This window comes from Amblyomma maculatum, chromosome 4 (genome assembly GCF_055883805.1).
Source record: "Amblyomma maculatum isolate TAMU_Amacu chromosome 4, ASM5588380v1, whole genome shotgun sequence".
Taxonomy (NCBI): Eukaryota; Metazoa; Arthropoda; class Arachnida; order Ixodida; family Ixodidae; genus Amblyomma; species Amblyomma maculatum.
This window is the reverse complement of record NC_139347.1, coordinates 124,392,436-124,464,524: the sequence shown is the minus strand read 5'-3', so window position 1 is coordinate 124,464,524 and position 72,089 is coordinate 124,392,436. Positions and strand designations below refer to the sequence as shown.

Below are 72,089 nucleotides of genomic sequence, written 5' to 3'. Positions count from 1 at the left end.
CATGGAACCTTATCAGTTACAAGCGTAGGCCATGGCCCTCTTATGAGCAGCGAGCGAGGCGAAAGCAACGTGGTCCCAAACCTTGCATCCTAACCTTGTATCCATCTGCTAGCGGTCATTGCGGAGTGCGTTACACCGTCTTAAAGTAAAAGTGTTCGGTGTCCGGCAACCTTAGGCTGCTCAGATGGGGGCTTAAAAACCTCCGATGGACATCACTCTGGGTGAGGAGGTCAATCGAAAACAATTACCGCGAATGGCGGTATTCGTATCTTCGGGTCTAGAACACACCTCTAGCCGTCCTCTCTGACTTCAGCCCCACGAGCTGACACATTAAAAGTTGGAATGAGCCAGTACACAATGTGCGAATGAGAAACGCAGCGGCAGCATGATGTGAGATATTCTTTAAATTAGTTTATAACCTAATACGCCTAGCATGAATTTTTGAGTGACAGAATCGCCGCAGTAGGATATAGGGAGTTTAATTTCTGCGCAGATTTATTGACTGCGCGTCAGATTTGGTGCGTTTTACAGCATGCCAGCAAAACTGTATTTTTTAATTACTGCTTTTTGTAATAGGCCATTTATGATTCTCTTTAGGTCCACTGGAATCATGTGAAATTCCGTACGCCTTTTGTATCTACGTCGTTTTAGGTGGTGCATTTTTGGCTGATGCTCAGCTTAATCCAAAATTTGTCTATACCTTTATGATACGTTTTGTGTGTTGTCAATTTGATCGGAAGGCATTTTTTTTGCTTGAACAAAACGTACACCGTCGATGGCATTCAAGTTTTATGATTTGCACTATTTATGCAGAGTGTGAAGGATGTATACCTTGCTGTATATTTGTGCTGAACTGCATGCTGATGGGAGAGCGACAGAGATGTTACTTTTTTGGCCATGCCTTCAGCTGGCAATCACAGTCTAGCGCGTGGCACTGGCGTCAGACAGGAGCTGTGCTGGATACACTTTGTTGTCGCTAATAACATGACGCAGGTTCTCCTGCTATAGAGCCGATGTGGGGCCCGGTCCCTAAATTGAAGTAGGGTAAGTGTGCAGGCGAGTTCAAGGATTGTGTGTCCAGTTGTCTACGTTCTGTCGTTTTCTGTTTTGTGGTGATGGACACCATGACAGTAGTTCTACCAGAAGAAGGAATGATGGGGATGTTCGTTGGCACGTCCAGTAGGGAAACTGCAGTCCTCGTATCGCATTTACAGAAGCCTGTACCCTAAAGGCGAGTTGCCACTCGGGAGCTCAGGATGCAAATTTTATGGCCCACTTTTTCTGTTCACGTTCTGTTGCGTTTTCAGTGCAGGCGAAAGTTTAGGTGTTATTCAATGTTCCTATTTTTTCTGTGTGCTTTTTGCTCAAGGATAATGACCATTATTTCCGATATACAAATGCTGTAGTGATTAACATGGAGCGTTCGCAATCGCTCTGTACCTTGTTCTCATCAGCTGATTTGTTGCTCACTGTTGTTCAAGCCTTCCTGCTGGCCAAAGAGGAAACTTTTATTGCGAAAGCAATACTACTCTAGGTTTCGAGCCTTCAGCGTAGCGCGGCCGGTAGCCACGTCTTACCCACTTGACGCTGGGACGTTACACCCCACGTGACACTAGGGTGAAAGCTGGGCTACCAACTCAAGCGGTCGGCAGGAGCTGCCAACTTGGGTCTCTTGTTTCACATGGGACGGTTATGTCAAAATCAGCCTGCTAGGACCTTGGCCATCACGTTACCCCTGTAGGCCACTAAGGCATGTTCATACGGCTTGGATAAAGCGGGGATTAAGAAAAAAGAAGAACGCTCGGTCACCCGTAGCTAATGTTTTCGCTCAATATTTGGTTCAGCAGCGTTGAACACATGTAATTGTTTCTCTTTCTCCTGGTCCTAGTTCCTCGTCATCTGACTTTAAAGTTTTCAGGAATTGCACTTCTGAAATATTTTGTAGAACTCTTTTTGTATTCATTAGACCGATGCAATGAAGGCCACTCATCACACTTTGCAGGAAAGCATGCTCACCGGCTTCTACAAGTGGTCCTGTATTTGGGCACCCCCAAGCAAGCAGGTCTGATTCTTGTCTAGGCGAAGTTGTCTGCTCCGAAGAGGTGTCACCAGGGCGCAATCTTTCTGCGTGCCTCTGTCCTTATGAGAAGCGGGGAAAAGACTGCAGTGAAGGTAGGTTGGGCCTTTCACGTTTGTAATGTTCACTCAGTGAAAGAGATCCCACGAAAAGTTCGTAGAGGAAAAGAAGTCCTGCTCTGGCTTCACGTTTGTTTGACGCTGCTTCGCACAGGCGGAAGCCAGCGTTCACGCAAGCAAACCAGCAAAGCTTTCCGATGCGCACGCGTTACGTTCTTTATCCCTGAATGCATACGACGAGAAGGAATCGTAAACTATAGTGATGCGAATGAGCTAGGGGAAATTGAAGCAGAGTTCGGAAGTGGTTAAGTACAGTGTTTTAGTGTATACTTCTAAACTGTTCAGAACAATTCACCGTTTTAGTGCGGAAGCTGGCAACCAGCCTATACCCTCCCTCCTCAAAGCCACCTTGTGAGTGAACGGCGCTAGGAAGGCAGAGCCGTTGCCATATCAACAATGACACCAGCTGTTGTCGAGCAAGGAAAGCGACCGCTTCTCTTGTGCGCTGTCCGCTCGCACGGCATCACTAACGGACGGAATTCTAACAATGGAGGCAGAGGCTGGTACGAGCTGCTGTGACACCCGAAGAACGGGCTGTCCATCGTTAATAGTGAGCGTGCCAAACTCTCTTTAACCGAAACAATAAACCGTTTTCGCACGACCACAAGATTAAAAGTGCAGCTCCGAGCCGCAGACAGCAACACTTTTAGAGACTCGAAATGCAGCCTAATGATCAAGTGTTCTCCCCATATGCCGCAATTTTCAATGTTATTTAAAACAAAGCAACAATATATATTGCGTTTTAACACCAATGATTCGTTTGCGGTTATTTTCCTGAATCCTCTTCGATAAAAATATTAAAAGACCGCTGATAGAATTACGACAAAAAAGTAATAGAGTTCTATTGAATGAACTATGGTTCATTCAATATAACTCCATTACCCAGCGAATGTAAAACTAATATCCAATCGCGCATGTGCTTGCGCAATGTGAACCACAGCATCCTTTCCTTCCCTTAACATTTGTCGAATTCGTCATCAAATGCGAGTTTTGCATTGTAGTCGCAGAGAGAGCACCTAATTGGCTAACGTCCACAACAGCGAAAGGCAGCAAGATTATTCCGGCCATTGTGATGTTGGGCAGCAGCCCTGTTTAAAAATTCGGCGTCCACATCATGTTTACCTCGCAGTGTCGTCCTACAGCCTCTTCTTCAGCAAGGAGAAAGAGGCCTCGCTTTGCGTGCGAAACAGGCCCGAATGACGTCTGAACTAGTAAGACGGTAGGTGTCACCATCATCGAAGGGTTCACGAGAAAATCACATATGAGAGATACCTCCACGCGGTGCGTAGCAGAGAAAGCTCGAAGTGGAGAAATGAATTGACACTGCTTTTGTTTGAATCAGGGCTTTTAGGGCAGAGCGCCTTCGAGCCGTGCCAGCTGAGCATTACGGCAGTCTTATCGCTTCAGTGCCGCCATAATCACCAGCCAAAGTACGATACAATAATAAAATGGCCCCTTTCTCGTCTCTCAAATCGCCTCTGCTTTTTTTTCCCACATCGGCCACCTTTCTTCCGAACTTGATAATCTCGCCCATTCAGCTGATTCCCTGTCGGCATCGTCTACACGTGCCTCTTTTTTGAATCTGGTTCGCTGCCTAGAAGCCTAGAAGACACAATTCCTGTCGTTTAGGCACTGCAGGTCATGTCTATGTCTCTCATCTTCTTTTCATTTCAGGCATGGTCAGATGCGGCTTAAGGAAACAATCAAAGCTTCTTTCGCATTTATACCTGTCATATGAAATTTCTCCACGACAATAAGTTTGTCGGTTGTTAGTTTCCCTTGTGAAGAACACAAAGAGGTACTCGTAAGATAAAACAAAGTGCAGAAATTTTTATGCCTCTGGCGGTTTTAAAATCGAAACCTAGAACAGCTATATTGATTTCTGTTGCTAGGGGTAAGTTGACCACCCCAACTGTTGTATGTTCTAGAAGAGCCAGCGCAGCATTCGGGAGGGGCTATGTACTGGAGAGGCTGGCCACGTTATTTGCAAACGAAGCGACGGCGCTGTAGTCGCTCGCTCTAGAACGTGTCACTCTAGCATTGCAGATTTGAGCTTAAGAGAACTGAAACTGCCATTTCGCCGGAAGCCTAGCACATAAACAGACGGCATTGCTTTTGTCGTTTGCGCAGACAGTCGGCCGGCCGTAATTTGTCAGAAAATTGTCATTGCTCTGGAATGCTCGATTGAATACGTCATGGTTAATCAACCGATTCCTTGCTGTGCGGTGATTGAAAACCTTGATGGTAGGCAGTGACTGCTGATGTCACCATGCCCCGCAAGGAGACCTCCACCCATTGCAATGTCAATTTGAAATCACTAACAGCAGCCTGCAAATCGCACACCATTGTCTCCAACGACGGATTTTAAAGGTGGCAGCATATTGTATAATATTTCCCGCTTATTACGTAGCTCACCTTTCTCCCTGCTTTTTACCTCCGAAATCCTTATCGTGCATTAATCAAGATAATTTTACTTAAATGCGTGCGCCATAAAAAACTGCTGTCGTTACTGAAACCATCATTATAACTAGTTTCATACAGCCATGTGTTTTTCATATAAGTGTATGGAGTCGAAGCGGAAAGACATGCTTTATTGGTAACCTAATTCTGAGGAACAAGCAATCTAATTGAAACTTTTTGTATGATGGGTATTATGATCCGATGTTTTTTATAAATGCTATATGGAAACTATGGGATGACGAAACTCAGTGCATAAAAAGTAAACAGGGACCTCTTGCTCTTAAGAAATACGTTAATCACTAAGTGTATCCTCCCGCTTTTATAGGGTTGAATTTAGCACCGGATACGACAGCATGCGGACTCCACACAACATCATGTACACCATAGACAATTATGCGGATTTTATAGAGAAATTAAGTTGAAGGAAAGAATATAAACTCTCAAACATTTTTCAAAAGTTTACGGAGTGCACATATATTATGATCAACGACTTGTAAAAAAGGGAATGTTTTCTTAGAGGCTCGTAGGTGGCCTCCTTCTGTCACTAGCTCTAGCCGCATCGTTTTACTTCCCATAGCCTTGTGAGCTTGTTGATGTAGACAAAAACGTTCAACAGTAATTTTAGGCCAAAGCCTTACTTGGCTCATGGGTGGCGTGGATAGGAAGTGCCTGCAACCAGCGGCAGAAAAATACTGTCGTGCCTCGAGGATAGGCGAATGAGCGGAGAGAGCACCGCCACGGAAGGAACGAAGATTAAGCCGTCAAAGTAGCAGGAACAGTGCAGAGGGCATCGGGCTCCCCGTTGCTATGTGGCGCGCTCCACTGGAAAAAGCGCTACTGGGAGTCGCGGCAGCCCGTTGTCCGAACGAACTTTCGCCTTCATACTCGTAGGCGGTACTAAATGTTTCTCACAAGTTCTGCGTTTGTCTCGAATCGTATGATCCTTCTCTCGCGTCCACGTTTCTGCAGGTAGCTCGAAGGTAATTTTAGTTTCGTTTTGTTGCCGTACTGTCATCGCTTCTTCAGAACTCATGAAAATGTTGCAGAAGTGAAAGACAAGCCCCTAGCCTGCAATGACACAACTTTTTGCAATGCAGACGTTGCCATTGCGGAACCTTCGTTTGCGGGAGACGTGCACGCTTTTTCATCTTACCTGGAGTACGCGTTGCCTACGGACGTAGCGGACACCGCAGAGTTCCGGATCTCCTTTTGGACGGAACAAATACTCACCTCGTCGCTGCTGGCATTTGTCGGTCAATACGGTACGTGTTGTGAGATACTTTGTGAAGATGCTGTTTTGAATGGAATTAAGATGGCTATTGACAATGAAGTGTGAGCGGTTCACTTTATCGCGTCGTAAATTCCCGCCCACGGTGTTAGAAGCCCGTGTTCCTGCTTAAGGAAGGGGGGGGGGGGGACGTGTGCCCCTCCAAGAATGGAGCGTCCAGACTCCCGCCTTGGCGTACGTTTTGGATTTCGTAAAATTCATGCGGGAGAGTATAGGAGAATTGTATGCATTGTTAGTGGACCATACGGAGTGTTGCTCTAGACTCTTTAGAAATTCCTTACTGCTGTGAAAACCACCTGCCTTCTGTCCCGAACGTGACTGGTGCTTCCAAAGGTATCATGGCGCGTAGCTCTTAAGCGAATTCGTTATCTGCGCAGGTGACAGAGGACCGGTGCAAGACTTCATGGCAGTCGTCATATCAGACGGAAGGCTCTTTCTGTACATCAATCTCGGCTCTGGTGAGCGCTCAGAACTTCTTGCCTTCCTGCACTTTTACCTCTGCCCTTATTTCATAGACGAAAACCTGGTCCTTAATTTTAATTTTTTTTAGGCAGTCGATGCACCGCACACACAAGCGGTTAGCGAAGTACTTCGAAAATTAGCCCGCGCATAGAACACAGAAGAGTTTTTAGCTTGGGACAACCGCGAAATGCACACAGGCTAAGAATACTCTCATACATATGCGCCGTTAGTAAAGAAAGCTGCATGATGGCGTTGGATGGGTTGGTATCCAGACAAAATGGCCCCAAAAATTCGGCGCCTGATGATCGGGATGGTCATGTGGTCTATGAGCCTAATTTATGACCGTTGTAGTATGTAGACACAGCTACTACTAAACTACGCCTTAATTCACTTTCATTCACCACAATTAACCTCTTACTCAACCCTTTATTTCACTCAATTCTGTACTTCACCAATTGCAGGTTATCGTATTTAGAGCACGCAAGTAGTCATAAATGCCCGTCGCAACTTCTGTTGATCACAAGACTTGTCTGTGCGCACCATTGTTCATGACATCGGGCGCTGAAATGCCTCAAAACAGGAATTCGGGCTTGTGTGTGATTTATCATAAGGTAACAGCGGAAAGCGTAGACGGGAACGCGAGACAAGAAGACCGCAGAACAAGCACTGATTTAAACAATGTTTATTTGCATAAACACACGTTCTTCCATAACCTTGAAAACCAGTACCACACGTGCAACAAACACGCGACTTCTGCCCCAAGCGGTACTTTTTGCGCTCTTAGCTTAAGACTGAAATGCAGAAGATGTTATGTGACCGATGCCAGAAACCGCTCACCTTTTCAAAGGCAAAGGTATCGACGATGCGGAAATGCAGGCGAACTAGCTTTCTTGATCAGATATGCTGTAATTACCTTGATATATTTAGCCTCTTAAGACTTTCGTGCAGATAATTGTACACGCTTATGTTACCGGAACATAAGGATGACTTATGCTTTATGAAAATTGTACACGCTAATTATGTTATCGGAACATAAGGATGGCTTAGGTTTTATATAATCATCTCCCTTTCTTCATTAAACGCGCTCGAATGCCCTAAAACAGGCACCGTCCAGAGTGGAAAATATATCTCGAACCTTAGAAAACCGGGGCTGGTTTTATTTTAGGGTTTATATCCCAAGTCGGCTCAGACTATGAGGGACGCCCTAATGGTGGGCCAGGAGTGTTCACTGACATTGCACAGTACACGGGCGACTTACGTTTTTGCCTCAGTCCAAAAGCGGTCCCCAAGGTAAGGAACACGCTCTTGATACATAGTGCCTGAGAACCTTGCCAACAAAAGAGAAAAAGGTCGCGGTCACTTGATGTGGATAAGTTCTAAACGTATATATTGATATTGTTCTCATTTCGCAATGCTGGTCGATCTTCTTTGCGCCAAGACCGTGAGCTTAAGTGCAATGCATTTTGTTCCCTTATTTTGCCGGGGCGCCCTGGGATACTGTAATAGTACGCTGGTAAACACTCTCTTGGATAAATTACACTGTTACACAAAAAAGAAATGCCTGCGGTAGTAGAAGATTCAAAGGCTGCCTCTTAAGTTTAATTTTTAAGACCTCCGGACGCGAAATTTGGAGGTCGTGAGCTCGAATACTACCTCTGGAATGCGATTGTTTTCCTACTACTTCCAATTGCGAAGTGGAAACAAATCCACGTGATTACATTACACACACGGTAGCTTTATGTTGAAATCGCACGCTTTTTTGACGTCCGTGCCTGTGCGTATTCTCTGTATTACCTAACAAGTCCCAAAGCTTTCCATATTGTTTACTCATTGCTCTGTTACAATTTTTAATCTTCAGACATTGTTATTTGTATCTTTGCTTTGTCCCCCCGACCATTAGTTGTTTAATATAGAATAAAGAAAGCTTTTGGGGCTGGTGTATGACACAAATAGTCGCGTTTGCTTCGCAGAATATGGATATTAGACTGCCTTTTCTCACGGCTTTTTAGAAGCAGTGTACAGTTACTGCTGTTTACACAAATATCTGTAGCACGATGCATCGCTTTGTCGCGCCAACAGCGAGATAAGAAACGATCTTTACATTTTTCTTGTGAACTGTAACGGCCAATAAGCTGCGATCCGCGAAACTCATAAAATAAACGCTGGCTTTCATGCTAGCAGCCGTATGCATGAAATATTACTTGGTAGACCTGGACTGCTAGTTTCACGCTGATCGTAGGCCTTTCTTTCCTGTTCTTGCAAAGTCGCTGGCATCGTGTTACCGGATAGATTTCAAAGATACGTTGCTTATGCGCTTTTAGAGCGTTAGCTTTACAACATTAATTAGCGTGTTTCATTTATTCATTCATTCATAAAGCTATATTCATATGAATGACCTGGGGTCTAGAGGGGGGAAAACTCGTAACTTTCGAGTGTCGTTTTTCCTGGTGGTAGTAAATAATGCGCTCCACAAATGGTGCCATGCACTCGTGCATACGTCGTCACGAGATACGTCGTCACGAGATAACAGATTTCCTACAGAAAATATACCGGGATAACAAAATAGAAATCACATGGGAAGCGATAAGAAGTACGGAAGCTGTCAGGGTATGCAAAAGGATTAAGAACAAGGTTGTCCTTTATCACGGCTGCTATTCATGCTTTATATGATACATATGGAACGGAAGATACAAGAAAGTAACCTAGGCTTTAACCTGTCATATAGATTAGGCGGAAAGGTGGTAGAGCAGCACATCCTCGGTTTAATGTATGCACATTGTACTGTTAGCAGATAGCCAGGAAGACTTACATACTCAAGTTAAATATTACGAAGACAAAGAGGGCGCTCTAGGCTTCAGTTTTAGTGCAGTTAATTCGGGTCTGATGAGTTCCAACAGCTCAACTGATCAGGGTCTTAAAATACAAGGTCTTGAAATACCCAAAGTGGCAGGATATAAATATCTCTGGGTATGGGTAAACGAAGGATTCGCATACATTGGAAAGCCTGAGCAATCACTTAAGGCAAAATGGCGAAGATATGCTGAGATAATGAAGCATAGGGCATTGTGGGTGTACAACAGGTATCAGGTGTTGAGGGGTATTTGGAAAGAAAATATGGTGCCTCGGATTACTTTCGTAAATGCGATTTTGTGGCTAAAAGCAGAGATACAGTCAACATTAGAAAAAGATCGGAGAGCCATCGGACGATTAGCACCGGGTGCCCACGGCAAAACCACAAAGGAGGTGGTATAGGGAGACATGGGCTGGGCATCTTTCGAAGTACGGGCAGCTCAGAGTAAAATATTATATGAGGAACGCCTGAAGAAATTCGACAGTAACAGGTGGGCAGCTAAAGTATTTAGATACCTATATCTAAAAAGCGTTGACTCACAATGGAGGAAAAGAACTAGGAAACTAACCACTATGTATGCTTGTCACAAGGACGAATAAATAAAGAGCGTTAAGCAACAGGTGAAAAACACAGAAGGTAAAACTTGGATACATTCTATGGATAAGAAACAGAGTGCGGAGCTATACAGGAAATAGAAAAGGCAGATTAGGAAGGAAGCTTTCTTTGACAACTCAAGAGGCAGTGCCCTACTTTTTGAAGCTAGATCAGGGTGTCTTAGAACGCCCAGCTACAAAAAGAAACTTAACCATGAAGATGACACATGTGCAGTGTGTGTTAAATCCACAGAAACTCGGTAGTTCAACGGCTTTCAGAGGAACACACTGTTACCAATCTCGAACTCATTGCCATACGACTTGCCATTACTCGAATAGTAGCAAGACAGGATCGGGATCCGTGCACCTACCATGTTTACACAGATTCACAAGCAGCGTACACTGCATGCCGCGCAGGGGGAGCAGACTATGCCATTCTGAACACTATTCAAACAGAAGCCCGTCGCCTGAGAGAGGAGGCTACACCTTAATTATTTAATGGATTCCTGCACACGAAGGAATCACTGGAAACGAAAAGGCACACCAGGCAGCGCGCGCAGCAGCTCTTTTCGCATCTTTGCCTGGATCCACATTCGTTTCCGCTTCGTGGCCCCCTGAGGACGTTACGCATCCGTCGTCGCCTCATATGGATAGGGCGGAGACATGGCATCGGGCACAACGCTATCGTCGAAGCATACTCCAGTACATGGCCAACCCTGAGCAACTATATCGCCGCCCAGATAGCTCATTCCGGAGAGTGGAGGCAGTACTCCTTCGCCGAGCCCAGACTGGTCAGCTTCTGTCACCCGCGAAGCTGCACCTCATAAACCCGAGGTATACCCTTCTCCTCAGTGCCCGACATGCCCGGACAGAGGCACGGCCGAACATCTCCTGTGGAGCTGCCCTACTTTTGACGCAGTACGGGAGAGAGCACTCAAGTCCCTGGGCGGGCTTCGACCTGCAACCCTGCAGGCATGGGTCGATCCCCCATTGCACATCGGGCCATCAGACGCAACCCGGCTCTGGCGAACTTTTCTTTCTTACTTCAAGGAAGAAGAAGGACTAGGCCAATACTTCGCGGAGCCGACCTCGGGACGACCCTACCTCGAGGAAGAAGTGGACACTGGTCCCTCATATCTATCCCAACCTTCACCCCCACCCCCACCCATACCCTCACCCTCACCCTTAACCGCTCCCCCACCCCTACATCCATGAAGCAACTTAGTTCTGCCGCAAGGTAAACGCCTACCGTAAGCAGAAATAAAGACGTAATAAAAAAAAACAATTAACCATGTTATACTCGAATGATTAAAATGGTTAGGGCGTCCGTCTCGGCTGAGGGAGGTGGTTCGTTCGAAACCCGCCGCCAGACACCCACCGCTAAAAATGGGTACAAGCGTCCCCTGGCCTGGCGCCCGGTTCTCACAGGGGTGTGCGCTTGGAACCCCTCTGCGCTCCTTCTGCGCTCCCTCTCGTGCAAAATAGTTTCGAACACTTCAGTCTGCAAAGGCGATTCGAGTTACCGTGTTTCACGGGGTTCAAGACTGAAAACGAGTCGTGTCTTGCACACGCGAAAACTCAGAAAGAAAGGGCCACATAATGGGCTTCTGCCGCACAAGGCGGACTTATTGTTGTCCGATGGCGGAACTGATCACTGCCACACCAGAGAAACTATTTGGGACCTATGACCCCTTTCCCAATCATTTCACCCCAAAGAGCCGAGCACCAGGCTGGGGGAAAGCTTGTATCCATTGAAAAGCCGGCGGCAGCAGGGATCGAACCTGGTACCTCCCGAATACGAGGCGGGTGCTCTACCACAAGGCCACGCTTCGGTCTGCAGCTGCAGACGGCTGCAGCTGAGGCTCAAAGGGAGCACTTCAGGTGAGGCTCAAAGGAAGTACTTTTACAAGACAAACTGAACCACCTTTGCAGGTTGCGAGGTTCGAAACTGGGTTGGAGCCCGCCGCGGAAGAGGGGCGCACGGCGGGGTTTGCGGAGCTTCTCCAAAGCGCACACCCCTAGAAAAGCCGAGCGCCAGGCCGGGGAATGCTTGTACCCATTTTTACCGGTGGGTGTCCGGCAGTGGGTTTCGAACTAACCACCTCCCGCAGTCGAGACGGGCGCTGTAACCACTAGGGCCTTTCCATGTTTTCTTCAGGTTCTTCCGTTTGCTGATGAAGGTATTCATGCTACTTAAAGGGTTCATGCCACGGTCATTCAACATATTACAGGTTTGTAGTCTGGCAGATAATACTGGACCTTATTCTATTTCAGAAATTTGAGCGTCGTAGACGCATTCTTTATATTGAAATCAGTGGCTGAAGTTGTCACCGCCAAGCTCCTCCCCCCGACAGCGATCGCCATGCTGAGGGGATTGGTGAGGTCACAGGGCAACACCGGCCACCTCATCGTCTGCTGCTGTGCCAGCGCCGATAAGCTGCCGATACGTACTGTGTTTTCGCTTGCTAACATGACATCGAATAAATGTACTCAGCATGTTTCTGAAAAAAAAAAAAACACAGACTGTAATGAAGCGCGACTGAATTCTTGCCCGGGCACCCAACTTCTTCGCGACCGCCGCCATCATCCGATGGCAGCACTGCCCCCCCCCCCCCCCCCCCCCCCCGCCGTGAAAAACGTAGCGCTGTTCGTGCCTTCCGCGCATGTCTTTCGCGCCAGCGATATGCAGAAAAGACTGCTAGAATTTGTTTTTCTCGTAATAGAAATAGGCCCTTGAAAAAGAAATTTCAAAAAAGAATGCTTCTTCTGAAATGCAGACCCATACAGTGGGAGCTGCTCACAACCGGTGCGGCCCGTGTTCGTACGCTAGCTGCGCTGCTGAGGCATCAGCGGAAATAATAATTTTCTTTATTGCGAAACAATGGGGTTGAGAGTAAAGAAGTCTCATGATTGAGTGGTCCATTTAATAAAACGCCTCACTGATCTATTTCAAAGTGCCATCCGCTGTGCCTTCCATAAAATTGAAGTAATTTAGGCCTAGCGACTATTAAGAAAAAACAGACAGCCAGAGTGGCGTCGTCCTTAGCTGCTCGCGGGTGATGCGGCTAGGACCAGACTTGGGCCTACCAAAGAGCAGCTTAAATGGTGCTGCTAAGAGAGGACGGCCGGTGTATTAGAAATGAAGTCTCGATGTAGTGCGCCATGCCCTATGCACAAAGCTGCTGCGCTGTCGGCCGGCACCTGAAGTGTACATTGTGCACGCTGTTCGAGCGAGTCAGCATGTGCGCCTTTCGTACTCGGGCGCCTACGTCCATTTCATTCCCGCCTACAGCTGCCGCTATTTGTTAGGTTAAAAGCGCTAACAAATATCCACGAAAAGCTCAGTTTGCGGTAACCTGAGTAAGCAGCATGACTGAAACTTGGCAGACATTACCGCGGCTTCGCGAAATCAGTGCTGACGCTGCTCGCGCACAGAACATGCAGCAGACGACGCAGCATCAGCCTATGTCGTCACCGACTGCGCCGGTTGCCAGATCAGCAAGCTGCTCACGAAGAAACGAAAATACTAGTTTTAAAATTATCTGCAGCTCCGATGCAGCTGAAACTTTGAGGTTTAGTTTCTGGCACATCAGGAATAGGATGCAATAAGCAGTTAAATTTCAAAATTGGTGTCATGACCCCTTTAAGAGTTTGTGTTCAGTAACTTCTCTCTTCCATGATCCAACCTTCGCTGGATCATGGAAAACGCAAAAGAGTGTTCCAGAAACTCATCTACTTCTGCTTTATTGATTATGCGAAAGCGTTTGACTGTGTAGATCACAGTAAATTGTGGCAAGCTCTCCAAGAGATGGGAGTTCCAATTCACCTCATCTGTCTCCTCAGGAACCTGTATGAAGGGCAAGAGGCCACAGTCAGAACTGGGCATGGTCTTACTGATTGGTTTCCGATATAGAAAGGAGTGAGACAAGGCTGCATATTGTCGCCCTGCCTATTTAACCTATATGCAGAGTGCATCATGAGCAAGCCCAGTCTGGACGAGTGTTCAGCTCGAGTGAAGATTGCTGGGAAACGCATCAACAACCTTTGATATGCTGATGATACCACTTTAATGGCATAAAGTGAAGTGGAACTCAAGAAACTTCTGATGCGCGTACAAGAGAGTGAGAAGTTCGAACTTAAACTGAACATTAAAAAGACAAAGATCATGGCGTCTTGCCCTATCAAGTCCTGGAGCATCAAGGGACAAGAAGTGGAAGCTATGACAGATTTTCTCTTCTTGGGCTCCAAGATTACCCCCTAAGGAAACTGCAGCCATGAAATTAGGAGACGCCTGCTCCTGGGAAAGAGAGCCATGGCTAGCCTTGACCGCCTAGTAAAGAGCAGAGACATTACACTGCCAACCAAGATCCGTATAACTCGTGCTATGGTCTTTCCAGTTGTGATGTATGGATGCGAGAGTTGGACTGTGAAGAAGGCTGAGAGCCGAAGAATTGACGCTTTTGAAATGTGGTGTTGGCGGAGACTCTTGAGAGTTCCTTGGACGGCCAGAAGATCAAATCAGTCGATATTGTTGACCATAAACCCTGACTGCTCATTGGAGGGTCAAATTCTAAAGTTAAAGCTTAGCTGCTTTGGTAATCTGATGAGAAGAGAGGAGTCGCTGGAGAAAGATTTGATGTTGGGAAAGGTTGAGGGTCACCGGAGAAGGGGTAGGCAGCGAACGCGATGGTTAGATGGCATCCACAAGGCGCTGCAGATGAAGTTATGTGACGTTAGGAAGATAGTGAGAGACCGGAAAGCGGGGCGTGATATGGATCATAGGGCCACGAAGAGTCGGGGCACGACTGAACGACTGAACTGAACTTCTCTATGCTGTTTCTTAACCCAATGTCACAGTTGCCCACTGCGTGGTCTCCAGCTTGCTTTCTACATACCTTAATTGGCATTGAAGTAGCCCATCAGTACAGTATAATGTGTTATTTCTTTTCTTATTGCCGATTCCACAACTTCATAGAGGCTTTCGGCTGCCTGGTCATCAAGAGTGCATATAGATGCGTATGCTTATATAACCTTCAATTTATACCGCTCATTTAGTTCAATTACGATCCCGGCTACCCTCTCACCTCGATAAAGCAGTACCTCCCTTCAGTACAATATACGCCAGATTTGGCCTCCTAACCTCACTAAGCCCTATGATATCCTATTTCATACCCTCTAAATCATCTAAGAGCCACTGCTAAACTAGCTTCAACACCTAAGGTTCTAGCATTAAACGTTGCCATTGTCAGTTTTCCAACGGCGGCCTGTCCTCAGAGTCGGACATTCTTAGCACCGTTCGCTACGTCACAGGCCTGACCGCCGCCGTTGTCAGTTGCTCCGCAGTCGCTTCTGGCTGAGGGCATAGGCTTTATAAGACTATTCATGGGAGATTGCGGCCAATTACTGCAACAGGGTGGCCAGCTCCTGTTCTCGTGAAGGAGTGCGTTATCGAAGTTGTTCACCGGCATCAGTTTGCACCCAAACCGGTTCTATGCAATTTCATTGACACGCGTTTTTTTAATACAGTGGAGAATTGCGCGGCACCGGGATTCAAACCACTGTCTTCTTGCATGGGAGGCGGATGCTCTGCCTCTACGCCACCGCTGAACCACTTGTGAATCACTGGCTTGTGCCACCACCACAATCGGTGGGTTCAGCGTTTGCGTGTGGATTTGACAGATAGTGCGGCTTTTATTTGCTGTAAACCAATTGGAAACGCTGCTGATACTTGTTGTACGGCGTTTGGTTGTGTATACTGTGTGGTGCGGAGTTCGATGAAGCGCCAAATAACAGGCGCCGCATGAACGCCTGGATCAGACGCCCTCGGGGTCAGCTTCGTATATGCGTAAAACGCCTGGTGACGTCATGACCAGTCGTGACATCATTGTGACGTCAGTTCCGGTTATTAGACATGACCGGATACGACTTCCGGTGGATGTGACGTCACATCGTTCCCGTGTCTATTTCGACGTACGCGCTATTTCGATGCAATTTTGACATTTCTTACTATAATTAACTAATTATTCTACAGCTATCAAACTTGGCTTCTGATTTATTGCTTGCTTGTCTATCTGATGAAAGCTATTTTTTCTATTTGATTAGTTTTCTTTTAACAAAAGCGCCACGGACGGACGCAGTTGTGGTTGCGAGCATGAGCACTAAATGCCTTCGCCTTAAAAAGGAGGAAAAAGGGAGTAGCATGTCCCCAAGATCACTCCCTTGCCAGGCCACGCAGTTCTTTGGAAGCTCGGTGGTAGATGTCTTTCGTTATAAATACAGAATACCAGTCATCAGCAGCTAATTTTTGCGAACTGATTAAGATATGTTTTAATATTTTATATTTGCTTACCTCAGCCCACCCGGTTCAGTCAGTTAACGTTTCTTGTCTTTGCTAATTGAATGAAAGAAAAATTTTTTGCGGAGAAAACATTTGTTGCTAACAATATAGGATTCCGTCTATTGGTATTGAAAATCTTCCCGATGATTGCGAGAATACCGCGCCCTAAGGGATGGTTATAGAGAACATGCTACTCCATGTTTACTCGCGTTTATGTTAATTTCTGTTGGGAGTGTATAGAGTGTGCACTGGAGGACATGCTTTCCATTTTTACTTCATTAAATGGCAATTCGTGTCTAGATTGATGCGAGCGTGTTGTCTTGCACGCAGGCACGCGTGAGCTGCGTAGTGGGCGGCTACCACTGGGGACGACGCACACGACAGTGTCGTTCGGGCATCGGCGGCGCTTCGCTTGGCTCTCCGTGCAGGGACTGCCTCGTGCCGTGGGCTTGGCACCGGGACCACTACGTGCGCTCAACATACATCCCACGCTCTTCGTGGGCGGGCACCCAAGCCGTGGCCTCCTGGGCCTGCCACTCATGGAGCGAAGACCACGCCGGGGATTTATTGGTAAGCCCGGTAGCGCGAGTGCGATCCTGGGTGGTTACTAAACAATTAGGACGACGCGTAAGCTTCGCTGAAAGAGTAGATGCGATAGTATAGTGTACTAAAATACTAGCGTAGCGATAGCGTGTATTGTTTTTGTTTCTAGTGTTTTTGGCTATGGCGGACTACGACGCAGTGACTCAGCATATTTAGTACGACACATGGTGGTACAGCGGCTAAACAAGTTAATTTGTTAAGTAATAATGGACTGTGACACGGCGACTCAAAATTTTCCCTTTTTATGACGATTTCCACTGGCCGATTGGAGCTGGGCGCCCAAACCGACCTAAAGCACTACAGAGCGAATCTGCCTGGGCCGACCAACGGAACGTGTAGAGCGGGCGGCGGATTACTCAGCCGGTTCCGAAAGTTAAAGTCGCATCCCTTTGCGAAACGTTTTGCGGCTGATAAACAGGCAGGAGTGCGGCCCTCTGGAACTTGCTTTAGCACTACGTTAACTCTGCAGAAGCTTTTCGATTGACGCCCTTGGGCATATTCGCGCAAATAAACGGTGATGCCCAGTGTCCTCTGCCGATACCGCTGAAATGGCCAAAACCAGCCAAAAGAATCTAGCAGACTCCGGAAGTGATAATATTAGCGTAATCCGGCGTGATCCGGCTCTGCTCGGCGAATCGAGCTAGAGCACCGAAAGTTGCTCCAAATGACCAACGGAATACACGCAACCTATCTTGGTCGACCAGTGGAATTCGAAATCGTCATCCCAAAGCAAGAAAACGTGCTTCGGAGCGACCAGTGGAATCGCTATTAGCTGCTACAGGGAACATCGAAGTGACTAAGCACTCTTTAGTTGCTCTTATTATTAAGCGATAGCTTATATAGCTCGTTTGTCCGAAAAGCCGTCAGCTTCGTATACTAGTAGTAGTTGCAGTTGTCTTTACCGCCTGTCAGAAATAATGGGGGCTGCGTAAAAAATCGTATCATCATAATTTGCGATTATAATGATCTATGGTTGATTGATGTGTGATATGCGATGACGATTGAAAGAAAGCATTGAAATTAACTGAAGAATTATTGAATTCAAGGAATGAGAAAATTGAAAAAAGAAAAGGTTCAAAATATCAAATGCTCACAACTAAAAATCACCGGCGACAGACCGCCGGCGGCTGCGTTTCGGTGGAATCGAAACATAGTGGCTTCCGTGTGCTGTGCGATGTCAGTAGACGTTAAAGAATCCCAGGTGGTCGAAATTTCTGAGGTCTTTCGTTACGGCGTTTGTCATAGCCCCAGTTGCTTTGGAACGTTAAACCCTACAAGGTGTATTTATTTATTTATTTTCAATACTGCCAGTCTTAACTTAGACCAAAGCAGGCGGGCAAAAAGATTGAAACAACATGGTATTTTCAAGACTGCACTCATGAATTGCGTATAATAGTCCAAACAAATGTGAATGCAAAATGACAAATTAGGTTAGGAACAATAAAATTAACAAGCAAACAAAAACACTGGAAAAATTATTACATATCTAATAGTCAGTTGTATCATCAGATTGGGAATATGATAATAGTAATGGTGTTAGGGAAACAATAAATATAAATTCCATTCAGAATAGAAATCTAATAAATATTTGCGAGGCATTTGAATGGTTAGCCAAGAGGATTACTGATTGCATGACATGAATTCCAGTCGTGCCGTGACTTGTGATAACGATTCTGCAAAAATGATGGAAGGATCCAGGCGATTCCACTCTGATCACGAGGGGGAAGTAAGAATACATGAACGTGTAGTTGTGGCATGAGTATTCTGTTATAGTACGCGCGTGTTTATGTCTTGATGGTCGTGACTGCGAGAACGATATGTATTTTTCAAGGTCTATCTTATAGTAGTCGTGGATCAGTTGAAACAAAAAATTGAGTCGTGCTAGTTGCGCTCTGGATGACAGCGTCGCTAAGCCAGAAATAGCTGCAAGGTTAGTCGGTGAATCAGTGCGCTTATATTTGTTATGAATAAATCGCAATGCTTTACGCTGTACTTTTCATACCTTCTTTACATTAGTTACTGAATAAGGAAATCAAACTGTACTAGCGTACTCTAAAACTGGTCTAACGAAAGTAGTATATGCAAGAAGCTTAGTTGACGTAGGTGCGAGGCGCATACATCTTCGGAGAAAAAAGTTTGCGTAATGCTGCCGAGGTGACATTAGCGATGTGTGCGTCCTATCTAGGGTCAGAAGTTAGTGTGATGCCTAAGTACCTATGCTGATGAACTTCGGTCAGTATTTCACCGTTAATACAGTATTGAAAGTCGTAAGGCCGCTGGTTTCTTCTTGTGGTCATGCAAGCTTATTTGCATGACCATGCAAGAAGGCACACAAACGACAGGACTAGCGCCTTCGAAATAGTAAAGGGCCCAATGCAGAATAAATATTGTCAAGTAGAACTCTTGCTCGGGCTAGTTGGTACATTTTGAATAAAAATAATATGGCACGACGGACGAGGACAAAGAAGGCACACAAAACGACAGGACTAGCGCCTTCGAAATAGTAAAGGGCCCAATGTAGAATAAATATTGTCAAGTAGAACGCTTGCTCGGGCTAGTTGGTACATTTTGAATAAAAAATAATATGGCACGACGGACGAGGACAAAGAAGGCACACAAGCGACAGGGCTAGTGCCTTCGAAATAGTAAAGGGCCAATGTAGAATAAATATTGTCAAGTAGAACTCTTGCTCAGGCTAGTTGGTACATTTTGAATAAAAAATAATATGGCACGACGGACGAGGACAAAGAAGGTACACAAACGACAGGACTAGCGCCTTGGAAATAGTAAAGGGCCCAATGTAGAATAAATATTGTCAAGTAGAACTCTTGCTCGGGCTAGTTGGTACATTTTGAATAAAAAATAATATGGCACGACGGACGAGGACAAAGAAGGCACACAAGCGACAGGGCTAGCGCCATCGAAATAGTAAAGGGCCCAATGTAGAATAAATATTGTCAAGTAGAACTCTTGCTCGGGCTAGTTGGTACATTTTGAATAAAAAATAATATGGCACGACGGACGAGGACAAAGAAGGAACACAAGCGACAGGGCTAGCGCCATCGAAATAGTAAAGGGCCCAATGTAGAATAAATATTGTCAAGTAGAACTCTTGCTCGTGTTAGTTGGTACTTTTTGAATAAAAAATAATATGGCACGACGGACGAGGACAAAGAAGGCACGTCCGTCGCGCCGTATTTTATTATTGATTTCATTTATTAGAACCTCAAGGGCACCCAGATTGGACATTACATGAGGGGTGGGCACTTGAACGGCGGTTAACAATGGTTTTTGTGAAGTGATTACAAAGATGATGAGGCTTCTTCGATGGCAGTCTTGAAATGAGCAGGGTCGGAGATTAGGGCAAGGCAGAGGGGTGACGGCTTCGCCCTGAACCTGGGGGCCGTGCTTCTGCGGCTGGCACGACCTTTCTCGGAACCCTGCTCACCCGAACTACTCAAGGTTGACTACCGCTACGGTTCTGATGAGCCCCAGTCGGAGGAACATGCTGCGACCCTGAGCCTGCACCTTCGCAGGCTGTCCAAAAAAACGTGTCTGGTGCCTCGAGGAGAGGGTGAGCCCTCTCCGCCGGAGCCAGCCAGTTTCAACTTCCCAACAGAGTGCTTCTTTGCCTGCCACCGGGTGCTCTGCCTAGGCTTTCGTGTTGTTCATGAGCGACTTTCCAGGCTTAGTCAAGACCTCAACAGAGTTCGAAGAGTGTATGAAGAAACCCGTGCACAAGGCGGTGAGACTACGGAGGTTGGCCGCAGGCTGCAAGAAAACTTGGAAAACGGCATGACTCGCTTCCTGTCCCTGAAGGCTGCTTTGCTGGAGCCGACCTCTCTGGAGCAGATGCTGCGGTTTTACGTTGCATCGGCCACCTGGCTTTGCCACGTGGCCACGGCCCAGGATCTGGGCTCATACCAGCCCCTAACACTGCCATTTCCCCAGCATGGCAACAGCCAGCTAGCTGTAGTGCCCGAGTTTGTGGTGGAGAACATTTGCGGCTGTATCGTCTTTGTGAAAAGGTTCAGCGAACGCAGTCTTGAGTTTGTAGGGCAAGACCTGGAGCACCTCATGACCCTGGTTCTTGTGTTCATAGGAAGCCCGCAGCGCATGAACAATCCCCACCTGCGAGCGCGCCTGGCTGAGATGCTTGAAGTCCTCATGACATCCTCGGAGGACGACTCTTTCTCTGGCATCGTGCCGTTCAGTAACAGGAAGCGACTGTTCTTGCATCATGCATTTGCCATGGAACTGTCACCAACGCTACTCCATGTATTTGTGAGGATTGAGATGACAGGCCAGAGTGTCACATTTGAACAAAAGTTCCACTATCGACGAGCCATGTACACCAAGGAGTCTAACATGTGCGCGAGTCAATGGGTCTCCCGAAACCCAATGGCGCAATGAAACGTGAAGGCCCTTCGCGGGCCGCGTTGCGATCCCGCACCGCACAGGGGTGTGGGCGCAGCAACGGCCCGTCCCAGGCGCTCTCTTGTCGCCGGGGCGGAGCGAGAGCGCACACGTTGGCACCCGAAAGATGGTGAACTATGCCCGGGCAGGACGAGGCCAGAGGAAACTCTGGTGGAGGTCCGAAGCGATTCTGACGTGCAAATCGATCGTCCGATCCGGGTATAGGGGCGAAAGACCAATCGAACCATCTAGTAGCTGGTTCCCTCCGAAGTTTCCCTCAGGATAGCTGGCGCTCGATGGGAGAGCAGTCACACCTGGTAAAGCGAATGATTAGAGGCATTGGGGTCGAAACGTCCTCAACCTATTCTCAAACTTTCAATGGGTGTACGGGAGGCCTTCTGGGTTGAGGCCTCCCGCTGCGATGAAAGTGCCACCAAGAGTGTTTTTTCAAAATATACCAGCTAGCCCAAAGAAGAGTTTTACGTGCCTCTTTAGACGATTGGCTAAACTTTCAAAGCAGTTAATGAATGCCGACAAAAAAGAGGCCACATAGCTTGTCATTATAAAGCACACAATTGTTCCAATAATATCAAAACCTTTGATGAAGCACGACTCGGCTTTCCTTAACTTTTCTTTCCGAGCGAAAAGTTGGTAAAAATGAAAGATCTTGTCAGTCAAGGTAGAGGTGCGTACATAAGTAAACGGAGCACGCTTTTCTGTTAAAATTAAAATCCCGACTTTAATTTAATAGTGTCAGATGCAATCTTCAAAATACACGGAGGATATCAGAAAAAGCGGTTCTTTTAAAAACCACAGCGCCAAATTTATTTAGTGCATTTAAATATTTGGTTCATGCATGTTCCACAACCCGGGATAATTTCCTTACGTGCTCGGATATTACTTTCCACCATAAAATGCATACAGCGGATGCATTTACCTACTGACTTCTTTACAATCTTTTATTTCACAATCCATTTTATTCGTACAGAAGCTGAATTTTGCCTTTGACTTCATTCCTTACAATCTAAGATTGACGTCTTAAACCTGTGGCCCGAAAGTTTGAAGAAATGCGTCCATTCAGACCGCCCTCAGGTTACGAAGCTTCGAGAAACATGCGCAGCCATGGGCGCACCATCTGAGCTGGAACAAACATATGGCAGGTGCGGCGGCGCGGCTCAGGGGATTGCGCTACTTTCCCAGTTCCAGTCAATTTAGGAAAGCCTATACCTCAGCGCCCTTAGCAGGTTGGGTTGCTCACCTGAAATTACAACCTATGCAGCGACCCAACGAAGGGGACGACTAAAAACTGCAGGGGCAGGGCATAAGTGTAACCGCTAGATGTTAAACCAGTACCAACATATAAACTGTAGGTCTGGGACTGGACTAGTTGGTAATCCAGAGTGAAGAAGAAGTGCGCCAGAAAACACGGACACAGCGCTTATGTTGCCAGTCTGTGTTTTGCAGCTCGCTTTGTATTTACAGTAACTGAAATACAGATTTGTGGTAGGAGTTTTCATTGTTGCATATCAGAGAAGGTTGGCAAGGGGCGGGTTTTATTGAGAAGGGGCTGGACGCTTGAAGATTGCGCAGAGCACCGAGGAGCGGCGGCAGCCGATGATAACCTTCTTCAGCGACAGAACCCCCGTTGCGGGAGAGCCGAGCCACGAGGACAAGCCGAGCGGATGTTGTTGCGAATCTAATGAATTTTGCCCTTACGTTTGTTACTCTTTATGAAAGCAGCACGAAACGCACTGGACTATACACGAGGCCCTCACTGGCTGTTGAATGCTATTTTTTTACACTATTAGGTGATGTTAAACAAACACGTTTACTTACTGCATGTCCCTCAACAGGATGAAGCGAACTGTTGCGAGAAATGGCGGCGTCTTGTATCAAAGAGTTGTTTCCCATACATGTCTCCCTGTTTTTAAAATATTGGTGCTAATTTAGAAACTATTTCGTCGGGACGTGCGAGCAGTACCGTCAAAGGGTGATGCTACATGCCGCGCGCTCATTTTGCCTTTTATTTAACCACGGACCTTTTTCTTGCAGGTTGTGTTCTTCGGGTCGAAATACGCAGCAACTCTAGCCACGCTTTCGTCTCGCCCAAGGAAGTTCTCAAGGCTCGAAATGTAGACCAGTGTCCCAGGATGAAAGTGGACGCAAGCGCCAGCGACAGGCGAGGACAGCAGGGACCCACAGTCCCACATCTGAACACTTCAGCAAGTGCTGTTCCGTGCCAAAACCAGAGATAGCTATAGGCATGGACCGAATGCGAAGGGCGTTGGCCATTGCCCCTTCGAAAGCAATCCTTTTGAAACTATGCTGTCTGCCTCCGTCGAGCATGAAAATCCGTCCAGCATGTGCCATTGTGCTTTGGAGTGTATAGGAGGGCTGCTGGCTCAATTTTCCACGCTCTTCTCACGTGAAGGAAGGTGTTTTTGCAAGTGTTCGCAGTTACAGTTATAAATAAAGCATTGAGTAGTATTCTTCGCTCCATGGGCCCTTTTAAATATAGAGGCTACATTTTCTTCAACATAGCTCCTCGTGATGCTTTCATTTTATTTCAGCCGCACATTTTCTGGAAGTTGTGCGCATTGCGCTGATCTGGTGAGCAGAGCAAGGTCGGCGATTGAAGTTTCTTTGATTGGTGAGGTAACAATCGTTTCTTATTATTTCTACTTCCCCCCAACATAGTCTGAGAAAGCCCCTTGAGAAGTGGGAAAAATTGGGCAGCTCTACGCGACACGAATCATTGCCGCATTTCTTCTTGATGATAAGATATTTGTATCATCCAAGTATTGTCATAGGAAGACGTTCTTGAAGTCAGGCTATAGCCTTCCAAGTTCATGATTTGCATTCTTTGAGCTACCTTCATGACTGAAGCTAGTCGCCACAACAATGGTTAGATGAATTAAACTACATTAACATGAGCCAGGGCCACAGTCTCCTTTACGGCATAAAAGTAGCGCGGATGGTCAATGACCGAACAGGGCAACCTCGCAGCTATATCAGTACGCTCTGGCCCTGAGACTTAAAAACCTACGACTGATGTATGAAGACAACAGAGAAGCATACGTAAACTACAGTATCGCCCCGGAAGTGGTTGGCATGATACGTTAGTTCGAATAAAGGAGACATGGGAAAGGGTTGTGGCTTCTCAAGCCACAGCGACCTAGGCGAGGTTCTAATCAGATCACAACTCTATTGCGCTAGGGGAGCCGAATTCACCGGCAGTAAAAATATGAAAGAACTAAACAAATTCATGCTTAGAACAATCACGCCCAAAATGAGTTACGTGTGGACTGAAAGCTACGCAGAAAAATGAAATTATAGAACTGCTACTGAATCGTAATGCGTGGTAAATAAATTAATCGGTGCGTGCTAATACAATGCTCTCTTTTATTGCGAAAGCAATACTACTATAGGTTTCGAGTTTTCAGCGTGGCGCGGCCGCACCGAAGTGACGCTGTGACCTCACACCCCACGTGACACTAGGGTGAGAGCCGGACTACCAACTCAAGCGGTCGGCGCAGTGCATGGCGTCACACCCCACGTGACACAAAAGCGGTCGGCGTGGCACACTAGAGGCGCAGCTGGTTCTCACGTGATACGTGACGTCAGGCGCCTTCATACTGCTTGGTTAATTATCTTACCTATCTGCCTCTTGCAAATAAATATGAACAGGCACCCCGCTCCATTAAAAAAAAAAAAAATACTTCTCCATATTGAGTGTGTCACGTTGGAAAGGACATATCATCAGTCGCTGTCTTCAGCGCTTGAGATTCTTTGAAAAGCGATGTCTCTAACGAAGCGCTGCTGTCGCTAGGGGCCGCGTCAGAGTAAAACAGGTTGCTGCTGTCAGTAAAACTTAATGCAAACGCTAAAACATTAAGTATTCTCGTTTCTGTTTCGAATACCACAACTGCTGCATAGCCAAACTCCGTTTCAAAAAGCCACTCTGTGCCTTCGGTATACACGATAGAGTTGCCTGAGTACTTTTTTTCTGCTGTTAAATCTCTGCCGCAGTGTCTCGGTGATAGGGCGCCCGACTGCTGATTTCGAGAAAGGGTTGTACGATCCAGACCGTGTCATTAGGCGCTCCTCGGCTGTGGAATTTGACTGCACGTTAAACAATCGCACGTGGTCAACGACACCGAGGTCCGCCCCTACATCATCCGTCGCACGTAAAACCCATATATGCATTTTATTTCTACCTTTTTTCCACTTGAAGGATTCTGCGCATCCGTAACCGTGGTAATGAGCACATTTCATTTTAGAGAAATGCTCGAACGTTTGAAAAACAAATCTTCGCAGTACCTGTTGCACTAAATATTACACAATACACATAGATCAATGTACACTGGTAGGCCATTAGAATCATTAGAACCCCTTTTCGTCTGTGCTGTCTTTCGAGCAAACTGGTTGTTTCTGACAAGAGGAGAAAAATAGCTTCATACAGACTTAACCATCGGTGTTTAGTTCGGGAATAAATACATATTTATAGCCTCATAATAAGATCTCCTTTCCTTTCAGAATAGTTTTTTATCCGACACATATTTTGGAAGCAGACGAAAGAACCGCCCTAATCCACTTCTCAACAATAATTACAATTATAAGGAAGTCATCCTTCAAAATTTCTTGCCAGAACATGACAGCGACCGCAGTGTTTTACAATGTTTCGCAGCTACTGATTCGTAGCTTGCACATTAGCGTTACTGAAAATTAATCGCTGATAGTCCTAAAATTTGTCAAGTCTGTAAAAGTTCTGTGACATAAAAAAGATTACACTACTAATTTACCATTTATAAACATCTCACACATCAGAAATATTTTATGCTTCCCTGAGTTTCAGGAAATCTTTGAGAGTCATTTTACAGTGCAACACCAGATTATCTGCCGTAAGAAGTATCCACCCTGTTGTGAGCTCGCCAAACTCAGCTCACCACTGCACACGTGAGCAGTCAGCTTTCCTGTGCGGCGATGTTTCCTGTACATTGTTGGCGTAATCTCATTTTTGGGGAATACTTCTGCCTGGTTCTCCAGCCAGAATTGATGTCCACTCATTCTACGGCAACCCGCCGGAAAGTACGCTGTCAATGCTAAATTTAACTTGCCTAATCCGCGAGTCCAATACGATATAATAAACCAGGCTGCCTCGATTCATTCTAAAGTACTGCAGGTCTGAGCACGAACTTTGTATCTCCGTGTGCTTGACACTAAATTTGCCAGTCTCACTCGTATAAGACACGCGTACGCTATTAAAAAGGCAATATCTCATGTTCAGCCCCAAATATCAGGCCGGTGAGCGCCGTACAACGCAAAAAGCGTGAAAAGCGATGCCAGTAAATCTAAAAGACGGGTAGTTGCATGCCTTGTTTTTCTAAAATTCACGCATCTTTTTTTTTGCTGCATTGACGAAATCCACGGATTTATTTCTGCTTTCTGCAATATTGGATCACTATAAATAGTAAATCGCTAATGAATTGCATAAGATACGTTTTCATCGCCAACAAACCCGCCGTAAACTCGGAAGCAGACATACGCCGCTTGCGTTTCTGCGAGCGCCGCCGGCTGCCTAACTCCAGTATCGAAGCGATGGTGGCGCCACCTCTAGGTCGATCTCCCGGTAAATAGTTATGAAGATTAGCACATAGGGAACTGTGTTTCCACAGCTAGTCAAGGAGATCCAGTAACAGCAAAATGCGTATCTTGTCGCAATAGTTCACGGCTACGGAGCTGTACAGGTCCAAATAAACGGAACTTCACAATTTCGCAACTTTTTGGCAGGACAGCCACTCCACGAAAGTCGCTCGAGAAGTTCAAGATCAAGATTACTTTACTGCCTTGTCCGTGTCTTCCTTCCGTCCTTCGTGTACTTTTTCGCGCTTTTTTTTCATCATGAACTTTATTGCCGAAGATGTAGAGACCCCCCACTCCCTCAGGAAGACCCTAGGGGGCCTCCAAGGGAGAGGGAGCTTCGAGGAGGGACGCCTTTCGCAAAGCGTTCAGTGCCAGACGGATTACTCGAGCTTGCTGCTCCGGCGCCCGGCTCCGGAAGAGGACATTCCAGGTTTCTCGCTCTCTGATTCCATCAATATGCCAGGGAGAATCGGGACATTCCCAAATGAGATGATCCTGATTGGCTATTACCCCGCAAGAACTTTGGGAGTTCCTCTTATAGATAAGGTGCAAAGAATCGGTTTGTTTGTAATTTTCTCTAATCTCTGCACTCGTTAGGTGTGAGAGACAGACCTGAAGGTGGGAGGTCTAATTCCTGTGTGCAGCCGTGATTTCCGTGTACGTGATGAGCGGATCCTTCGACCCGGGTAAGGGTGATTCCACGGCCGCCCGGGCGTAGATGTCTCGGGCGAGACTGTTAGCAGCCTCATTGCCTGGAATCCCCTTGTTAGCTGGGACCCATATGACGGAGATCTCTCTCCAATGCCGATTGTCGAAGTATTCTAACTGCTTCTTTCAAAACAATTCCCTTATTAAAGTTTCTTACTATCTTGCTGTTGCAAAACATGAACTTGGCTCGAGAATGTTTTCTGGAAGTGGGCAAGGCGAAATTACCGCCGTTTAACAAACATTTAGTGGCCACTTAGCGGCACCAAATGGTGGTCTCTCAAACCTACTTCATCTCAAACATTTTACGCTAGATGTCACAAGACGAGACATGTCTCATTTTGCCCCATGTTTCATTTTAACCCTCCCTGCCCTACCGCACTTAGCAGCAATGCTCAGGCTTTCGCAATTCTTCAGTGTAGATTATGTAATGCTATCGCAATATTTGTAAGGTCGCTTTTCTTGCTGGTCGCTTCAGCGACTCGTCTCTCCTTTGGGAGTCCCATGCGAAATGATGCAAGTAGATTTTCCAGCATTCCACAGTTGGCCAAAACGAGACAGCCGAATTGAGAAATAGTCAACATGAGCGCCATGTGTGCGGACTTTGCTATGTACTACATTAGAAATGATAAAAACAAAAGAATTGCAGCACAAAAAAGGACAACGCTGTCCTTGTGTTTGTGTGTGCTTCTTATGTTTCGTGTTGTTACTTGCTCTGCTGCCTTCTTCGAAGAGATGTGTGACCGACTATCAACTCTATTACATTTGCCGACGTGTGCTATATTTCCGGAATAGGTTAGCCGCCACCGTTTAGCAGTTCTACAGACCGAGCGTTTTTGCTCCATCAACCCTTTTCTTATTCCTTCATGTTATTCATTACAAGTTACATATTGTTGCGGAGATCGTCAGGGGCGTGAGAGGAGACCTCGCGCCAGGCCAGGCATTAATCATCTTTCACTGTATTGCCATGTTGCGCCGTTCTCTTGCTTATCGACACGTAGCATTTTGCTTGGAGGTGCGGCGTACGTCATCCGCAGCCTTGCCTTGGAGAATTGACGCTACCCTTACGCCAGGACCATCGGCCGAGAGCCCTGGTATAGCGCCGCGCAGCTTCGCCCCAGCCCTTCCTGCCCAGACTCGATCAACTACCGCCGCCCAGCCCGGATCTGAAGACAAGGCGCACACATGAACAGACCAGAGACCAGACCAGATTAGAGCAAAGACCCGAGGGACCCGATGAACCGAAAGACAACAACACGCAACCCCCGCCTCACCCAGCTGCCCGACTCGACCTCGAGTGATTGGTGTCATGGATGCTTCGGTGGCGTATGGCTGCAGAGCTCGAGGGGAGGCGGATCACCCAAGCATCATCGTGATAATCGCCATCGTGGTGGAAAGCACATATTCTCTTCTGTCTTTTCTTGAACATCTACACCGTCACATCACCATCAACTTCAACGAATCGATCGGGACTACCGCTCGGTGGCCCCGGGAAGTGTTGCAAAGAAGATCGGCAGTGGCACGAGAGGATACCTCACGCTTGGCCAGGCATTAAATCATCCTTTAGCCATGTTGTGCTGTCTTCTCGCTTGTCACCACGTAACAATATTTTATCTCTGAACGCTGTATCACTGCTGCCCCCTTACATAGAAGGGTTAAGTTGTTTAATTGACCACGTATTAGCAAACAAGCACTTATGCATGCGTCAGCGACTCCTCTATTTTTAATAGAGGTGGGGCTCCAGGCGTGTACCTATGCATTTAAAAAAAGTACAGGAGTGGTAAAAATAAATGCGAAAAGCGCGGCATATACGCGCTTCACCGTTGGCCTTTCTCCTATCGCGGTAGCCCCCGTTTGACAAGAAAGAGAGGATAGAGTCGTTCATGACTGTATCGTGAACGACTCTAGTGTCTTTTTTTACCATGTAGGTACAAGCGCGTTGAAAAGAAATGGAAACAACACAGCATGTCGATCGCGGAGGTTTCGCATTTTTTATCGCAATGGTGCGTCGAGATGTTAATATTTTTTTTATCACCGTAACATGCTTCACGCGACTCTGGAATAGTTTAGCCGGGACCCTCTGTCCCAAGATTAGGTAAGTGCTCACCAATCATCCTCGAGGTTAGCGATATCGCTGAAAGCTCGCTCTTTTCGCGATGACCCGCGAACACGAATTGAATACGTCACGTAGTGTACTTATAATAGCAGTACATATCACTGTTACTCAGGTCTGTTGTTAAAGATTAGTTGTATACGACGTCCAGGTAAGTACAATTGAGACACTATAAAGACTCGGCGTCGCAATTCAAAACTGTCCCCAACCTCCGTTGTATAACTAGATAATCGTCACATAAACCTTACATAACGTTACGCGCATAAAAAAATCGTGCATCGAAGCATATTCAAGTAGCGGTTCTGAGTTGAGGTGCCGCCTGGCTTGTGTGCGCCGTTGTGTTACGTGGTGACATCAAGAATGTTACATTTTGGTGGAGGTGGTATTGCGAATGATGTCTTCCCCTTTCTCATCGCTAAAGATGATCTCCCGACACTCTCTGCTGTTATACGTAGTGGTACGGGCAGGGGCAAACTATTTTTTATTATTTTGGGTGGCCTCATCATACTATATTCTCTGCTGTTCTTCGTCACATGCGCACTTTCTAAGCACTGAAGTCCCTTCGAATAACGCATATGTTTGGAAGGCTAGCCAATGTGAGAACCGCCGCCACCGTCAACGAGCGCATATTTGCAAACCTTACCTCCACTATCCGGCAGATCATTCGTGAAAACTCATTCGGCTCGATTCCCGTCACACCTCACCTCCTGCCCAACATTTCCGTGTGAATCCGCCTGTGCGCTGAAAGCATAGCGTGAGGTCTCTTCTGTTCACACAACACACCCTGCCTTTTCCAACGAATGGTCGTCGCAACATTTCGCAAGCCCTGTTTCTTCTAGACATCTTGCGAAGCATAACGACCTTCACCCACGATGACCTAGGTGACCACCCAAGTTTACAGCTCAGCGCGACCCTAGCTGTTACTGACGCCCTGACAGCGTGTCCTTTCAGGACTAACATTATCTCCGTTGCACTGTTACCGGTGCGACATCCCGGGTCATATTTCATAATGCAGCCGTCGTCCACCGTCACGGTATGACCGGCCAGCGCACCCAAGCACGACCAGTGATCAACCAGTTGTCTTCCCTAGGTACTACTGGCCGCCTCCTCTAAACGCCAGTTTCAGCCCGGTTGCGTACGCAGCCATTCTCCGGCTTCCGACCGGAGTCTAACCCCGTTAATCGTCCGCATTACGCGCGGCCCGGCCCGTTCACTATCCCCGCTGCGTCGTTCCAGTCACCACCTCCAGAAAAATAGGCCCGGTGACCGATGGAGGTGAGGCTGCTGGAGAACGCTCACTCCTCGCAGAAATACCTCCTTCCGTGACTATGCTAAAAATAAGGCCCGTGTGTCGGTTTACGGTATTTTCGCAATGGCGTTAGCAGACACGGGAGCAACTATTTCGATTATGATAATATCGTTTAAGAACTTGTTGGTACCAAAAGTCATATTTTTTGGGACAAAATACAAATTTTCATAGCGTTAAAGCGATCGGTTTACCCCGTCGGAGTGAGTAGTACTAATGTGTGTCTTGGAGGAACCGTGTTTTCAGCGGAATGCGTCGTCGTACCACACTCTACGCTAGATGTAATTCCTGGTATCTTTTTCTGCGCATCTGTGGCGCAACCGTAGACTGCCGCACGGGCGAGTTAACTGCTGCCTTCCCCCTGAGTTCTTCGAAGAACCTCTTGTGGCAACTGCTGCGGCCTTAGCAGACCGCAGCAATTGTCGCATTTCAGCAAGCTCGAAATGTTTAAGAGCTCCGCAGTTATTTGGGCCTTTGCTCGTACTTCCGACGCTTCTTTATTCATTTTGCAGACTTTGCCTCCACTCACGTGCCTGCTACATAAAGACGCTCCTTTCCGTTGGACATACGACTGCGACCCGTCTTTCCTACAACTGAAGTTCCTCCTAACATCACATCCCATCTTGCGGCACTTCAACCCTTCTTCTACAACGGAAATGCATACTGACGCCGGTGGTATATGTATTGGTGCTGTCCTCGTTCAACGCTATGACGACCGCGAACATGTGATTGCTTACGCCATTCAGACTCTCAGCAAGAGTGGACGCAACTACAAAATCACCCAGCAGGAGTACTTAGCGGTTGTTTTCGCCGTGCAGCGGTTGCTATGGTGGTTACTTAATCTGTTAGATCCGCCTGGTTGCCTGGCCCACTGGGCGCTTCACTTGCAAGACTACTATAGCATTTCATACAAGAGTAGCCGACGGGATGCAGATGCGGACTGCCTCCCCCTGTCGCCACTTGCCACGACGGAATGTGACGCGGACAACTTCGACCATTAAATCTTTGCTTTATCTGCGAGATTTCCCAATAATCTCGCTTCCAGCGCAGATCAACATGACGACCAGCACCCGGAGCCATTCTAGAATGCTGCTGAGGACCCAACATTGAGCAGACAGTTTTGTCTATGTGATGATCTGATACAAGAAGGTTTACTCGGACACCAGCCTTCGATTTCTGCTAGTAGTAGCTGAAAGCCAACGTCTTTCTGTTTTACGCGTAATTCATATGACGATCCACCTTCGGGACACCTGCGATCAGTGAGAACCTTGCACCGCACTCAAGAGCGATTCTATGGCCTCGGATGCGCCATATTATGTACCATTATGTGGCCAGCTGTCCTCAGTACTAGAGTCGCAAGGGGTCTACTGGTGCAGCCCTCGGAATGCTTCACGCTGAAGAGCCGCCCAAGGCTTCTTTTGAGGAAGTCACAGTCGGCCTTTTGGGTCCTTCAATAAGGTCGAAAGAAGACAGTTGTTTGGCCGCTGCAAGTGTGGACCATTTCACTCGCTACTGTGAGACGGCCGTTCTTCCCGCCGTTACAGACTACCAAATATCTCTTATTATGCTGCATTAATTCATCTAGTGACATGGTCCCCCGAGAGTTGTGACAGCGGCCGCAGGTTTACTGCCGATGTAAGTGAAGAACTTCTCCGTTTATGTGCATTTCATTTCAGACATTCGACATTTTATCACATTCAGATATGGTTTAATAGAACGCAGCAACAGACCTCTCACGAGTCACGAATATGCTTACAACGTACGCCGCTTCGGGCCATAAAACTGGGGCTGCGCTCTTCCATTCATCACATACGCCTTCAACACTGCCAGGAATGAGACAAAAGGTTATATTCTGTTCTTCTCACTGTAAGCCCGCTCCCCTCGACACCATCCTCCCATTTTCCCCTAGCGACGACCTGTTCATAGCGGGAACTTCGCCTGGTTGAAAAGCGCGGCGGATAGCCTGTCTGAGGACTTTGACGGTACAAGACTGATCGAAAGTTCACTGTTCAAAGTTGACGACCACCATCGCCAGAACACCGACCTCCCCGGTGACCTTGTCTGGCTTTGGAAACCTGTGAGAAAGCGTGGCTCTCACCAGAAAATGCTGGTACGGTACACTGACCCATATGTGATCTTAGAACGGCTCGGCGAAGTGAATTACCGGACGATCTGAATCTGACCTATTTGGTGCATAACAAAGGTAGAACTACAGCCTAGCATGAAAACACGCTCAAAGGAGCAATAGGACACGAGGCTGAGCGACAACAATCTTGCCAGGCACTGTGTAGTGGCGATCAAAAAACGAGGTGGGAATCGAAGAGAAGGAAGGAGCGCGAAGGCGGGCTCAGAGAACTAGAAATATGCTGCAGGATGATCATCCTGCACAGTCGCCCGGAGGGCTTCGTTTACGAAAGGGGGAAAATGTTACAGACAAGATGAATATTGAAGAGGAACTCAGTGTAGGAGGACGAAGAGAAGCGGATGGGAGTTGAGGTGCCGCCTGGCCTTTGTGCGCCGTTATTTTGTCTTAGTAACGTTGCGTTACGTGGTGACGTCAAGAGCGTTACAATATGATACTCACAGCGTATCAGCCGGCAGCAACGGGAACAAAAATTAGTAGGACGCTTAAGCTCCGCCGTTAAGGGTATGAATTATATTATTCTACACACACGGATGCTTTTTACTTCTTCATTTCTTTATTACTTTCATTCTTTTTAAATTTTTTTTACTGATACTTAGCATCAGCCAGCATTGGCTTTTCACTCTGAGCAAATTCACGCCTTTGAATCCATTTCCCATATTATGTAATTATTTCAATTGCTTATTTGATCAATTACACACTCGAAGATCTTAATTAGCATCATCAATGATTCGCTTTTCATCCTGACCATGGTAAGACCTCTGAACCCATTTTTAGCAATTTTTCCCTCGTTTCTTTTCAATTATTTCAAATGATGAATCGGTCACTTACACACTCAATCTTCTTAAGCATCATCAAGCACTGGGTTTCATTATGAACATTTTGACTCCTTTAACAACCTTTTCATAATTTTCAGTTTTTCATTCCTTCAAATCAACAATTATTTATAATTTTTTACATCTCCACAGCCTATCACACAATCGTCATCAAAGACTAGAAACACAAATTACCGAGGTACGAATTTTTTTACGCAGCAATCATATTTCCGACACGTGGTGCCGCGCAAACCGATGAATTTTTGACCAAAGAACCATTAAAAAAGCAGAAGGACCCTTAAAATGCCTTACTTGTAACAGAAAATGTAATTTTGTAAAATAATGACATGAATTTCTCTCGGCGCTGAAGTATGAGAAATATGCAGTGAGTGTGGAGCGGGGATGGCAGTAGCGTAGGTATATGTGAGCGCTCTGACCAACCGGCTACAACTAACATGGCGGCTGTCCAACTTCCGGAGAACCGGCGCCATGCGCAAATCGCTCGTAGGGATTGGTCTACTAACGCCTGTGCGTACCGTCGCTTCTGTGGCGCATGGATTTAGCTCGGCGTTTTCGAACGCCGAAACAGCGTTTCGAATCCACTTTTTCAATAGTATACTCGTGGGCTTTTTTTTTTTTACAGTTGACACTAGCAAAATAAAATACCGAGATAAATCGTGTGGGTGCGTTGTCTTTTAGGCTGAAAGCTGTGAAGTTTTCCATTTAGGTTGCTGTAAAAGCAGCGATGTAAGAGCCGGGAGGCCACATCAGTGCTGTGGTACGGGAACGCTCACACTAAAAGTGTAATAATTTCAGAAATTACTTTCCGCCGTCACTGAGTGTGTGTCAACTTTACGTAACATTAGGAGGCGCTTATATGCGGACTAACCGTTTAAATTGCTGGCATATGACCAGTGAGGAGGAGGGAGATGTTCCGGGACCCTACTGTTGAGAGAGAGGAATTGCGTATCGGTGACTGGAATGCTTGCTGGTACCGCGGTCTAAAATTTTTAGACCGCTTAACGTACCGTAAGAGGACAATGCGATAGCGGTGTGCTTGAATCCGCTGCGCACGGTAGGAAACGGCTGAAGACGATAAGACGCATTACACAGCGCTAGAGAGGAAGCTATATACACGGTGCGATCGGTTGCACCGAAAGCTTTGTTTTGTACGTGCTGTCCAAGGAATATGTAGGAGTTGAATCCGTATCGACAACCTATTTTCTTGAAAGTCAAAGGTCAAGGGTTCTCAAATACCTAGTGGATTTTCGATTTACTTCGTGAAGTCATGCTTGGTCATTTAAAAAAGGTATGCCTTCGCATTGCGATTGCTCTAAGCAGCAGGTCGGCCACCTTGTTGCTCTTAGGTGGGGCGAGCGTGAAAGCCCGTTAACAGTATGTGGGATCAGATCAAAATCTAGCATAGTGAAAAGCAAGCATCTGTGATTCTCTGACACAATAGCTCGATGTAGGGATAATTAGCGGAAATCTTCCAATTATGCTTCAGCGGGCATTGACAAGTTCGATGCAATATACGGTTGCAACTCAATATAAAAAAAAGTTTGAATATTTGAAAATCTTGAATATCAATGTTTCGTTTCGAATGAACGAATGAAAACCGATTCGATTTGATATCAGAAATATCGAATATTATCGTACCTCTTTTGAACAGGTTTATAAGATGTAGTGATGAGCACGAAGTGTGACATCTTCAGATGATAGGGGGTGAGCAAAGCGAACGACACATATGGCGCATATTTTATTCCTGTACAGCTCGAGTATTCTTGAAAAAAATCTACTAACTCGATTTCTTGTTATCGAACAGGCCCCGCATTCAGGGCTCTCAGGTGTGGTTGATCCGCCCTCGCCACGCCGATCGCCCTGCAGGATGTCAGCAAAGATGGCACACATGCGGTTCTCATCACATGACACAAATAATTTAACGCGTTCTACCCAGCTCATGTCGGTAAAGGCTGCAACTCATCAGAGGCGCGAGAAAATGAAGTGGGCAGACGTTCGCAATTAGGAACGGGAAAATTAGGCCCCTCCAATTTGTATACCGAGTTACCGTTATAACCATACACGGAACACGAGTGTCAAGTGTGACTTCTACTGAGGGGATCAAAACATGACAGAGACACATTTACAGTAACACTCCAATGGTCGGATCACCTGTTTACGCTTTCATTCGAGTAGAAAATTGGTATTCATTTGGTGGATACACTTGTTACCAAAGCTGATCTTTTGAAAAACAGTGGCTTGTTCTGGAATTGAAGTTACCAAATCTCAGAGAAGTGGAACAAACGTCGCGGGAAAATGGCTCCGATGCAGAGTATACTGCGGCAATAAACAGCCAGTGAGCGACACCCCGATTTGCGCCTCACCAAATATTTGCAGACTAAAGGTATGTGACATAAACCTTAGGCGATGTCAAGAAAACAGCAGACGAGGGCTGGACGAAGACAAATAGTCTTGTCGAAATATTGGCTTGCGTTCTGACGCTACCCTTGAACCCAATCCCTGTATGATTTTCTTTGGTACTGTGTAACCACTTTCTCCACCTTATTCTACCCTTGGTACAACTTGGGCGCTGGCTTTATCTGTTTCCCAAGAAACAGTAGTGGTACGGAAGAGGGGTTTCTTTGATTTCTATTTTACTATCTGACTTATCTACTTCAATAATTATAATAATCTTGATTACCCTTTTTAAAAGCAAGGCGCTCGTGTGTTGTGCGATGTCAGTGCATGTTAAAGAACTACGGGTGGTCTTAAATTTCCGGAGTCCTGCGCTACGACGTCGAATACAGCCTGAGCCACTTTGGGACGATAAACCCTACAAAACCCTTTATATGTTCATGCGTGCATTTTCTACACCTAGGCAAAAGTTCCCGTCATCTCTATCCCACGGTGTACTTGTCCCAATATCCTTTCTCCCATATATGTCGCAAATCAATTCAGTTGACTCCTTCCCTTTCTACTATACTAAAAAAGCCTATACCACGGGTAGTGTCGTGGAATGTTCCGGGTAGGACCCTGTACCCCAAATACAAGAACTCCGACAACCCCGACGTGATCTACATTTGCAGCTCTGTTAAACACTTGGTCCTATCCACCTGGAAATGGCTCGCCGGCCTGAACGAAATAGAAGATTATATAGTCTACTGGGTCAATCTCATGCTTCGAACGCCAATTTAAGGGAGAGGGGATGGAGAACGACGGTTAAGCTCCGCTTGAACGGCAGAATGCGAAAGCTTTAACAGCTCCCGTCTACCGATCACTCGAGCTAGTAATTCGTCAAAACTCCTTAGAGAACATTTCACTGAAGAAGAAAAAGCGCCTTTTTTTCGCAAACCTAAGCGTTCCTCGTTAGCGCACACGAATTTAACAGCTTCACAATTAATTATTTTGCGGCTATATGCGACCGCAGATTTTAGGCGCTCGTTTTTGTGTATTGCGCCGAATAGCCGTCGTCGTCGGTGTAACATGCCACCTGGAAACTGTGGCAGGTAGTGGTAGAGCAAAACAGCAAGTACCGCTGCCCGCAGATTATAGCGTTGGGTAACGAAACGCTTATCGCTGCATTTAGGACACGGGAAGATATTGAGAGGCAGCGGGCGGATCAGTGGCTTTCGCTCTTGAGAAGGGGTTAAAGCCTCGCTTCAACCAAGCCGTACGAAAGCGGCTGCACGGCCTAGAAGTAGCTTGCCTGCCTCTGGATCCTAATTGTCCTTAAAATGTCCTTCCTATTGCGCTCTCACCTTTCCTAACCCGTTCCAACGTCTTCAGGAAAAAAAAAAAAACCACTTCTCATAAATAAACGATCCAACTCAGCCCTGAGGTAGGAAGAGCATTTCACGCCTCTGAATGTTTACAGAAGCCGATTGAAAATCCCCTCCCCTCATTTCATTAAAAGGGACGGGCATTCCAAAGGGTCCTGATAAGGAATTCCTTATTCCCGAGAAATTAAGAATACAGAAAGGAATTATTCCTAAGGATAAGGAATTCCTTATCAGAACCCTTTGGAATGCCCGTCCCTTTTCAAGAGAGGTGTGTCTGCACCCCTGCTTTAGGTGCTGACGAATCATCCACCCCTCACTATAGTTTTTCCTGGTACTGCCTCTTTTATTTCTTTTTCAGGCCACATGGTCACCGGCTCCAGGCTGAGGAATACGTACTGAAGGAACAAAGTTTTTTTTTTTAATCCTGTTTTCACTCTTTGGCCTAGTTTCTTATCGTCCACTACTTTCTCGAGTGAAATCCCACACAAAGGTTTTTAGTACGCAAGTGTTGCCGACCGACGCTCGAAGCGAGGTACGCTACCACTGAGCCACGCAGGCACGCTTATCTGGCTTTGTACCTATGTCACGTGGCCTTACACAAATGACTGTGTGCTAAGGAATGCGTGCGAGGTATCACAGGAAAAAAAATCACGGAAATAGTATTGATATACAAGCAGCAAATTCAATGGACGCGAACAAAAACCAGCAAGGATAGCCGGGAAACGGGATCCATTAGTGCTATGACGTCATATTCTTCCTGAAATATTTCTGCAAACCCCCATCATCCTCCTAGGGAGCCTCTCTGGCGTCGATCCAATGGAACGGTCATTTGGGGCTATTATGACTGAATTCTGACATTCTCAGCGCTTATTGTATTTCAGAAGAAGAAATTGATCTTTTCCGTCCTGTTTAATTTACCCTGTACTATTGCTTCCACACATTAAAGACAGAAAGCGCCAAATAGCATAAATAATTAAAAGAACAGTCCCAACACTCTGTGGCACTTAATGTTCGACACCTTGCCGTGTCACTGCTCTGGATAGAGGCTCTCTTTCAGAGCAAGCGTCTGTTATAGCTTCAGGGTGAAACATATAAGGACATATATTAGGGTTTCAGGACCAAATAAAAGAATTTCAACGTCCGCGCGCAATGTTACCACCAAAATATGTATTTACATGTAGTGCGGCTTCAAAAAATCGCAGTATTGCTTCCGGGGGTCAAGCCTGCCGGAAGCCTCGATGCTCGAGTTGCCCAATGTGACGTCGGAAAGTGTGAACGTGTATTTGTCGTAGATCTCCTTCTCGACTTCTGGGAGTTGTCTGAAGAGGAGACAAAAGAGCACAAACATTATGCATGCATCGATACGCTTGGCAGCTCCAAAGTTACCGTGAAAAAAATTCATTCACAGGACAATAACGACGCTTCTCATTGTGCGCAATGTGACGTAACAACACAGGAATATTTATTTACTTGCTAAATGTTGTCAATGTTAAACTATTTTAATCATAATCATTTTGTTTGTCGCGCAAGAGGCGTCGAGATGTATCTTGAATTACTACAGCTACTTGCGTCTACTTTCATATTGTTTCAGGCTGTTCTAGTCACCTTGGCGCCTTTGCGTATATCATACTACGCTGAATCTTTTTGTGTTCTGTTAGGTTTTCTGGCACATAGGCAACTAAAGCCATCATGCTACAAACGCAAGGTTTACACATGTGGCTTGTGAGAGGAAGTTAAAATACTAATTTAAAACTCTAAAATAAGTTGATGTTTGCGTATCTTAGGAAATGCATCAGAGAAGTTTTCACTAGTTAATTTTTTCCTAGAAAAAGCTGGGGTGTAGCGGAATGTAGTTGTCATAGAACTGTGGGAACTGCTTTTTTCTAAATTCATCGAGGTTCGAGCAAGATATTAAGGTGAGGCTTGTGGTAACTTCATCTCAACAGTATTCGCATGTGGGTCTGCCATTCTTTGCTAGTAGGAAATAATGTGTCAAGTGTGTGCTTGTCCGACACGAAGGCGGCACAAAATTGCTGCAATGAAACATTCTTGATGGCTGCATGTTTCCCATTTTTCTATAACTGGCTCTACGAGGTGCAACATATTTACTTCATTATCCTATGCTCCTTGCCAATTTTTCTCTTAGTTTCCTTAGCACAAATCTAGAAGCATCACTGTGTGCAATTTTCACCTTCTGCATTTGAGCATTACAGGCGGCCGCAGCGCATACGTCAGCACTCTCATTACCGCTGATTCCAACTTGGCTTGGTACCCAACAAAATTTAATGTTAAGTCCCGGTGTTCTTGCCATTACTACGTTATTGGTTATGCCCCTACCAAAGGCTTTGTTGCATTTTTGTGATGTACTGATGTAGGTACGCTTAGGGATTTTGTGTAAATGATACTGTTCTCAATTTTGTTGACTGTTTTTCCTACTCCTAGGGATATGGCGTAACATTCAGAATTAAAAGCTGAGGCGCATTGTGGCGACCTCTTTTATCTTGTTCTTCTTCTATTACAGAGCTGCGAACATCAAGTAAGCATTGTTTTGAAACCATCTGCAGAGGCGCATTATTTTTCTTTACTTTTGGCCTGCCTCACCATAGTATATGATTAAAATGCTGTGTGATCACCGTATTTGTCATTTAGTGCCAAGAACTCTTGTATAATGTGTTCGTACGGTGTATGTGCTTTGCGAAAGTGCGTTAATATGAGCTTATCTTAACAGGAAATTTCTACCAAGGTGGGAGTGGGTCAGGTCTAAGTGCAATATCAGGGAGTGCATCCAGTATGTTGAGTTACCGGGATTGCTCTTAAAAACGGAGTATTAGAGGTCTGATGGCTTAAAGTTTATTATTGAAGAATGTTCTTGAGCAGGGTTTTATAAGTATGTGGTAATAGATGTGTTTTTGAAATAAACAAATTTGCGAATCGTATGAAATTGTAAGGATAATTCTTTCATGTAGTGGCGTTTCTTTTGCGTCCCCATATAGGCTTGTGACATGCGATTTCGTGTACGCACCGGTATAAAGATTCAAACCGTGGTTGATTGGGTCCAGTCGTTTCAAGTATGAGGGTCTTGCAGACCCATACGCTATGCAACTATAACCTAAGCTCGAACGTACAACCGAACGATACATCTGCAGGAGGCATGTCCTGTCGGATCCCCAGCGTTTATGTGGCAGCAATTTAAGCACGTTCTATGAGCTGAAGACTTTCTTTTTGTAGTGCAGTTGTATGAGGGACGAAAGTAGCTTTCTGTAGAAGGTAATAACTAGAGAATTATATTCATGTTTTACTGGTAGAGCAATATTATTGAGATAGACTGTGGGGTCTGCATGTAAAACTCGGCTAAGGGAGAATAAAACAGCCACCGCCTTCTGTCTGAAGAACCGAAACCATTTCGGTCTGCCCATCTCGCTAGTTCATTTACTATTACCTGGATTTGTCTCTCGCATGCTGATGCACTAGAACACGAACATGCTATTTGCAGGTCATCAATGTAGACTGAATACATGATGGACTCGCGAATTATTTTTGAAATGGAGTTTAGTTCTACTATAAACAGTGTGGTACATAAGAGTGTGGTACATCCCCAAGGCACACTATTTTCCTGAGTGAAGGCTCTTGACTTAGTGGCACCGAGAAGTAATTGAAATGAAAGATTGGACAGAAAGTCATTCAACATTTCAGTACTCTGCCTCAGATGCGAAGGTCTCCCAGGTCACGCAGAATTCCAAACCTCCAGGTTGTGTCGTAGACTTTTTCTAGATAAAAAAAGATAGCAAGGCACTGCTGCCTGTGTATAAACGCTTATCGAACCATATTTTCTAAGCTGCAAGACGATCAGCTGTAAAACATGATCTTTTTTAAAGCCGCATTGGTGGGGCTCACGAAGTTTGCCGGATTCCAGTGTATACATGAGCGTAATATTTATGATACTTTCGAAGGATTTAGCGAGAGAACTTGTTAGGGCTAGGGGCCTTTAACTGTTTGGGGAGGTCGATAGATTTCAATGTTTCAATCAAGGGACGATAATGGCTTTCTTCTAGGCCATCGGTATTTCTCCTAACGTCCAAACATCATCAAAAAATTTTCAGAAGTGCTTCAACTGTAAATTCAAAAGGTGAGCCACCATTTGATAATGTATTTCGTCTGCGCCTGGTGCTGTCTGCTTACCGGAAAAACTACATTTATTCCTTGTAGAGTAAGGAAACTATTGTATGGCTAATGAGCATTGCCAGTTGTAGGTAAGTTTTTTTCTTTCCGCTTGGTTTGTATAGTTTAAATATGATTCTGAATAGTGTAATGAGCTGGATACCTAGAAAAAAAAAAAAACGTTCATCTAAAATGTCTGCTTACTCGTCTTTGCTTGTGTGGACATGTTGGTCTGTAAAGAGAGGAACTATAAATGAGAAGTAACTGCCCTTTAGTTTATTTTCTTTCTCCCACATGTTTTTAGATGTTATGTTTCTATTTATAGACGAAATGTATTGTTTGTATGATGCTTTTGCAGGATTACAGCCCACATAGCCCGCTTTAGCTCTAGCCTTTTTGAAAGCTTTAAGATTTTCTTGTGTGGGGTACCTACGAAATATACCGCGTGCCTTATTTTGTTTTTTCTTTGCCTCCCTCCAATCTTGTGTTCACTACACTTTATTGTTCGCTCGTACCCCTACTGGTGATTGAGGGATGGCTTGGCGTGGGGCAGCTAAGATACAAGTGGTAAAACATTCATTCAGTTCTGAATGTAGATTTTATAAGGTAGCTCGTGCGTTATAAAGTTTCCTGTCAGCTAACTGGAGCTTTCAACGCCGCGGTTTAGTTAAAATGATAGTCGGTGATGTTAGGCTGATTGCAGTAGCCAGGCGGCCACTCCCATGTGAATTATCCAAGACATCCCATTAAGAAACCGCTAAGAACAGATGGACAACAAAAAGATATATCAATTTAGCTCAATTCCCCTTAACTGGGTGAGAAGTATGTGTTTTTTTTTGTGTTAAGCATTCAAATATTATTGCAAGAAAAAAATTAGCTAAAATCTGGCCTCTTCTGTTAGTTCTTTCCATGGCCCAGAAAAACAAGTGGGCGTTAAAATCTCCTGCAACTAAACATGGATCTCGAAATTGGTTTTAAAGGTTTTCAATATCATAGAGTGTAATTTTGAGATGTGGGTCTATGAACACTGCAAATTGTTATCGTTTTGAAAGTAAGAAGTGTGGCAGCTACTGCCTCTAACCGAGTTTTGAGCCTGTGTTGACGAGCTGCGATTTGGCTCTGAACTATGATGGCGACACCCATCGAGATCCTGCTAGCATGCTCCCGGTCACGGCGGAAGACTGTATTTTTTAGGATGTTCGTGTGTTGGGGACTCAACTTCCTTTCCTGTAAACACAAAGCTACAGGCGATTATGTTGCTAATATGTCCTCTATTTCTCCTAAGTTATTAAGCAGTTTTCTGCAATTCCAGTTTTTACAAAAGCCATCTTATTTTATATGGTTGAAGCGAGACACTAGGTTTATTTTGGACCTGTGATTGGGGGTTTGTCCTTTTTCGTACGTTCCAAGGAGTACCGCCGCCTTCCAGACGACGGCGGCAGAGGACTACCTTAAGTTGTTGTGTCCATCGCATCCTGACCGCTGACAATGCACAGGAAAGTGTGAGGTGGGCCTCGCCGTATGAGGAGAGGGTTTTGGTCCCGCTGACCTGGAGGGTCGCGAAGCCTGTTTTGGAGGGGGTGGAGCTGCACCAGCTGCATCCACATGGGGCGCGGATTACCCTGCACTGGAAGTGACCTGGACAGAAGCCCAAGTCTGGTGTGGGACTTCGCCCTGTTGCGTCACAACGTGGTAAATTAGATTTAGGACCAACGAAAGCCGCATTCTCGCCTCTCCGAATTTAATTTTCTCAGTTACTTTTAGGGTTATTATATATTTTTCTTTTTTTTTTCCACTTTGGGAAAAATCGTGAGTAGGCTGGGTTATTGCCTTTACAGTTTGTACCGTGGTTTGTACAGAGGTGTGGCTGGCTCGGTTTGATAGTCGTCACTGGCATATTCGTCGGAAGCGTATTTGGCACATGTTAGTCGGCCTTGGCAGCTCTCGGAGCTGTGCCCATATCTTTGACAACTGCAGCACTGCAATGTCAAATATGTAACGTCGGAGTTGGAGTTTTGTGTAGCCTACTTCGACAGATTTGGGAAGAGTGCTCAAAGCAAAAGTCAAGGCGATGAGTTTGGTTTGAATTTCATTGTTGTCTCTTCTGATTTTGATAGACATTGGTAACATTTGTTCTTTCAGTCCTTCAAGTAGTTCCTCCTCAGTCAGATACTTAAGGTCATTATATGGATTGACCCCATGAACTGTGTTCCGCCACCGGTGTGGGCTAATTGTGACAGGGGTGTCTTCAATTGAGGCTGCTTCAAATGGCTGCAAGATTTTCACATTGGTGGTTATAGAGGAGTTCTAAGAAGAGGCCACCCTTAGGCACTTTCTTGATTTTGCAAACTTGGCCAATGGCGTCTCAGAAGTTCTTCGTCACTAAACATTGAAACACTTGTCGGGCACTTTTTTTCTGGGTGTTCGGAGTGAACCACGTGGAAACGTGGAAATCTGTTTACGTTCTTAGAAAAGAACTTTGGGATGGATAGATGGAATATAGGAGCGTCCCGTTTGAAACGGGGTGGTAGCAGTAGCTATAATGCTCAGTTTTTTTCCATGTATCTTAATTATTGATTTATATTGGTTACCGAAACCTTTATTCTATTTCTTAAATTTTTGTTTCTACATTACTAACATTATGTCACTTCTCTGCTTTTAAGCCAGCAATCTTCCAGTTGTTTTTTCTAGTTTCCACCACCGGTTTATTCACCCGGCCACTAGTATCTCTAAACCCCACAACTTCAGGAACAGTGACTGCGCCTGCATCAACTTCCGGATGGATACCATTACATTCGAGCATAATATGGTCAATTGTTTCACTGGAGTTACCACATATAGCACATGTGTCATCTTCATTGTTAAATTTCTTTTTGTAGCTGCGTGTTCTAAGGCAGCCTGATTTAGCTTCAGAAAGTATCAAAGTTATCAGTGAGTTATCAAAGAAAGCTTCCTTCCTGATCTGCATTTTCCACTTTCGGTATAATGGCACGCTCTGTTTCTTTTCCATCGAATTTATCTAATTTTTATCTTCTGTGTTTTTTACCTGTTGCTTAATGCTCTTTATTTCTCCGTCCTTGGGACTAGCATACTTACTAGTTATTTTCCTAGTTCTTTTACTCCATTGTGAGTCAACGCTTTTTAAGTACAGGCATTTAAATAGTTTAGCTGCCCATCTGTTACTGTCCAATTTCCTGAGGCGTCCCTCATATAATATTTTACTCTGAGCTTCCCGTACTTCGAAACATGCCCGGCCCATATCTCCCTGTAGCGCCTAATTTGTGGTTTTGCCGTGGGCACCTAGTGATAATTGTCCAATGGCTCTCTGATTTATTTCTAATGTCGATTGAACCTGTGATTTTAGGCACAAAACAGCATTTCTGAAAGTAAGTTTGGGTACCATAATTCCTTTCCAAATACCCCTCAAAACCTCATACCTGCTGTATCCCCACAATGCCCTATGCTTCATTATCCCGGCATTTCTTCGCCCTTTGGCCTTAAGTGATTGCTCATGCTTTCCAACTTATGCCAATCTTTCGTTTACCCATACCCCCAGATATTTATATTCTGCCACTCTGGGTATTTCATGACCTTGTATTTTAAGACACTGAACAGTTGAGCCGTTGTAAGTCATCAGACCCGTAAAACTGAAGCCTAGAGCGTCCCCTTCGTCTCCGCAATACTTACCTAGAGTTTGCAATTCTTCCAAACTCTCATCTAGCAGCACAATATCGTCTGCATACATCAAACCGGGGAGTTGCTGCTCTACCGCCTTTCCACCTAATCTATATGACAGGTTAAAACCTAGGTTACTGTCTTGTATCCTCCGTTCCAGGTTTATCATATAAAGCATGAACAGCGGCGGTGATAGAGGACAGCCTTGTCTTAAACCTTTGCATACTTGACACCTTCCGTACTTCTTATCCCTTCCCATGTAATTTCTACTTTATTATCCCGGTATGTTTCCTGTAGGAACTCTATTATCTCATAACCGATACCTTCTTCTTTTAATATGTTCCACAGGAGTTCCCTGTTTATGTTGTTGTACGCCCCGTTTATGTCACACCGGTGCGCCCTCTTTTGGTGGGAGGGCGATCAGTTGCAGAAAGAGAAGAAGCCATGAAAATTTAGTTTTTTTTGTTCGGGTATAGTGCCAGCCACCCACCAGGGAGTCCAACAAGGGGATGGGACAGGGGTTTGAAAAAAAAAAAATCCCTGTCCACGCCAGCTGTACACCTTAACTATAACCTAATTTGGGGCACCTCAGGATAGTTACTCCACACAAGGTTAACCCGATCGCCGCTTAGAAGTAGGAAGAAACAAAGATAGGAGAAGACAGGATAGTTGCAAGAGAAAAGATAGGAAAACAAAAGATGGAAGAGGGGATAGGAAAAGGCGACTGCCGATTTTGCCCAGGTGGGTCAGCCCGGAAGTGCCGTCTATGGGAAGCGTTGTCAAAAGTAGTGTGTTGCCTTCACCGAGAAGCCTTAAAGGTCCAAACACACAGTATCGGCTAAACCACCAGGGTATCCTTTTCCCCAGACACGGCGATCCCACGCGCTGCTAAGCGTGGGTGTTCGGGGTCCGTGGTGTCGCACAGTACACGCAAATATCTGCTTTAAAAGGTACTCCCTGCGGTGCCTTCGCTGAATTTAAATCGAGCGCCGAAGAGCACAGCGGGAATTTTATTGTTGGACGACCAGCGAGCACTTTTGCAGCTATCCCCGCCATCGAGTTGCTTCGTTACTTGAGGGCACAAGCTAGCCCGATAAAGAGTACTTATTAATACCACACCAGTCTATTGGGTGCTGACAGCATTGTAACTATGCCGTGCGACTCTTACTGGATGGTAAAGGGTAACACATCATCATTACCAGAATAGCTTAATTCAATTTTTCCTATATTGTAGCATTTGCTCTTTCACATTGATCTGAAACGCCTTCTCTTGCTCCAGCTGCAACTAGTTAATTACAGAAAATGCCTCAACCTAATGGCCCCGTTTAACGCGCTTTTTCACTACAAAATCTCACTTTTGCTTCATAGGATTCTCAACAACAGAGATTATATAGAGTCTCGAGAAATGGGAGGTGACTTTGGCGGCGCCTGCGGGACTAAAGTGCCAATCATTTAACTGTTGTACTAATTTCGATAAATATTTATTAATGGCTTTTCTTCCTCTTACTAGGTGCAGGTGTCATAAAGAGGAAATAAGTGTGTCAGCTTAGAAAACTATAATTTCAAGAAGCATGAAGATGGACTAACAATTAGCGCTTAGGTAAATTCTAAGTAGTACAATGTGGAGGATAATGCGAATTGCCGGTTTGTATAATTTTTTAACAACCGAACTTCATTTTTTCTGTTGCCATTATATATCACATATTTGATAATTACTTTCTTAGAGAACAATTAGGAATTCAATAAGCACCTTATCTTCTTCCATAGAAACTTTTTGGCTAGAAACCATTTTGAATGCAACCTTTGGCAAGATAGTTTGGAAACAGTATTTTTCCTAACACTTGTGATCTTGCAAAAAGTGCAAACTGAGAAAAATGTGTTGAAAGGTTTCAGAACATGCTATTGAAATTTAGGGCCTCAATTATTAAATTAATGTGACTTGGTGCATATTTTCGATCTTCCTTTTCAATACGACACTGCTCCTTGGTGATTGCTTCGAGTCGCCTTTTTTTAGAGCGCAGCTCTTTGGCGCCCGTTCCTGGGTTTCGCGTCGTCGTCGAAGTTGGCGTCGACCTCGTAACCAGATCCGCCCCCCTTTCCTCCCCCCAGTTCGAGCCGGCGGTTCGGCAACCGGAGCCTCGCAGGAAGAGGGGGGGGGGTACATTCAGCGACGAAACGATGGGGGCAGGAGCGTGCGCAGGAACCGGAGAATACGAGAAAGCGGGGGGGGGGGTGAAGGGGGGGGGGGTCGCCGGAGGCAGCGCTAGCAGCGACTGACTGATGCCGCTGCCGCCGCTAGCGAGTCAAGACAACGTGACTGCGTAGAACACTGTCGCCGCCATGCAGAAAGAGGAGGATGGGTCCCCCCTCTTCCTGCGTGGCGGCGAGGGTACTCCCCGGTTTCCGAAATGCCGGCTCGCTATCACCGGATCACGATGCATCCCGTTCTCACTCGCTAGCGGCGTCATCGGCATCAGACAGTCGCTGCTATCTGTTCGTCGCGCAACAATCCTATGGGCCCACGGGTTGCTTCCCGCAACCTTCTGATAATTCAATTGCTCTCTTCATTTCTCCGACCACAAAGCTTCTTTCATGACAGCCAAAAACTGTTAGTGGAGTGTTTCTTGATGAAATACGTGTGAAAAATTAAAAAAGTCTGTAATTGTACATGCGTGTCTCGCTCGAAATCTTTGCCTCAATCTATCGAAAAGGTAAAACAGCTGATGAGCTGCGCTTAAATTTCGCATTAGGAAGTAACGTAATATGTGGGCAATTTTTTCTTCAGCTTTAAAGCTGCCCAGCGCCGTAGTCTGAGCTCCTGAAGTGCTTTCCTTAGCTGCTTGCTGGGCCATCTTGTCGAGCACTTTGGTTAGCCAGGCTCCCCAGTCTTGGGAAAATAGCGTCCAAAGTTACTTGCTGGGTTTCATTTAATCTAGTCCGCTATTTCGTTTTACCAACAACTCCACTGTTACCACGGCCCAAAACATGCTTTTCCTTTGTTTTTATTTTTAGTTACCTGCTGTACTTTCAATTGCAGGTTCTTTTTGTCTATAGAGTGCGAAAAACAAGGATTCTAACTTGAGGATACACTCCACGTTCAGTTTCTTAGGTGCTTAGATTCTTAGGTTCATAGGTGCTTTCGGTGGAGAGTGCATGCCAGGTCCCGAAAAAAAAAAATAAATTTTTACTACTCAGACGACAACCAAAGTTCTTGGTGAGAAGTGTCTTTAATACATGTACAATTCAAAACAATAAGAAAATTAAAAAAACCAGGCTTTTTATGTACATTGCGATTTGAGTCCCTCATCCCCCTAAAGGAAGAAGCGCGTTAGCACCTTTTCGTTTTTTCGTTTCTATTGGACGCCACCCCAGTACTTACCATACACGTGCTCTTATGCGAGACACACACAACCGTGCATTGTCTATGCCCTCCGCTAACACGTTTTGACGAAAGAGCCATTGTGGGTTATTGTAGCGTGGTTCGTCCGGCACGTTTTAAAGGTATCTAACCTCTTTACGGGAGCCTACTGCGCCTAGTATGACTTTATTTGGGGCCTTCTCTGATTTGTGGACTTGATTTTAAGAGTCTCGAGTCAACTACTGACGGACGCCGCCGAATTATCTGCGTTACGAGCTCCTTAGCGGTTTCGGATTAAAAGGAATGGCAACCTTTTCGGACCAACCTGGGGGAATCTAAAGTGGTCCTTATCTTGGGTTCCCGTTACTGGTAGAGAAGCTTTAAACTGGCCCCGTTTATATCGTGGAACCTGGATACTGTTACCTATTCTTGGCGAAGTCCGTCCAGAGCTGGATGATCCGTCGGCTGAGGTGCTTGAGCGACTCGTTGCTGGGTCGCGCCAGGTGCTTGCCGAAGAGCATCTCGATAGCTTCAAGGCTCTCTACGTGCTCGTCCGGTTCCACGCTTCCGAAGAAGTAGCGGTAGATGCGATTGCCGCCCGCTTTGCGCAGGTAGTCGGTGAAGTATAGCTGAGGACAGACCATCAACATGTCGACCAGAATGTCCAGGCCGTAGGGGCGCCAGCGGCCAATGTTTCCCCGATTCTTGTAGCGCTGCCGGAGAAACGGGAAAATAAATTAGGAGGAAGCTTTGTCTTCGCCTTAAGAGCAAAAGCGATAGTGCCTTTAGCAGAGCCTTTTCATTTACAGAATTTTCAGCAATCAGAGTTTGGTAAAGTCGTAAAATTCTTAAACTTCAAAGAACGACATACAATTTGAGGTACGTATGTTGACTCGACTAGCGGATGGAATGCGTAATGGAAAGGGAAATGGTATGACGTTATCTTTGATATTAAAGAAGGAACATTTTCGTCACAAAGCTGTTGCGAAATAGCGAGCCTACGTTTTCCGATACATTTTGCTCAGTTCTAGGCTATGGCGACGACTTTATTATCGGGTAATAATTACGGTGGTGGTGGGGCTTATAAGCTACGCCTTCAGAGGTATGGCAAGACGACGATAAAGGTTCTCTCCTGGCTTCCCTTGTGGTTCGTAGATTATGTACAGGTACTCGCTAAATAACTGATCTGTTATGTGCGCCTGCATGCACTATTTCACACATACTCGTTATCGGTAAGATGATACGTTTTAAAGGGAATAACTGTCGTGAAAATACGTTGGATATGTTTGATTTTGAATGAAAAATTCTCAACGACTAGACGCTTTAATGTCTAACCTCGTTCTTCAATTATAATACCAATCAAGGGGGGATTTAAATAAATCTAGAGAGAGTGAACATCAGGATTGTATTTATTTTAAAGTAACTCACACGATAATGAGTAAATAAACATACTCTGGAAATAACAGTTGAAGGTAAGTTATTTGTATACATTAGAAATAGCAGGCTGCTAAGTACTGAGCTTTGAGGTAACCCATAACGATCTGGTACAGCAGAGGAATTAGCGTAATTAGTCCACTAAGAAATAACGCGAGACGAAAGAAAAACACGGATGCAGTTAAAAACTTCATAGTCAATATTCAGGATACTTAGCATATATGAAACAGTGATTATTCTTATCAAACACTTAAGCAAAGGTAAGAAGTATAAAATTAGAAGAAAAAGCAGAGTCCAAATAGAAGTGCAAGTCGGTAGTGAAGGGAAGGTGTTGAATGCCACAAGAGAAAAGCTTTGAGAAGCCATGCTGTATCAGTGATAAGAAATTGTTATCCTTGAGAAAATTACAAGGTGAGCAAAACTATATGACCAATTATTTTGAATGGCATTGGTGTGATAGATATGGATCGATAGTTAGGTGGATTCTGTTTATATGCAGATTTATTTAGTGCTGCGACCTGACTCGAGTCTGTCAGAGTAACGCATGTGGATTCTAGAGCTTGACGCTGAGTACTACACCGACGCTTGGATTCCATGAATGAGAACTTTAGGTAACCCTCTGCCCCGCCGGGGTGGTGCAGTGGTAAGACGCCCGACTACTGTGCCGGAGTTCCCGGGTTCGAACCCGACCGCGGCGGCTGCGTTTCGATGGAGGCGAAACGAAGAGGCGTCGTGTGCTGTGCGATGTCAGCGCACGTTAAAGATCCCCAGGTGGTCGAAATTACTCCGTAGCCCTCCACTACGGCTCCTCTTTCTCTGTTTCCACTTTCATTCCCACCTTCCTCCCTTCCCTTAAGGCGCGGTTCGGGTGTCCACAGAGCAAGTGTGACAGTTACTGCGCCTTTCCCTTCCTGTGAACCAATTTATATTTATTTATTTATATTTATAGGTAACCCTCTCGCAATATTATTGACACATCACCTGCTGGAAACCGAGGCCGACTTCCTCTGTTTAGCTACCTCCAAGCCTCCCTCCTACAATTGTCGTCTTAGGCTATTCACCGTTCCATTCAACCGCTACTCTGTTCACTCCCCTGCCACATCCCTCTCCTCCGTCTTTATTTCTAACTCTTCCTTGGTGTGCTACCCTAAGCTGTCGACATGTAGCCTTCTGTATTTATGGTAATCATGCTTCCGCTTCTTATTGTAGCACCCCCTTCAAGTTGCAAGTTCTTTCCTCTTTATAATCGCCTCCTTCAACGGTTGAGATCACCGTGCTGTTCACAAGGGAGGTTCATTCCGGTTACGCATTATTTTTGGTCTGGATACGCAGCCGAAGGCTTGGAGCAGCACGTTGTCTTTATATTCTCTCTTTCTCTCTCTATAAATGCGGGAGGAGATTCTTCTTTTTTCTGCAGTCTGCCAACTGCTATAGCCATGATAGGTAGCGTCTTGAGCGGCTAACACCTCCATGGCTGGCAGGCGGCTGTTTATGCCGACGGCTACACCGGCCGTTGTTCCCAACTAGCTCCTTTGAAACGGTGAACGATTAAATGACCTCCGTATTAGCCCTGTTAATCACGTTTTCGAAGATGACTATTCCGGGACGACGACTCGCAGTCCAGATAAGGGCGCATAAGAGCTCTAGTCTAAAATCAAGCCTGGAACTTTCATGCGAATACCTGATAACAGCAGGTGCGGCCGCTTGCAAAAATCCTTGTAACAGCGACTCACCAGTCGGTAGAAGTCGATCATGAAGGCGATGCTGTCATTGCTAACACCCACGGCAGCGAGAACCTCGGGCAGGTAAGGCGTGCCTTGAGAGTCGCTGGTGGACAAGTACTGGTGCTCGATGATCTTCAGCAAGCGCCCCACCTCGTAGTTCACATGCCCGATCAGCACCCGCAAACCATGCAGCTGTGCAAATAGGCTACTGAAGCAACAACCTGTTGGCCTCTGGTCCTCATCGTCGAGCACTTCGCAGTATTTCAAGAATGGAACTCTCCTTTTGGCTCAATGCATAACATGTGATAGACGAAGGAACAGATATAATAGTAGCACAGGCTAATAAAGAAACAGAAATGGCCATGGACCGGACAAGATGACTGGTACGAAGGCAAGATAATTGGTAGCTCCAAAATGTAAAGGCGTGAATTCCAAAATATAGCAAGCAGAGTAAAGAGCGCCAGAGAGCCACGTACGTGGGCAGCATTAGGATGCTTGTCGGGAAAAGCTGGCCGCTGCTGCCGCAAGACAGAATACATTGAAATATCATGGGACAGGACTGCAGTGCAGGGGACATGTTGAGGTTGGAATGCCGATTTACCTTTTCATCTTGCGGCGGTTCCATGGCTAAGGCGCTCGATAAGTCAACGAGCGACGCGGTGACGAATACGGTCGCACCGGCCGAGTTTATCGACAGAGACGAAACGCATGGCGCCCGTGTACTGTGCGGCATCAGTGCATGCTAAAGATCCCACTACTGTGTACCTCATAGCCTAAGTCACTGTGAAGCGATAAATTCACTAAACGAACCAATGCACCGACATCTTCGTTCACTGCATGGAATAAGGGGTCTTTTTGCAAACGCGGCGTCGCTGCTCGGTCGTTCTGGTGCACAGCAATGAGCATAGGTAGTTAGTCATATTTCAAGCAGTAGCTTTAAGCAGGGTCAATGTTCGTGCGTGGCGCAGGCAGACCAATCGTATATCGTAATGGGCACTGGAATCACATCATTCGGCAGAACTCTGCATCTTGCTCCGCTTAGTTTCTGAATCCATTGCTACAGCCGTGTCACCGTGCTGAGAAAATGCTGGAACCTATCTTTGCACCGTTCAATGTTAATGCCCAGTTTTTCCAAAGATATATTTTTATAGCTGAAGATAAAATTGATTCTGATTTTATCAGCTCCTCTTGTGACACATGCAAAAATTGCACGCATGCGCGGGCCTGCGCACACATGCGAGCTTATATGGAAGCCACCCAAGCTGGCCACTTAATTATTTGGTCGTGGTTATATTCCGTTTGACATGAATTCTTTCGATTTTGTGGGCGGGATGGGGTATATTTTTGGGGTGGCCCACATATATATTGAAGATATTCAATGAGCTGAGCACGGTCAAATAAGGTTGAACATCAATTTCCGGATGAAATAGAGTCATAATTTGGAGTCCAGAAAAAAAGGTTTGGAGGTAACCCATCTTCGTTTAAAAGAGCACTGCGTTGGCAGTACTCATATTAGGATATTGTAAAAGAAGGCTAGGTCGAGACGGCGAGGTCGTGACGGCAAGAACAGCGAAGCCTTGTCTAGCGTTTTAATCCGATCACGAACCCAGGCACGCGCCGGAGCCGGCGCAGCGGGACGATGATGATGGTATGTACAAATGAAAGAAGGTCCACAGAAGGCTCACACAATCTGCCCGGGGGGTCGAAAGCGGCCAACCTGGCCGCTCCTAACTAACCGATGTACCGCGGCGCACAAAAGGTTTCAAGCGAGAAACATGAACAATTTCAGTTCCACGGTGGCGTCGATCGGCTGGGGGATCAACAGGCGTGACTTTCTAGTTAACTGGAGAAGTTTGGCTGATGATCTCATAGGGACCAAGGTAGCGGTGGTGGAATTTGTCACTAAGGCCAGGTGTGCGTAGTGGTGTATAAAGCAGTACTTCGTTACCGGGACGATAAGAGACCACGCGATGCGTAGAATCGTAGCGACCCTTGCGGTCTTCCTGGCACGCTGCTGTGTTGAGGTGGGCAAGATGACGGCATCTGACCACGCGAGATAAGAACTGGGTAGGTACTGATGTGGAGTAGTCAGGCGTAAAGAAGAAGGAAGCATCAAGAATGGTAGTGGGAGGACGGCCATAAACGAGGAAAAATGGAGAATAACCGGTAGTCCGTTGTACTGCTGTGTTATAGGCGAGAGTGACGAATGGTAGAATAGTGTCCCAATTTAGATGATCCGGTGTGATGTACATGGAGATTATATCGGATAAGGTGCGGTGAAATCGCTCAGTCAGCCCGTCAGTCTGGGGATGGTAGCTTGAGGTTGTCTTATGAAGGGTGGATGACGCGTAAAGAATTTCGGCAACGACTGTCGATAAGAAGGCCGTCCCGCGGTCACTTAGGAGCACCCGAGGAGCGCCATGACGCAATGCAATTGATCGCAAAAAGGAATTTGCTACTTCTTGAGCGGAACCGGTCGGTACAGGTGCTGTCTCAGCGTAGCGTGTAAGGTGGTCGACAGCTGTTATAACCCAATGGTTACCCCCGGCAGAGAGAGATAGGGGACCATATAAGTCGATGCCGACTACGTCGAATGGCGTGGTGGGACAGGGAACAGGTTGTAGAAGGCCAGCGGGTGAAGAAGTCGGCCGTTTGCGACGTTGGCACAGAGGGCAGGATGCGACGTATTTGGAAACGCTGGAAGATAGGCCAGGCCAAAAGAATCATTTTTTCACGCGGTCGTAGGTTTTGTCAACACCAAGGTGACCTGCAGTAGCGTCATCGTGGAGAGCCGCCAGTATACGTGGGCGAAGCACACGCGGCACGACTGGGATCCAGCGAGTTCCATCAGGGCAATACACGAAGCGGAGTAGGATGCCATCTTCTAACTTGAAATTGCGAAGTTGTCGGCGAAGCCGAGCATTGGGTGGGTCCGAAGCGCCAATAAGGCGGTCGATGATGGGACGGCAGTAGGCGTCGGCTAATTGCTGTGAGCGGAGAGCGTGTTTGTTCTCAGAGTCGTCAAATGAAACTGTTGTGATATACGTCGGGGAAAGAGATGGTCGGCTGTGGTCATAGGTGGAAATGCACTAGGAAGAAAAACAGCAAGCCGATTCCGAAACTGGACAGCGAGAAAGAGCGTCGGCGTCTTGGTGTTGGCGACCCGATTTATAAGTGACGTCGAAATTGTATTCTTGCAGGCGTAGAATCCAACGGCCAAGTCGGCCTGTCAAATGTTTGAGCGAAGACAACCAGCAAAGAGCATGGTGATCGGTCACAACTGTGAAGTGCCGACCCTATAGGTAAGGGGAAACTTTTGGACAGCCCAGACGACGGCAAGGCACTCCTGCTCGGTAATGGTGTAGTTTTTCTCCGCTGGAGTGATAGTCCGACTGGCGAAGGCAATCACTTTCTCACGCGAAGTTGCATCGCGCTGCAGAAGTACAGCGCCAAGACCGAGACCACTGGCATCAGTGTGCAGGATGGTTGGAGCGCTGCCACTGAAGTGGCTAAGAACAGGGTCTGATGTGAGGGCGTGCTTCAGGTTATTAAAAGCAGCTTCGCACTGTTCAGTCCACACGAAAGGGCTGCGTGCTTTAAGTAGTTGATGAAGTGGAGCAGCAATACTTGCAAAATGCTTTATAAAACGCCGGAAATAAGACGCCAGGCCGAGAAAACTGCGCAATTCTGTAGCCCGTTGTGGGCGAGCAAAGTTCAAGACCGCGATGATTTTTTTCAGGGTCTGGACGAATGCCTGGCTGACTAGATGTCCCAATATTTTAATTTCCTTCTGTGCAAAGTAGCACTTCTTGGTGTTGAGCTGAAGGCCCGCTGAAGCGAGACACGTGAGGACCTCATTCAGGCGCGTGAGATGGTCGTTAAAAGTTGACGAAAAGTTGACAATGTCATCCAAGTAACATAAGCAGGTTCTCCATTTTAGGCCACGAAGCACAGTATCGATTATCATTTCAAATGTCGCTGGTGCGTTGCAAAGTCCGAAAGGCATAACATTAAATTCGTAAAGGCCATCGGGAGTTGCGAAAGCGGTTTTTTCTTTATCGTCCTCGTGCATAGGTATTTGCCAATAACCTGAGCGGAGGTCCAAAGCCGAGAAATATTCGGCGCCTTGGAGAGAGTCAAGGGCGTCATCAATTCTTGGTATTGGGTATACATCTTTGCGGGTAATTTTGTGAGTGCGCGGTAATCAACACAAAAGCGCATTGAGCCGTCCTTTTTTTTAACTAACACTACTGGTACACAAAATTTGGTAAATTTCGCGCGAAGCCAAGTTGAGTGGGTACGTGGGACTAAATTTAGCTTTTGAAGCACCTAAATTTGGAAGTCATCACTGAGGAGGCCATATCGAAATTAGAATACCACTAATTTCGGTCACATTCTGATGATATTGTTACACGACTTTTGGATGAATGATGCCTTTTTATTCCATGTTATGCTTTATAGACACGAAGACCGATCAGTGGTCTGTCTTTTGCCACATTCGCATTTTTGGGTACGGCGGTTCCCCATTGGGTAGTCTGAACGTAACTTCAGAAAGTCGAACTTCATCTTCATGCACTCGCTGAGCTTTGACTTCTTGCTGTGGGAAAGAGACTTTTCTACGGTACCGTAGAAAAGTCTCTTTCCCATTGCAGTTCGGCAACGACTCGGCATCTTTGCGGATTTGAGACTTTGTGCCGCCGCATAACGAGACGTTCTTTCTTCTCTTCAAGCACCTCCGACGCTCGCTTATCCTTCCTTGCTTCATTCGCATGTTTTAGGGCGGCCTTGCGCCAAACCATTGACTTCTCAATCCGTCGACACTTCTTCGTGTAGCCTCCGCTGATGACACTCACTGTACGGTGATGGGGAAAACGTGTATTGATTTTTGAACCTTATTATTGTCTCTATTGATGGGTCGGCTCGATATCGCGTACAGTGGCCGGGAGCTTGGGGCTCTCAGCGACTCTTGGAGCCCAGCCCACCAGTCGGTTGCGATGATAGTCGGTTGCTCGACGCAGTCGGTTGCGATGGTAACGGCGCATGCGCTGCTGTGGCTCTTGCCGGGCACTGCGAAATGCGTTTGCTAGCCTGCTTAGTTTTCGGTTCAGATTTTTTTGGAAACAGTGTTGCGGCGTGACCTCCCCTTTGGTCTATGCTTTTGGAGTTCTGCAATAAATAGTGGCATTCGGTCCCGCTGTGCATATCATTGGTGCGTTAGAAAAATATGATAGCTAGCCGGTTGATTTAGACAATACCAGATTTGCAATTTCAACTCTACAAATTCGAGGGTGCAGGCAGCCTCCTACACGGTGAAAGTACGTAAGCATGCCGAATTTTCGGAATTGGCCCACCTACATCCGGAAGTCGCCACTCAGTTCACAACAGTCTAATTAGGTTTGTCACCAATTTTGGCCAAATTTGGACGATTTCACACTTTGCACATTCGGAGAGCTAAAGGCTGGAATTGGGGCACCTAAATTTTGATGTCGCTGCAGAGTTGGCTATTATAAAATTAAGCTGGACAAAACTTTTGACGTAATTCTGGCGATTCGGACGAATCCGAATTACGGACACCCAGGGTTGTAAATTTTCGCGCGGTCCAGATAAATTTAGATCCCATCGCCATAGCTAATTTGGGTTGCGTACTAAATTGGGTAAAATTCGGAAGTGTAATTTTGAAGGCCCATGGACCAACGTGGAACTCAAGAGACTTCTGATGCGCGTACAACAAGAGAGTGAGAAGTTTGGGCTTAAACTGAACATTAAAAAGACAAAGATTATGGCGTCTTGCCCTATCAAGTCCTGGAGCATCAAGGGACAAGAAGTGGAAGCTGAGACAGATTTTATCTTCTTGGGCTCCAAGATTACCTCGGAAGGAGACTGCAGCCATGAAATTAGGAGACGCCTGCTTCTGGGAAAGAGAGCCATGGCAAGCCTTGACCGCCTAGTAAAGAGCAGAGACATTAGTCTGCCAACCAAGATCCGTATAACTCGTGCTATGGTCTTTCCAGTTGTGATGTATGGATGCGAGAGTTACACTGTGAAGAAGGCTGACCGCCGAAGAATTGACGCGTTTGAATTGTGGTGCTGGCGGAGACCTGACAGTTCCTTGAAGATCAAATCAGTCGATATTGTCGACCATAAACCCTGAATACTCATTAGAGGGTCAAATTCTAAAGTTAAAGCTCAGCTACTTTGGTCATCTGATGAGAAGAGAGGGGTCGCTAAAAAAAATTTTTGATGTTGGGAAAGGTTGAGGGTCACCGGAGAAGGGGTAGGCAAGAAACGCGATGGTTAGATGACATCCTCGAAGCGCTGCAGATGAAGTTATGTGATGTCAGGAAGATAGTGAGAGACCGGAAAGTGTGGCGTGATATGGTCCATAGGGTCACGAAGAGTCGGACACGACTGAACGACTGAACTGAACTGAAATTCAGAGGATCATCTATGACGTAGACTTCAAAATCGATTAGATAGGACACAAAACTCGATCAAATAAACATCAAGGGTCCAGAGAGCAAGTTTCGCTGGTGCATCGTGGAATTTTCTGTAAACACTTTCTGCGGGCATGCTCTGCGGTTGTTTAATTTTGCATGATAATTCTGGTAATGGTTAAACAATAAAAATCATCTTGGATCAACGAGCTGCGCAGCTGCAAGCCAACCTTTCTTTCTTTTTGTTTTGGTACGCCTTTTGAGGATAAAATGAAGCTGCGTCCCAAGCTACGAGTGTTGTTATATTTTGGGGCCAAAGGTATGCACAGCGGTAACGTACATAGAAAAGATCCTCGAGGCGCATATTATAATCTTTGAATGTGAACAATTTCGGAAAATGCCGCATTCTGTGCAGTGCATGGCGCTTTGTGACAAAAAAAAACATTTAGTGAATGTTTGACAAACGTCGGCAGTCAGACCTTTGACGCAGCAGGGGGTGGTAAAAATGTCTGGCTCTGCTGGACAGGCCGCCATTGGAAACTGACCCTGGCAACGTTTAACTATATTCCAAGACCTTATTCCCAAATGACTGATTGAAAAAAAACAACAACAACAACAAGAGATATATAGATGAAACTGTATGTATACATACATTTCTATTTCTAGTTCTAGTATATTCCAAGACCTTATTCCCAAATTACTGATTGAAAAACAAAACAAAAAACAAGTGATATATAGGTGGAACTCTACGTATACATACAGTTCTAGTTCTAGTTTTAGTGAAACGTTATAATGTTTCATTAGAAAAAAAAAAGAAAACAAATCGAATCACAACTGAAAACTATTTGCGCTTACAATGCTCTGGGGAATAGCAGCCAGAGCAACAAGGCCAACTTCGTCCCCACGCACTACTACAAATCGCTGTTGCAGTCATTTCCGGCTCTGATAATTAAACTACAGTCTCTAATCTTTACGTTAGAACGAATGAACAACATCTCCTGTACTCCCTTTCTTGAGCCTATTCCTGCTCTTGGTGCGTGCACTATCAAGCTCTGATCAGTCCCTCTCACTCTGGTAAGGTAAAAGAGCTGAGATCTAATTGCCGAATTCTCAAAACACTTTTGCCGTAGAAGCCAAAAGCTAATGGCTTGAACCATGAAAAGTGTCATTTGTCTTTTATAACCAAAGAAAAGTGCCGCAATATAAAAAAAAGCGGCAAGAAGCTAGGAAAAATCTGTTTGCTGTTTCGATTGAGCTGGATATTTTGATCTATAAAATAATTCATATCTTACACGTTTTCCAATATTTTCTGTAAAAAAAAAAGCTTCTTTTCACTGCTTTTGTTTTCGGTCTCCAAGACCTCCGTTAATTTTTCATTCCTACACTTGATGCACCTGTTTAATTTCTGAACATACGTTATCGCATATAAAAATATAGCAGGAGCAAACGGATGATGATTGCAGCATAACAAGTCAGATTTCATACGGTATACGGGGTTTAACGTCGCAAAGTGACGTCGGCTATGCGGCACGCCTCATATCAGTGTGGCCGCGCACGAAGGTGGTAAGTCGACGCAGGTGAGCGGCTGGGCGAGCACTATTCCGCCTCGAGCAGCTACAGCTGCAAAGAAAACTTACAAAGGGCAGCATGCGGTGAAAGTCAAAGCTCGAAGAATTAGATGGCAGCGTTTAGGAACAGCTAAAGGGACACACGTTGTTAATTAAGGGTGCAATGGATTAGCGATGTGCAGCCCTTAGGGGTTGTTCTGCGTTGAGAAATGCAGCGGACGCGCAATGGGAAAGCCGGTTTCAAATTTAGAATGCGGAGGCGGCATCTGTCTTGTCAACAACCTGTCAGGTTTCGATGGAGTTCCCGGTAGGCGGAACATGCCGGCGCCATGGCAACGTTTTTTGACACTTTGGAATGATGCTAGGTTTTTTATTAACGCGACGCCCTTTCAACAGAATGAGCAGGATATTCTATTGCATAAAAAGCAAATCCAGCTCAGGGAATCTTAAGAGTCCGAAAGCAGATAAAGGTGCAGCATGCGCGCGGCTTAGCTTAGAGAACTGAAGTAGCAGACGACATGTCCATGTCCAGAAGACAAAGGACCTCCGCGATGTCGCAGAGCGAAGACACAGGATGAAGGACGGCAAACGGCAAAGAACGCTGACTGACTGATGACTAGAGCATAGAAAATCGTATTCTTTCGTACTGCGTTTAGGCTCCTTCCTCCCTGTGAAACTCTATTAGCAATCCCGTAACAAACTAGCACGAGCTTCACAGTGGAAAATTGTGCAACAGTAATTTTGGGTCACAGCAGAAGGCACTACGCCTTTCTCAACGGCGATATATATATATATATATGAATATATATATATATATATATATATATATATATATATATATATATATATATATATATATATATATATATATTTAACTGTATCACCGCATTTTCATTTGCAATATTTCATTGCAAATCTGTGAAATTAAGCTGACGACCGTCTTACCTGGACCCTGTTGGCTAGCTCTGTGGGCGGCTTCTCCAAGAGATCGCCTCCATACGTTGGGAAAAAGTGGGGCCATCCGGGACGGGCAAAATCGTCAGCCCCAACCTCCTGCTGTAGGCACGCCAGATGGGAACTGGTATTAAGACAGATGGAGTGGCGAGCCGCTTCTTCGGCTAGCAACTGCCGGTAGGGAGTCGTGTTGTCTGGGTACCTGCGCCAGTGGGCATCCGCACCGACGATGACAGGTATGAGCGCTCTTTAGAGTTTCCGTCCCAGGCAGCACAAAACATCCGCCTATTATTGGAGTGCGTTGGAACATGGTGTTCCAATATAGTGGCCATCATGGACAACATATTCCGAATATTGGGCAGATGGTTTGTGCTTCCTGGGGAATATGATCACCGACAATTTTCAGTAACACAATAGATCCAGTCTCCGCTAAAACTACTGGGCCGGCTTGCACGATAAAGTCAGAGCTAAGTCCAGACTTAAACGGTGTCTTCAGAAAGAGCAAGCTTATTTAAGACGGCTCGTGTTCCGAACGTCGAACGCTTCGGGTTCATGTTCACCAGAGTGACTTCCCAGAACGGCCTCAGCAACCACTTGGGGCATTTTTACTCGTAACACAATCTTAAGCCGCAAAAAGCAATGGCACGGATTTTACACAACGCAAAATTGACGGAATGTGTACATCTTACAGCAGGGACAGTGCCAGCGCATCCCTGTATTTCCCTAATTTCGCTACTTAGACACCTGGCGTCCTTGTGTCTTAACCAAGACAGCAGTTCAGTTCAGTTCAGGCGTTCAGTCGTGTCCGACTCTTCGTGACCCTATGGACCATATCACGCCACGCTTTCCGGTCTCTCACTATCTTCTTAACATCACATAGCTTCATCTGCAATGCCTCGAGAATGCCATCTAACCATCGCGTTCGCTGCCTACCCCTTCTCCGGCGACCCTCAACCTTTCCCAACATCAAATCTTTCTCCAGCGACTCCTCTCTTCTCATCAGATGACCAAAGTAGCTGAGCTTTAACTTTAGAATTTGACCCTCCAAAGAGCAGTCAGGGTTTATGGTCGACAATATCGACTGATTTGATCTTCTGGCAGTCCAAGGAACTCTTAAGAGTCTTCGCCAGCACCACAATTCAAACGCGTCAATTCTTTGGCGGTCAGCCTTTTTCACAGTCCAACTCTCGCAACCAAGACAGCACTAGAGTCGTAATCATACAAGCGACTTATTCAAGTCAGGACTGAAGCCAAGCCTTGACTCCAGTCTTAAGCGGCCATGCTAGTGGCCTATTCTTTAGACTCCAGTTATTTCTGGACTTAGCTAAGACAGTCTTAAGATTGTTTTGTGCAAGCGGGCCCTGGTTTCTGCTTCAGCACAACAACCCGGTGGAGACAGAGATGGTAACATGCACATGGGTAGAGAAATTTCCTTTGAGCGGGCTGATATGAGGCGAACTTTAAGAAGACAGTTATTCGCTACGTTTACCTTAGTGATAGCAGGAACGCCAATAAGTGTAGCCGTAAGGTATCGCCTATATATAGTGATGGGGCTGGGGGTGTATATTCCGTTCATTTGATTCGGTAGTACGAGAGAATATCATGAAAGGAGCAAGTGCCCCTCGGCCTGTAGAGCAGCTCGATTCCTGGATAGCCCGGAATGTAAGACCTCGGGCTAGAGAATTAACCTCTCTTTTGTCAGGGAGGCCGGCATGCGCTGGCGTCCAGATGAGGCTTTCGGAGCCCCGGGGCTGCTAGAAGCGTAATAAGCGAGCAGCGATGCGGGATATATAGCTGTTTGCGTAATTTATAATGGTTAATTTTTAGTCGGAGATACATTTTTGGCAGATATAGATACGAGCAAGCGCGATGGCTGCCTGTTCTGCCTATGTGATGGAAGCGGTGATTATCGAGCTGGAAGAAGCTTTGCTTGATTGTCGGCTACAGCCAGAGCCATACGGAAGCCTGATGTATATTGCGCTGCGTCCATGTAGACCACCTTTTGGTTCTCGCCATATTGTCGGTGAAGGGCTCGACCTCTTGCTATCCTGCGGCCCTCGTCTCGCTAAAGGTGGATGTTTTTAGAGATGGGAGGTGTGTTGAGGTTAAAGCGGAGATGAGGAGAAAGGGTGAAACCGTCAACAGGGTGTGTAAATGGGGTTATTCTTAAAAAAGGACAATAGAATGCGGCCAGCCGTTGAATGTATAGACTGGATATGTGCGCCGTATCTTTAGCTTCTCTAAGTTCCTCGAATATGTTGTGTAGAGTTTGAGGAGTCAGGTGTTGGATATGCTGGGGGGAGAGTTGTAGTGAGGTATGAGAGGGCATATGTGGAGCGGCCTATAATGTAATACCTGGGTGAAGTGGAAGTGTGTTTCGCTCGCGTAAGCCAGCTCGGAGGTTGGTTATGGGGCGGATTAGTCGGGTGGTCTGTGACTGTATTTGGAGAGTCTTTGTGACTTCTCCGTGCGTGCCATGGGAGTGCAGAACTAGACCTAGCGCGCGGAAGTGCCTGGGGCGGTAGAGGAAGAGTTCTGAGTTTGCAGGGAAAGAAGTTAGACCGCGTTCCCGAACATATGTGTCAAGGGTGGTTAGTGCCAATTGCAGGTGTCCTATTTTGGCATCACTGCCGCGGTTAGCTCAGACAGTGATGTCGTCGGCGCTTAGGCGGAAATGGATATTGGGGGTTTGAGCTAGTTTTTCGGGTAAGTGAAGAAGTTCTATGTTAAATACTTTAGGGGAGAGTACGGCTCCCTGGGGCATACCTCGTGCACCCATCGTGATTCCTGGAAGGCAGTGGTCGCCAAAGGTTAGCGCAGCTGTGGGCAAGATGAGGTACTCTCGGATGTAGTTATAAAACATGGCGCGGACTCACAGGGTTGTAAAGTTCTGAAGGATTTCCGAGTGTGCTACATTATCGAATGCCTTAAGATCCGCACCTAGGATAGCTTTGGTGTCACATGTTTGACAGTCGGAAATGTGAAGCTTTAGCTATAGGAAGACGTCCTGAGTAGAAAGGCCAGGACGAAAACCAAACATGCAGGTGGACATGAGATTTTTTCCTTCTAGGTAATGACAAAGCCTGGTCTCAAGCCCATGCTCCGTTAATTAGCCCATCGAAGAGGTGAGATATGTGTGCCTGTGGTTTGAAATGAGCACAAGTTTTCCAGGTTGCAGTATAAAGACAACTTTGGCATCTTCCCATCTCGGCGGGAGAGTGTACCTTTGCCAGCACTCGTTAAAATATTCGGTAAGGGCGGCAATAGATTCGGCATCAGGATTCCGGAGTCTCTTATTATGTACCCCCCTGGACCGGGGGCTGAAGATGTATTAAACCTCTCGAGTTCACCCTGCACCTCTGATACTATCATGGGTTGGTCGACGAAGTCATTACTGTGTCTTCCATAGTCAGGCTGCATTGCAGAACTGTATGTGGGGCATTACTCTATTGGAGGAGTACCGGTGGTGGTGTATCATAAGTGTGTATTAGTTTTGTGACGTTGTTTCTTTCTGTAATCAGTCTTAGTAGAGTCTATGGTGCCTTAAATTAAGGTTCCAAGTCTGAGATAAACTGATATGTCTATCTGTTTTGTATAGAGATTCCCAGCTCTGTCGTGAGAGTCGCTGCATGCGTCTCTACCTCTGTTTTAAGACGAGCGAGGCGGCGTCTTAAGGTCCGTTCCAGCGCTGTTGTGGCCAAGTCGTTGTAGGTTGCCTCTCGGCTCCCATAAATTATTTGTTTTCTGGACAGAACACAACCAACTAATGCTTTCGCATTAGTAATTCGCTTGCAGGAGGCGGGAAGGTGGCTTAAGAAAATGCGCTGTACCGCGCCGTAAGAGAAAGGAGCCGGCGCTGAAACCGGGGTAGGTTGGACATCTACCCTTAATCTGCAAATGGGTTTATCGAGAAGGAAAGGCGCTGGATGTTACCATTTTTTGGTCACACAGTCCTGGCTTCAAATTACATGAACCCATTTTGGCGTTAGATTTTGGCGACAGGATATAGCATATTACTCCTTCCACATTAATAATTCGCAGAACTTCTAAACAAGTGCTTAGGTTATTAAAAAGGGACATCGCATTGAAAGTGAAAAGCATTCCCAGAGGCCTAAAACGTTTAAACGTATTATAACGTTAGAAAGCATGTCTACTTTTGTAGAATATGGATGTAGATGACAATGTTGCTGACTTCTCTGTTCACGCTGATTCAATTGGAGAGAACTTGAACTCCGCTTTAAGGACATGAGACCAAACCGTAAACGGCATTCATTTGCAGGCGAACCTTGCAGATGCTCAGTGCACTACATGCACTATGACAATAACCTTTTGGTCTGTGCCAGTATTGTCCCACAGATACTAATTATCATACAGTATTGAGCAACCAGAGCGTTTGAAAACTCCCGACGTAAATATAAAGCGTCGCTCTCATCAAGCCATGCGGGCGTGTCCGTGGGGGGCGTGTTTAACTCGGGATCCAATCATCCTGGAAGCCTACATTAAGATATCCCTCTCAAATATGAGTGTGAAACCCCGACGCCTGTTAGCTGATTTCGATCCAAAGGTCAATGCAATCACAGGTCGACGGTTAACAGATTTCACATGCTTTTTTTCCGATTCATCCAGTGAAGTACTGCTGTCGCACTGAGAAATGCTGCAAAGCCGGAAGTCGCATGAAATGAAGTATGACCTAAATAATATTGCGACCTTTTATGCAGTCAGAGGTCCAGATTGCTGAACAGCTTTGCTCGCTGATTGGGGCAAGGTAACGACGCGTGGGGAGGTTCAGTGCACTACATTCACTATGACAATAATCTTTTGGTCTGTGCCAGCATTGTGCCACAGATACAAATTATCATACAGTATTAAGCAACCAGAGTGTTCGAAAGCTCCAGACGTAAATATAAAGCGTCGCTCTCATCAAGCCATGCGGGCGTGTCCGTGGGGGGCGTGTTAACTCGGGATCCAATAATCCTGGAAGCCTACATTAAGATATCACTCTGAAATATGAGTGTGAAACCCCGACGTCTGTTATTTGATTTCGATCCAAAGGTCAATGCAATCACAGGTCGATAGTTAACGGATTTCACATGCTTTTTTTTCGATTCATCCAGCGCCCGTCTCGGCTGCGGGAGGTGGTTAGTTCGAAACCCACCGCCGGACACCCACCGGTAAAAATGGGTACAAGCGTCCCCCGGCCTGGCGCTCGGCTTTTCCAGGGGTGTGCGTTTGGGAGAAGCTCCGTAAACCCCGCTGCGCGCCCCTCCTCCGCAGTGGGCCCAAACCCAGTTTCGAACCTCGCAGCCTGCGAAGGTGGTTCTGTTTGTCTTGCAAAGGTACTTCCTTTGACCCTCACCTGAAGTGCTCCCTTAGAGCCTCAGCTGCAGCAGTCCTAAAAAAGGGCCACATAATGGGCTGTTGCCGCGCAAGGCGGACTTATTGTTGTCCGATGGCGGAACGAATCACTGCCACATCGGTGCAACTATTTGGGCCGTGACCTCTTTTCCCAAGCATTTCACCCCAGAAGAGCCGAGCACCAGGCCGGGGGAAACCTTGTACCCATTTAAAAACCGGTGGGTAACCGGCGGCACCAGGGATCGAACCCGGTGCCTCCCGATTGCGAGGCGGATGCTCTACCACAAGACCACCGCTTCGGTCGCACTGAGAAATGCTGCAAAGCCGGAAGTCGCATGAAATGAAGTATGACCTAAATAATATTGCGACCTTTTATGCAGCCAGAGGTCCAGATTGCTGAACAGCTTTGTTCGCCGCTTGGGGCAAAGTGACGACGCGTGGGGAGGTTCCATGGAGTCAGAACTAATACTTAAGCGCTTTTGGTGGTGTGAAAGAACTGCCAGGGAGCGTCGCAATTTTAACTATGCTTGTTTTGTAGAAACGTCCTACCGACAGAAGGGGCCGTGGCTCATGAAGATGACCCGCTTGAAGTGTGGCTTCCGCCGCTGGCTGAACAGCAGCAGGCCGATGGAGGCTGCTCCGGCCCCGTGTCCGACAGCCACCACGTCTGAGCCGTTGCCACCGAAGTAACCGATGTGCTCGCGCACCCACTCCAGCGCTGTGAGCTGGTCTCCGAGGCCCACGTTTCCAGGCGTCTCCGAAGTGCCACCCACCAGGAAGCCCAGGACGCCCAGCCGGTAATTGGGGGCCACCACTACTACGTCCCCCAGAACAGACAGGTATCTGCAGGAAGCAAGGCGATGCTAAGACCGTCGCGCAGAAGTTTTGCGCTTGAAAGCAGAGCTACGGGACCGCCAAAAACAGGGAAGAAGGCCCATTACCCTGCTGAAAATTTCACATGAGTGTCATGGGGAGCTATGGGCAGTACGAAAATAGTAGATGGAAACCCATTGCTTTACAACATCTTCTTCATTTGGTTAATCGTTTACTAAAATTTCATAATATGCCTGCGACGGGAGGATTACGCATTCTATTGAAATGTAAAAGATAGCTGGGAGATACATTATTCATGCACTCATGGTTTGAAAGTGTGGTATAGGTATGATACGTGGAGCCGCACATGACAGCTCGAAACTAGATATTTACGGTGTTAATTTGGCTCTGCTACTAGCAATCAATAGTCCTCACACATTACTTTCACTTCGAGTTCTTTGATATGCACTCGTTGTGGCTTAGGACAGAAATGTGAAAGCCACTGAACCACAAAGACTGATTGTATATTGTGGAAGAAGGCCAGGTCGAGACGGCAAGATCGAGATGTCAAGGCAAGGGATGCCGTGTCTGGCGTTTATTCCGATGAACAACCGAGGCGCGTGCCACCGGTGGCCCCACGGGATGATGACGATGGTATGTACACGTGAAAGAAGAAGATATTTGGAAGGCTCACACAATTTTCCCGGGGGGTCGGAAGCAGCCAGCAACTGCTGCATTGCGGCGCACAAATGGTTTCAAGCGAGACACATAACTATCTCAATGCCTCGGTGACGTCGATCGGTTGGGGAATGAATAGGTGTCACTTTGTAGTTTACTGGGGAAGTTTGGGCGATGACCGTGTATGGACCAAAATAGCGGTGGTGAAATTTATCACTAAGGGCAGGGGTGCGGAGAGGTACGTAAAGTAGTACCTCGTCACCAGGACGGAAGGAGACCTCACGATGAGTCGAATCTTAGTGACTCTTGCGATAATTCTGGCAGGCTTCTGTGTTGAGGCGAGCAAGGTGACGGCATCTGGCCACTCGGGATACGAACAGTCGGATGTAGAGAAGAATGAACTGTCGAGAATTGTGATGGGAGGGCGGCCATATACAAGGAAAAATGGAGAGTAACCGGTAGTCCGCTGTACTGCTGTATTATAGGCGAATGTGACGAAAGGTAAAATAGTGTCCCAATTTCGATAATGCGGTGTGATGTACATGGAGATCATATCCGATAAAGTGCGATGAAACTGTTCAGTCAGACCGTTAGTCTGAGGATGGTAGCTTGAAGTGATCTTGTGAAGGGTGGATGATGCGTGGAGAACTTCAGCAACCACTGTCGATAAGAAGGTCGTTCCGCGGTCACTTAGGAGCACCCGTGGAGTGCCATGCCGCAATACAATATATCGCAAAAAGAAATTTGCAACCTCTTGAGCCGAGCCAGTGGGCACAGGTGCTGTCTCCGCGTAGCACGTAAGGTGGTCCACAGCCGTGATTATCCAATGGTTGCCCCTATCAGAGTGAGGCAGGGGACCATATAAGTCGATGCCGACTACTTCGAATGGTGTAGCGGGACAGGGATCGAAGAGGTTGTAGGAGGCCAGCAGGTGGAGTGGAGAAGTCGGCCGTTTGCGACGTTGGCACAGGGGGCAGGAAGTGACGTATTTAGCTACACTGGAGGACAGGCCAGGCCAGAATAACCGTCTCTTCACGCGGTCGTAGGTTTTGTGAAAACCTAGGTGACCTGCCGTAGCGTCATTGTGTAGAGCCGCTAGGATACTTGGGCGAAGCACACGCGGGAATACTGGGATCCAGCGGGTTCCCTCAGGGCAATACACGTAGCGGAGTAGGATGCCATCTTCGAGCTTGAAGTTGCGTAACTGTCGGCGGAGCCTAGCATTGGGTGGTTTCAAAGCGCCATTAAGGCGGTCGATAATGGGACGGCAGTAGGTGTCGGCTAGTAGCTGCGAGCGGAGACCGTGTTTGTTGTCAGAGGTGTCAAACGAAACTGCTGTGATATGCGTCGGAGGCAAAAAGAATCGGCTTTGGTTAGAGGACGACATACATTGCGTAGAAAAACTGCAGGTCGATGGAGAAATTGGGCAGCGAGAAAGTGCGTCGGCATCTTGGTGGTGGCGACATGATTTATAAACGACGTCGAACTGGTACTCTTGTAGGCGTAGAATCCAACGACCAAGCCGACCTGTCAAATTTTTCAGCGAAAATAACCAGCAAAGAGCATGGTTATCGGTGACAACTGTGAAGTGGCGACCATATAGATAAGGACGGAATTTCTGGACCGCCCAGACGACGGCAAGACATTCCTGCTCGGTAATGGTATAATTTTGCTCAGCTGGATAGAGGTCGCGATGTCAAGGCAAGGGATGCCGCGTCAGCGTTTATTCTGATGAACAACCGAAGCGCGTGCCGCCGGTGGCGCCACGGGATGATGACGATGGTATGTACACGTGAAAGGAGAAGATCCTTGGAAGGCTCACAATATCTTCAAAGATCAGTTTTAGAGCGCAGGTAGGCGCCCGTGCAGTGTTTGAGCGGCGTTGTCGTCCGTGGAGCCGTAGGGCAGCTATAGGGTGGGACGACGCCACCCTGTCAGAAATTATACTCGCCAACCTGGGAAGCCGGATTCTGCATTGCCTCCCTACTACGATCATCCAGAACACACATCTGGGACAGCGTGGTGAATGGCAACGTGTAGATCCTGAGAGATATTCTAACGCTATCGCGTCCCACACTGTAAAGAGACGTTAAAGTGCCCCAGGTGGCAACTGTGCTGCAAGCAAAAAAGGCCAGTCCGGGGCACAAAGTTCTCCTCGGCCGCAACCAAACCTTCGTCATCATACCGGCCACCTGCCAGCCGAGACAGGTAGTAGAAGAGTAAAGCGCCACCAGCCGCCTGCGACTGCCGCAGCTAGCAAGTTGAAAAGGGGAGGGTTGTTCGAAATTCTCTCTCCGCATTTAGATAAGAGGGAGAGAATATGAGAGGCAATGTGATGCTTGGTGTGCTCGGATGCATGGCGAGAACGGATGCATGCGCTAGCCGGAGGGGGGGTGCCAAGCGGGAAGAACACGGAGGGAGGGCCTGACTATATAGAGTCCTAAATAATGCGCCGAAACTAAGAGTTATTGTGCTTGGAAAAGAAGCGGAAGGGTTATTACAGTAAAAGCATACGCTTACTGCAAGAACGGAGGGATTGTACAAATAAAGGGTGAGAAAAGGCATGCGGCTCGTAAGAAAGGAGCAGTTGCGGAAGAGAGAAAAACGACACCGTTAGATGGAAAGTGGTGGCGGAGGGTACGTTGAGCGCTGCTGAGAGGAATCAGGCTGTTTGTTCCCGCTGATGCGTAACGTGCTGTGGTGAAATATGAGAGCCAAGGAAAAACCCGTCCACACCGCTTACGCGCCACCCGAGACAAGATCGACGAGGCGCGGCGTCTTCCCCAGTGTTACGAGAGGCTCAAGTAACTCATTATAGATCTCTCCTTTCAGAACGAGGGGTTGGTTCAGCAGTTGAAAATCATCTGGCGCTTCTCAGATTACAAACAACTTAGGCAAATTTTACAACGAAAAAAAAAAACAATGTCATTTGAACCATGATTATGTGAGAAAAACTAAGCAGTAGTGTTTCAGTGCACGCATATGTACACGTGTCTCTCAACGTATTCACCTCACCAAAACGCAAATAAGAAATACTAAAAGAGCTGCGTTCAGATTTCACGTTAACGAGGTCGTAAGGGTCTGCCGTGTTTAACGTGATAGCGTTAAGGGCCTCGTGTCGCAGAAAAAGCCGATGCCGGCGTTGTGGTTGTAAAGCGAAAATCAGTAGGAAGTAATGAAACAATAAAATTTTTGAGGTAACCCGCTAAAGTCCAACACGGTTCCTTTGCAGTGCTAGGCGAGCATACATCAAAATACATTCCAGAAAAATACCGCTAACTCCTACGGGTATGGATTTACACACTAAAATTTTCTAAGCGCAACAAAGGGCTCTGACCTTAGTAACCAGACCGGGGCACATGTTCGAGATTTCAAAATCGCAGTAAACTTGTGAATGCTTTCACGAAAGTAGTACATGCGTGTTGGCCTAGCATCAATATCACAGTGATACACGGCCATTCGAGAGAGCCATATACAATGGAAGCCAACGAGGAAAACTAAATCAAAAGGACAACCATCTTCACTATGTGTAGGCAAAAATCTTACTCCATACGAGGTGAATGGTAACCATTTTTATTAGTACTCTGTAGCCCAGAAATAAACTGCTTGCCAGCAGTGCAAAAATACATGGTCTATTGTTTCTCCTTTTTTTTTAGATGAGGCCGTCGGATCCCTATGGCAGGAAAAAGCCACTTTTTTGTTGGAAACACTTGATGGACAATGTTCCAGTGTGCAGTTGAAAAATAAATTTTTGTTCCCGGTAGACCTTAGGTCTTTTTAACCCTCCTCAATAATTACTTTACCCTATAGTAGAAGACCCTGTACTACATGGGCTCCGGGAACAAAGTGTCAAATAAATCTCCGTACAATGTTTGTCGCTTAACATTTCTTAGGTAATGCCTTGAAAACCTAGCGGTCAGAAACCTGACACTGGAAACCACTTCGTCCCGGGTTCGAACCCGACCGCGGCGGCTGCGTTTCGATGGAGGCGAAACGAAGTGGCGTCCGTGTGCTGTGCGATGTCAGCGCACGTTAAAGATCCCCAGGAGGTCGAAATTACTCCGTAGTACTCCACTACGGCTCCTCTTTCTCTCTTTCCACTTTCATTCCCACCTTCCTCCCTTCCCTTACGGCGCGGTTTGGGTGCCCACAGAGCAAGTGTGACAGCTACTGCGCCTTTCCATTCCTGTGAACCAATTATTATTTATTTAATTAACCACTTCGTTAA

The 72,089-nt window shown here is 46.3% G+C and overlaps 1 protein-coding gene across 1 annotated transcript; it reads right to left on the bottom strand.

Annotated features, from left to right (window-relative positions):
* Positions 1–32,975: 32,975 nt before the first annotated feature.
* LOC146192294 (cholinesterase 2-like) lies at positions 32,976–69,327 on the bottom strand. Its single transcript, XM_084600451.1, has 7 exons — positions 69,251–69,327; positions 66,920–67,213; positions 61,007–61,217; positions 52,069–52,251; positions 49,325–49,614; positions 38,886–39,029; positions 32,976–33,048 (listed from the first exon to the last, which is right to left on the bottom strand). The coding sequence occupies exons 1-7, from the start codon at positions 69,325–69,327 to the stop codon at positions 32,976–32,978; spliced, it is 1,272 nt and encodes a 423-aa protein (XP_084456577.1).
* Positions 69,328–72,089: the final 2,762 nt, after the last annotated feature.

Bases quoted from the DNA above. Each gene is read 5' to 3' on its own strand.
- LOC146192294 (XM_084600451.1), bottom strand. From the start codon at position 69,327: ATGTCGCCACCACCAAGATGCCGACGCACTTTCTCGCTGCCCAATTTC. The intron at 52,252-61,006 runs GTAAGACGGTCG...CTATTTGCACAG, and splicing joins AGCTAGCCAACAGGGTCCAG to CTGCATGGTTTGCGGGTGCT. The intron at 49,615-52,068 runs GTGAGTCGCTGT...TTTCTCCGGCAG, and splicing joins TGATCGACTTCTACCGACTG to CGCTACAAGAATCGGGGAAA.